Genomic DNA, 72,089 nt, shown 5'->3' on the forward strand with positions numbered 1-72,089 from the left:
TGCCTCAGCCTCCCGAGTAGCTGGGACTACAGGCGCCCGCCACCTCGCCCGGCTAGTTTTTTTGTATTTTTAGTAGAGACGGGGTTTCACCGTGTTAGCCAGGAGGGTCTCGATCTCCTGACCTCATGATCCGCCCGTCTCGGCCTCCCAAAGTGCTGGGATTACAGGCTTGAGCCACCGCGCCCGGCCTGTAAATTTCTTATACTATTTGTAAATTGGTAGAGTATTAAGTGAAGGTGACCAGTTAAAAATGTACAATATAAAACTTACAACCACAACTAAACTATTCTAAACCACTGGGATATATCCTTTGTCCAAGAGTCCACTGCATATACAATAATCCTGTTGTAACCTTGGAGGATGAAGCAAGAAAAAGTAGATTATTATTTTATTTCTTACAATTTTCCTGCACTATGTATTACGACACTCTCCTCATAAACTAGATGAGAGAAATAAATTACATTCTGATAATATTTAGTTCAGATAAAGTGTATATTTTATTTTAAAATTTAACCATGACTTGAAGGTAGAGTCTTACTGCCTTAAATGCCCTTCCTAGCCAATTTTCTTCTTGTAATTAAATATGTGTCTCTCTCAGAAAAACATAAGGGTTACTAGCGCTTATTATAGTAATATTCTAGCATGTAGGAGAAAATAAGCCAATCAGTGCAAAGCCCCTACTTGTGTTGTAACCACCAAGGAGTAGACTGAGCAGCCGGGAGGTTCCATTTCAGATGAGCAAAAGGAGGAAGTGAATGGTGGGATGAGAGCCCTGGAAAGGGGCAGCCATTTGTGCTGGTGAACAGCTTGCTCTTTTCAGATAAACTTCTAGGACCCACTCAGGACTCTGATGATTTCCTCAAAAAGGAATAACCCAATCAATAAAATTGGGCAACAATAAAATGGGGTCTATAACGAAATATTCGTCTCCTTATATGGATCATTAATATCACATATAACATCAGTAGTACCTATTCGGAAAAAAAGTTCTTAAAAATAATAAGGCTTTAAAACGGGTGATAAAGAACTCAATGGCGAGGCTGTAGAAGAAGGGAGAGATAATTTTTATCTTTTCTCTGGTATATGTTATACTTTTATAAAAGGGTTTGTTTTATTTTAGGTGTCTTGTGTTCTTAAAACATTGCTTACATTTTAGAGTCATGAATAGTTAAAAAGAATTTAAATAGATGCTCTATAAATTCTTCAAGATTAGCTAAAACTATTGTACCACACAACACCTTTGAATTCACTGTTATTCTCTAACTTTTCTGAATTTGTTATTTTTCTTCTCTGCCTGTATCATATACTTATTCTTCAGCAGAAGAAATCATGTGTTATATACTTACATTGAAATGCCTTTCTAGATATATATAATTATATTTATATAAATGATAAAGAAGAAAATACAACTCTTTAAAGTTAAAAAAACATAGGAATGAAGGTGTGTATGCCACTTTGAAATATTGAATAAATATAAATTAAGCGTTAGAAAAGGAGTACAAAATTTGCAACATTCCTAGAGAACAGAAGATCAACTGAATCTGATGAGGCATGAAGAAAATAAACAGCGACTCGAGCTTCATTATGACTACTTTAGAAAGGCTTCAATTTGGTGCTTAGAATTCAAAATCTGAGTGAATAATGATTACAAATGATTTTACGGTCTTGGGCTGGACAATCTAAAAGTGGAATATAACTTTGAGATGTGCTCAATGTTGAAATAAGAAAAACTGTATTATAATAATTTGAACAAATGTGTTTGAAAAGGCCAGTGAAGACAGGGACTTCAGGAGGATTGTGGAAATGGGATTGTTAAAGGCCTCTAGAAAAATTGTGTAAAGAAATGGTAATCTTGATTTGAAAGTGAAATAAGAAAGTCCAACTTTCTGGTGTGGACTCCAGAAACTTTGACTACATTTATGAGACACATAACCCAGAGAAATTTACGTAAACTCTGTTTCTTGATTTCATTATCTGTAATAATAGATTTTAAAATAGAATTTATTTAATATGATTAGGTGAATTAAATGAGTTATATGTAAATTATAGTACTGTTTTGGACATGGCAAAGATTTAATAAATGCTAGTCACTGTTAGTAACTAACAGTAGATGATCAAAGTTGGAAGTAAAAAGATTGATAGACTGTTATAACCATTTGGTAAACTACAATTAACTGAAATGGCTTCCTAGAGTGATGTGTTAGGATGTATGATAAATTTGTTTTAAGCCTGAGCAGGAAAGATTACAATTATGTAAAGTAATGCACAGAAAGATACCATCGGGTTTGGGGAATGATAATGTGTCTACCACATTTACCAGTCTAGTTCTAGGCCAACGCTAACAATAACCTAGAATAAGAATTAAGAAGTATAATTGGGCATATATAAAATAAATGATAGAGAAAGAAGATCTAGATTTGGACAAAATCATTGAAAAATATATATCGAAAAAGGTATTTTAGCTTTTTTATTTTTAATTTGTAAAAATAGCAATAGTGACTATCACATACACAAGTAGTTATAAATGATGTCTGAGTCAACTTATACTTTCTCATAAGAACTGATTATATTCTTCTGAAAACTACTGTATCTGATGATGTCACATTAATCTGTCATTGAAATATTTGCACCACAGAAATTTTCAAATATGATAAATCAGGCTTTTCCCATCCCCCACTTTGGAGAGCTGGTTATTAAACTTTTGCCAGCACACCATTGTTTATAGAGCTGACTGATCTAAATGGGTACAATGACACTGGTTATTAAACTTAAAGAAACATGCAGAAATTACGCTCCTGCACTTAAAATATGATGTTTTTTATTTGTCTTAAAAACTTGAATATTATGCTTTATGTGTATAATGCTTATATGATGCTCTATGTGCCATGCAATGTTATACGTACTTTACAAATATGAGATTATAAAATAGATAATACAGGTACAAGTGCCAAATGTTAGAAATTGTTGTAGTTACTTATGGAACTTGAAATATCATTGCAGAGAAATGCGATAAAATATATTATTGTTGTTTTATTCTTGCTCTTAAAAACCTTGTAAGTATCAGAATGAGCTGTCTAGAATGAAAGTTAAATTTCTTAGCCCTAGAGAGAATCATGCGTGCTCTTTCATGGCATTTCATGAGTCCTAGAAAAATTGCCACTATTATTTACAATTTTCTATTTTTTTTCAACTGGTAAGATATTGATTTAGCTGACAGAATTTCCTCCTTCTCTTAATCAGAAAGAACAGAATCCTTATGTGAACTATATGGTTTATAGAGAGAGATGACATTAAAGGTGGAAAAATTGCCTTAGATTTGAGAGCTAAAGTGTTTGCTCTGTAGATTAACCTGGTTACTGCTCAAAATTCAGTCTCCCTGCTGAGTTTCACACGCTGATATCAGAATAAGATGCAATCTCAAAAGTTTACTTTTGTATGACCTTAGTCATCTATATGCCTGATCCCACACAAAAAGGCTTTATAATTGTTTCAGATATGATTTTCTTTCCCAATATGTGAGCCTCTTTCATTGATCATGTGGTTATGAGAAGGTTTCATCAACTCAATAGTGTACTGGGAAAGTTTTTGAATATAAAATATATTTTAGCTATTTTCCAGGCCTTACAGCCAGTTCAGAGTTCACAGAGGAAGAGTATGGATTAAAAAAAACAGTGAATGATTGTATGAGAAAATAATGAAATGTTGATTAATAGGATATTTTATACCCATAAAGAGTCTGTGTTTTGAACTGCAACTTATTAATCAGCATCTATTAGGTACTTGTCATTAAGGGTATTAGGCATTTACACCAAAGATAAATAATAAGACTGGTCTCTGGCTTTGATAAATTATAAATATTGACACATATATTAAGTTGAAATTAATGTTTCTAAAACACATTCTTCTTAATACCACATATGCTATTGTATTCTGGTGAGGTTGGTCAACAATGACATAATTTCTGAAACAAATCAAAAATGTTCAAAATCACTGCAAGGACTTTTTTCCTTCCCTAGCACAGGGGAATTGTGCCTAGACACTTTGCAAAAAAAAAAAAAAAAATGGGTTTTCAACCCCAAGCCCAAATTTGTGATTACTTTCAGTTCTGCTGACTATGTTCCTTCTGTCTTCCCATTCATCCAGACACTTAGGTCAAAACCCAGAAGTTATCCTGGATTGGTCTCAGTATTCTATCAAGAAAGCTTGTTAGTTTTGTCTTCAAAATGAATCCTGAATTCAGCTAAGTCACCATTCCCTGCTCCTATACCTTAGTACACATCAACAGTGTTTCTTTACTGGGCTATTAGAAGAGCCACCTGCATGATTCCTCATTTTTTCTTTTGTGAAACATCTTCTACAATGAACTCAATCAGCCTGCATTGGTCTTCCTATATGGTGAAATTATTAATTACTTTCATGAATAACATAATTTAACTCTCATTTAAGCTATCTTTTATTGGTCATTTTATTTTATAATGTATGTTTATTAAAGCCAGGAATCATATACATAATATTTTTTAAAAATTATATCTACAGACCAGGTGTGGTGGCTCACACCTGTAATCCCAGCACTTTGGGAGGTCAAGGCAGGTGGATCACAAAGTCAGGAGATCTAGACCATCCTGGCTAACATGGTGAAACACCATGTCTACTAAAAATACAAAAAAAAAAAAAAAAAAAAAAGAACAATTAGCTGGGTGTGGTGGCAGGCACCTGTAGTCCTAGCTACTCAGGAGGCTGAGGCAGGAAAATGGTGTGAACCCAGGAGGCAGAGCTTGCAGTGAGCTGAGATCATGCCACTGCACTCCAGCCTGGGGGACAGAGCAAGACTCTGTCTCAAGAAAAAAAAAAAAATATATATATATATATATATATATATAAAATATAATTTAGTATAATATAATAGCTGGAAGAATCATGTAAATTTAGTGAAGTATAGTTGATAAATACTGTTTAAATTAATTGTTTCTGAAAAACAAGTTCTTCATCAGCTATGATCCAGATAGTAAATATTTTCCAAATTATTTGCAAGATAATTTTTTGCAACATTGACTTGGTGAAATATCTTCAGAAACAAATTTAAATAAGCAGGGTTTAAGAAGGAAAATCCAACATTAAAACACACTTTCAAAATAAAAGTAGAAAATCGTTTTGCAAAGTTTCAAACTACAAGGAAATATTTGTTGAATTGTACTGGTATTGCAAATCAAATTGTATAGCAACATGTATTTAACATTGTATTTTTAAATGGCACCTGCTAATCCTATTACCAGCAGAAAAAAATAATGTCATATACTATCATGTCATCAAAATGTAACAAATGCTCAGGATTTTTGACTGTTGATAAAAACACATTTTGTAACTATGTTTTTGCTGATGTGAGAGAAAAAATATTTCTTATATACAGAGCATTAGCATGTTGCATGTTACTGAACAAAAGTAATTTGTTTCCACATTTTCTGTGAATTTTTTTTTTTTTTTTTTTTTTTTTTTTGAGACGGAGTCTTGCTCTGTCGCCGGGGCTGGAGTGCAGTGGCCGGATCTCAGCTCACTGCAAGCTCCGCCTCCCGGGTTCACGCCATTCTCCTGCCTCAGCCTCCCGAGTAGCTGGGACTACAGACGCCCGCCACCTCGCCCGGCTAGTTTTTTGTATTTTTTAGTAGAGACGGGGTTTCACAGTGTTCGCCAGGATGGTCTCGATCTCCTGACCTCGTGATCCGCCCGTCTCGGCCTCCCAAAGTGCTGGGATTACAGGCTTGAGCCACCGCGCCCGGCCTTTCTGTGAATTTTTTATGTAATAATCTGATTGTATGTGGTTATGGGGGAAAATAATAATTTTATTTATAAATACTTCATGATCGAAAGGAACATTTTGACCTCTTAAACTAGACTTTCTTTGAAAATTCTTAAGACTTTAAAGAAGGGCCTTCGTCTCAGCCAATAGCAGAGTTGTAGCCAACATTCAGCAGACTTTACTTTTCTTATAGTTCACTATTCTCAGCACTTCCCTAAGGTAATGAGAAGAAAATGACTAAAATAATGAGTTAACCTCACTTTCCTGAAACCAGGCATTCATAGCTTCTGACTTCTCTGTAGGCTATATATGGCATTGTCTGTGGAGTGTTCTGCATGTCAAAGCCAGCACAATACTTTCTCATGTCAGTTGCTATGGTGACTGCCTTTTTAAAGAGTGAATTGCAGATTAAATAGCTTCATAAAACATAGGTACATGGTTAGCACATAAACTACAGGTGCCCTGCAGCTATAGAAATTTAAACACCACTTTTTGAAACTTTTAAAAACTTCACTTCTCAAGGGAACATCTAATAATAAACCTATAGTTGCTTACCCCCCTTGTCAGTTGAGGGTAACACATTTCCCTCAGCGGAGAATCGTCCTTGCCAAATTCCAAAGGAAATTACAGTCAGAAAGCAAGAAAGGTTGCACAAGAGGAGTTGTCATGTCTTTCTCAAACTTCGAGGGTTCCCTACTTTCCACTTACCTCCCCAGGGCAACACCAGCACATTGTCCCTCTGCATTTCCAGGTGCCAGTCAGAAATGTAGAAGCAATTCTCTATTCCCCGGAATTGAACACCTGAACTGATGATATGCAAAAACTGTGTTATTTTGGGGGGTGCTTACTTGTTATTACAGTATTGCTTGAATCTTCACGAACATAATTTTAACTGTTAATTGATTTCAAATATTCCAGGATTGAGAATGATAGAATTATTAGGAAATTGTAGCAATAATTTCTCATAATATCAATATAGCCAAACTTCCTAGAGATTCAAGAACATCTTACTTATATCAGTGTTTTGCATTAGCTATGCAAACTTTTGTGACAACTTTCTTCCTGTTAATCTGTTCTTAAAATAGGACATATAGAGTTGCACTCAATATCTGTGGGGGATTGTTTCCAGGACTCCACTCACTAAACACTAAAGACATTAAAATTTGCAGATGCTCAAATATCTTGCAGAAAATGGAGTAGTATTTGTACATAACCTGCAAACATCCTCCTGTATATTTTAAATTCTCTCTGGATTATTCACAATACCTAATACAATGTAAATGCTATGTAAATAGTTGTTATAGTGCTTTTTGGGGTTTTGTTTTGTTTTGTTTTTGTTTTTTGAGACAGGGTGTCTCTTCTCTCTGTCACCCAGGCTTGAGTGCAGTGGAGCAATCTTGACTCACTGCAACCTCCACCTCTCAGGTTCAAATGACTCTTGTGCCTCAGCCTCCTGAGTAACTGGGATTACAGGTGTGAACCACCAAGCCTGGCTAAATTTTCTGTATTTTTAGTAAAGACAGGGTTTCACCATGTTGGCTAGGCTGATCTCAATCTCCTAGCCACAAGTGATTCAAATACCTTGGCTTCTCTAAGTGTTGGGATTATAGGCGTGAGCCTCTGTGTCTGTGCCCAGCTTGTTATAGTATATTCTTAATATTTGCATTAATTTTATTGTTATGTTGTTTTATTGTTATTTTTATTTTTTATGAATGCTTTTTATCCATGACTGGTTGAATCCAGGAATGTAGAACTCATGAATATGGAAAGTTGAGTATATTAAGAATGGTTGTATTTAGACCAGTCATGGTGTCTCATGCCTGTAATCCCAGCACTTTGGGAGGCCCAGGCAAGTAGATCATTTGAGGGCAGGAGTTCAAGACCAGCCTAGGCAACACAGTGAAACACTGCCTCTACAAAAAATACAAAAATTAGCCAGGTGTGGTGGTTCATGCCTGTGGTCCCAGCTGCTTGGGAGGCTGAGTTGGGAGGTCAAGGCTGCAGTGAGCTGAGATCGCACCATGGGACTCCAGCCTGGGGGAGAGAGGGAGATACTGTCTCAAAACAAACAAACAAACAAAAAAGGTTGTATTTTTTAACCCCCTTTTATGGGTATATATTCTTTTTTCAGTCATTTTGCCTCTTCCTTTGTGTCTTTCTCTATCTATACACACAAACTTTCACATAGAATACATACCTAATTCATTCTTTTGACCTCATGGAACTCAACACAATGTTGCATTATGTATAAATCTAACTCTGTTGCAATTTTCATATGCACCGTTTTCTTCTCCAGAAAAGTTACTCAGCTTTTTTCTGTAGTGGGTTGTACTGGTTTCGTCAAGTTTCACTCTGTTCATAATTTCTAAGGTAGAAACACCTAGTGTGAAAACGCAGAGCCTTTGGGCTTCTGAATGTCAGCACTTTTACCTGTATCATTGCTCTTAAATGTTGCATCTAAAATCTTAAGACTTCAACTTAACAAAAATAATTTAAATTAAACACCTGCTAGTTACCTCATTTAAAAAATATAGCAAATAACACTCTTGCATTTATTAATGACAGCATCTACCATGTATATTTCATACCCCCTTTACTACTTCAACAGTTTGACTGAAACCTACGTTATAAGATTCTCATGAATATTAAGTGTAATTATATATGTGAGGAATATTCTGAAGCTTGGAAAGCATTTAAAATTGCTAGCCACATGCTGTTAAGTTGTACAGATACAACACTAGAGAGATCTTGTAGATGTGGAGATGCCTTGACCAGGTCATCCTGTAAAGAACTTGCTGCCTATCTAGAACAATTGCAGTCAGCAGACAGTATTCAATTGTCAGTTCCTTCAGGTTTGCCCTAGCTGCAAGGGCATGCCTTCAGGGAAAGCCCTCACCTGGTAAAGGAGAGAAGGGTGTAAAGGCCTGTCCATTTCAGTCCAGTGCAGGATACTGAGATGGGCAATACTCATGCCAGAGTTCCTGCCATGTTGGCTGAGGATTTACTAGTTCTGCATAAGAGTTTAACTTTGTTTTCTGCCTAGTCCTCCTCCTCCTCATCCTAGACAGGTATCGATTTTTAATAAGCCTATTGTATCCATCTCAGCACCTGCTTTCAGAGGACTCGACCTGTAACAGGGGAACTGTCAGAGTCCCTAAAACTCAGGAACCTAAAAAAGAAGTAATCTGTCCTTAGTTAACCATCACTGCAACATTACCAGCACAACCAGTTTTAGTTGATTGAGTGAATCTTAAATTCTGATGCCCCAGAAATAGATAAACAAATTTGAAAATGATGATTATGATAACTGAAACTTGTTAACAGTACATAATGAACAAGAATATACAATAATAATTTTATATAACTTAGTTTTTTTAAAGTTATTGATTCCTGTAGGTTATTTGTATTTTTTTAAAATAAATATTAGGATCAATTTGTCAATTACTGTTTTTAAAAAAGCCTGCTACGATTTTTGTTTGGTTCCACATTGAATCTATAGTTTGATTAGGGAAAACCAAAAACCTGATAATACTGATTCTTTGCCTCCATGAATTTGTTTTATCTTTACATTTATTTACAGTTTCTAATCGAATGGGAGGTACAATTTTTCTCTAACCTTAGGATCAGTGGCTGTGCTTGCAAAATAAACTGATGAAAGACAGATTTACAGGAAAAAGAAACACAGGTTTATTTGATGTTAACGTTTTACATGGCATGAGAGTGCGGAGGGGAAGGAGGATTGTTCAAAACTCTTCCAAAGAAGCAACTGGGATTGGAGATTTTTGAGGTTATACAGAGAAAGATGATGAACTTACAGAGAAGTGACAAAATAAAGCGGTTTCTGAACTCTGTAGGGGAACTGAATTGTGGAAAGTTAAAGATATGGGGGACACTAATGGTAGGAAAGGTAGATAAGGGTAGAGGTTCATATAGGCTCTCTCCTTCTCTGGTGGTAAGGTTGTTCTCCCCTTCCCACGACAAGAAAAAGTGAGGAGGGAGATTTTCACAAGGGGAATTTATGTTTTCTTCTCAGCTGCTCGTGGGAGAGCAGAGAGCCTGCGCTATTTACCTTTTCCCAATTGCCTTAGCTCAAAATAATCCTCATGCCAGAGTGATGAATTTTAGAGCACCATATTTTAATCTCCTTCATTATTCCCTTAGCAATGTTTGCAACTGACAGGCAACCGCTCTTGCCTATACTTTGGTAAAAATATAATTGTCTTTTTAAAATTTCATTTTATATTGTTCTTTGCTAATTTTACAAATACCTTTTCGTATTCACTTGTGTTCTTCATCCTTCTAAATAAATTTATGTGCTCTAATAGCCTTTTTTCTCTTTTTAGATTCTTTGTATTTTTCTGTGTAGATGGTAATGCCACTCCAAATGAAAAGTTTTACTTTTTTCCTTGCTAATTTGCATACCTTTTATTTACTTTCCTTCTCTTATTGAATGTGCTAGAATCTCCAGATTGCTGAATAAGTGAGGGTCCATTCCTGACTTGTTCTTGCTAATAGAGAAAAAGAATTCAGATTTTTACCATTAAGAATAATAGTAGCTGTTAACATTTATAAAATCTCTGTATCAATGCAAACTTTTTTTTCCCATTTTGGTTTCCTGTATAGTTATGCATTGTTAAAATTTTATCAGATGTATTTTTGTCATCTATTAATATTATATTCTTCTTGTTTTCTTTATTGATATTTACCTTTATATATATTTTTGATCATTTGATAATATTTAGGTAAGGAATTTGTTTCCATGTTTATGGAGGCTGATGGTTTATAATATTATTTTTGTTGTGATATCTTCATTTATTTTGAAAGAGATTGTGGTGGATTTATGTTGTTTATTTTCTATAAATGTCTGATAAAATGAACACCAATGGAACCACCTGGGCTTGAAGATTTCATTGCAGAAGTTTTTTAAATTCTGGATTCAATTTTTATAGTAACTAGAGGGTTAGTCAGATTTTCTAGTTCTTATGTCAGATTTCTTATTATCATAACTTAGGATTTTTAAGGTATTAGTCCAATTCATCTAAGTTGTTGATTTTTGAAGAACAAAATGTGGCTTACAATGTATTCTTGGTATTTTGTTTTCTATAGGATTTGTAACACTGTACTCTCTTTTACTATTGATATTGATAATATGGTTCTTCCTTTTTTTTCTTGATCTCTCTAGCTATAGTTTTATAAACTATAAGAATATTTGGTTGCCTTGAGTTTTGTCTATTTTATCTTAGTTTTCTATTAATTTAATATCTGTAAAATTGACATCAGTTATTATATTTATTACTGTAATTCCTTTCTTATACTTACTGTAGGTTTAGTTTGCTCTCTCTCTCTTTTTTTTTTTTTCCTAAGAAAGTCTTGCTCTGTCACCCAGGCAGGAGTGCAGTGATGTAACATTAACTCACTGCAGTCTCAAACTCCTGGACTCAAGCAATCCTCCCACCTCGGCCTCCCTAAGTGCTGGGATTACAGGAGTGAGCCACTGTGCTCAGCCCTTGCTCTTCTTTTTCTAGTTAACTAAGGTGTGGTATTTGGTTATTGAGTTATACTTGCTTCTTTTCTAGTGTAATTATTCATAACCACAACTTACCCTCTAAACTCTGCTCTGGATGCATCCCACTAATGTTGATATTACATAATTTTAAATCGTGACCAAGTTTTTATTGTTGCAGTTACAAAAATAGAAAACACATGTTACTTTTCTGTGACGCATCTATATTTCTATTTTAATGGGGTCGGTGTTCTCTTTCCTTAAGTAGTCCTAAGAATTCATTCAAAACTAGTTCTTCATATATGGATTGCAAATAATTGTACACTGCCTTTAATCTATGATAAGTTTTTGATGAAGAAGTTTCAATTTGTATGTAGTCTGATTTATTTAACTTTTCATTTAAGCCACTGGCTTTCAGCGCATGTGCATTTAAGAAATATTCCCCAAGTGATTCTGAAATGCACCCTGAAAAAGAGACATGGCACTTTTATGAATTTATCACATCCTCTAATGAGTTCCACATCCTTCCTTTTTGGGGGGCTGCTCCGTAGCTTGATTGGCACTTGTGTTAGTCCATTTGTGTTCCTATAAAGGCATACCTAAGGCTGGGTACTTTATAAAGAAAAGAGGTTCATTTGGCTGATCGTTCTTTAGGCTATACAAGAAGCATGGTGCCAGCACCTGCTTCTGGTGAGAATCTCAGACTGCTTCTACTCATGGCAGAAGGCTAAGGGGAAGCTGGCTTGGACATATCACATAGTGAAAGAGAAATTTCAGAGGGAAATGAAGAGGTGCCAGACTCCTTTTAACAATCAGCTCTCTCTGATACTAATAGAAAGAACTAACTCATTCCTGACAGGACAGTACCAAGTTATTTGTGAGCGATCTGCCCCCAAAACATAAACTCCTCCTATTAGGTCCTACCTCTAACATCTGGAATCAAATTTCAACTTGAGACTTGAGATGATCAAACCAATTATATTCAAACCACAGCAGCACTAAATCTGTAAATAAATAGTTTACTAAAGATAGTATTCTGACATTTGGAAAATTTGTGACATTATTTTTTGACTCTATGTTTATATATAAATTAAACATGCAGTTCATATATCATGGTGAATTACATATATATACTTATATATAATGTTTTTAAAATCTTATCTATTACCATTCTCCATTCCATTAATAGATAAATTTTCTGGAGGAAATTATCTGTCTACATTGTGTATTACATCTAATCATCTATATCAGTAGCATGATATTTCAATAATGGTGAAAGAATCTTGGAACTATATTTGTAAGTCAAAGGAAAAATGTGCCCCTGCTCTTTTGTTTATTCATTATATTTAAGAGTCATTTAACAGTAGCCTTTATCCACACATATTATTGAACTCAGTCCATCTGACTTGCACTCCACTAGATTGGCATTTTCACAATCATAGGCTACAGTTGTGACAAGCAACTTCTGAATTACAATGTGGTATTTTGCAAAATTTATGGAGTTTTATGCCTCATTCTTCAGTAAAAACATCCTAGGTGATCTGAGTCTTAACAAGATAACAACCACTAAGTAAGTAGTTTTAGTCTCAGATTTTGGCATTTCTGTATGACTGTTACTCTAGGAAGACATGGTTCTCCAAAGTAAAAGAAATTCTATTTTATTTGAGCTATCATAGCTCCCAAACCTCTTCTTTTTTTTTTTTTTTTTTTTTTTTTTTTTTTTTTTTTTTTTTTTTTTTTTTTTTGAGGCAGAGTCTCGCTCTGTCGCCCGGACTGGAGTGCAGTGGCCAGATCTCAGCTCACTGCAAGCTCCGCCTCCCGGGTTTACGCCATTCTCCTGCCTCAGCCTCCCGAGTAGCTGAGACTACAGGCGCCGGCCACCTCGCCCGGCTAGTTTTTGTATTTTTAGTAGAGACGGGGTTTCACCGTGTTAGCCGGGATAGTCTCGATCTCCTGACCTCGTGATCCGCCCGTCTCGGCCTCCCAAAGTGCTGGGATTACAGGCTTGAGCCACCGCGCCCGGCCCCAAACCTCTTCTTTATCATTTGAGTCACTAGTTTAAAACACCAGGTGGAAGATTTCCTGGTGGGTTTTACTGAAGCCAAGAAACAAAAAACAACAAAGAAATTATTGCTGCAAAAGTTAATGTATTTTAACAAAACTGAAAAAGAAGTATGTTAAAAACTTTTAACTAAAAGCAAATAAAAACCTGCATTTTTGCACAGAACTTTCAACTAGTGACATAATAATGTAGGTACAGATTAGGGTCAATATATTGAATCTAGTCCTACTATAGAAAATTGGCAACACTAATTTCTTCTGTATACCAACGTTGCTCATAAACTTTCTTTTTTTAATTATTTTTTTTTATTTTTTATTTTTTTTGAGACGGAGTCTCGCTCTGTCGCCCGGGCTGGAGTGCAGTGGCCGGATCTCAGCTCACTGCAAGCTCCGCCTCCCGGGTTTACGCCATTCTCCTGCCTCAGCCTCCCGAGTAGCTGGGACTACAGGCGCCCGCCACCTAGCCCGGCTCGTTTTTTTGTATTTTTTAGTAGAGACGGGGTTTCACTGTGTTAGCCAGGATGGTCTCGATCTCCTGACTTCGTGATCCGCCCGTCTCGGCCTCCCAAAGTGCTGGGATTACAGGCTTGAGCCACTGCGCCCGGCCAAACTTTCTAAGTATTATTATGATGTAGAATATGTCCCCAAATCACAATTCACTCATTTTCAGCAGCAAGGTACACTAAAGTCCTTTCAACAACCAATGAACTGTGATGTTATATGCTTTCTTTAAAAAAGTAGTTACTATGTACATTTTCATATGCTAAAGTAAAATTATCTAAGTATTATTACGATGTAGAATACGTCCCCAAATCACAATTCACTCATTTTCAGCAGCAAGGTACACTAAAGCCCTTTCAACAACCAATGAACTGTGATGTTATATGCTTTCTAAAAAAAAGTAGTTACTATGTACATTTTCATATGCTAAAGTAAAATTATCTTTTTCTTAAGGCAAGAACACCTATATCCCATGAAAAGAGTATAAGTGTTCGAGTATAAGTTATGAAATCTGAAATGTAGTAGTGATTACTTCCAGTTCATCACTTTGCATATTTTTCTATAGTAACACACTGATGAAGGTGTCTAATTTCTGTAATTAATCTTTCCTAAAACACTTTTTTATGAATTCAGATGTAGCCATCCTATAAAGAAATGCTAACAAGTTGCAAGCATTTTGAGATCCCCAGATAAAAGTAGCTAGCCATACATCTGCACACCAAATCTACTTTAATTGTTAAAAATAGCTTTATAAAATCTAAGAAAATGATTTACTTATTGGTCAGTTTTAATACAGATTTGATATATACTCATATTTCTGATGTTAAATCAGCTGTGAAAATGAGACACTGATCCTAGGGTGTCTCAAATAGAATACCTATGTCTGCATCTTTCTTTGACAAAGAAATCATCTGTGAGATGTTAACGTTGTATATATAACTGTATATATTAAAAAGAGGCATATTTACAATTCCCTTTTTTTCACTCATTCCTATTCCCAAGATGAGCCATCAAAGCAAAAAGTTGGCAGTTCAATGTTATTTTGTCTTCTAGTTTTGTATGCCCTGTTTAAAACAAATGTCCTTAATTGACTTGTGATAGTAGCAAATCAATTGTAGAGTGTCAGGAATGTCTGCGAACAGATGGCTGTGTGGATCTCATTCCTCCCAGGAGTCACTCAGAGTTACAGCTGTCCAGGGTTACGTGTAATGTTTGCAGCCCTGTTTTCTGTTAGCTGGCTATTTCGATGATGAATATATGTGCAGATAGCCCTTCTCCTTTGAGAATTCTGTCCCTCTGCATTGCTTCTATTTTGAATGCATAGCAGTCTATGCATTCATGGAATACCAATAGGTTTTATTTAAAAGGTGACCGCATTAAAAAAAAATCAAAATGTCTCAATTAATGATTGCACCTTTTTTATCTATCTAACTTGAATCTGGTATAGAGTTGGAGGCAGTAAAATAGTATAGAGTAAATAAGAAATACTCTAATATACTCCAAGTTGATTTTACTCTTTTGCTTTTCAAAATTATGTGTAAAACTTTTAGTGGTCCTTGCTTGAAGAGTAAAAAAATAATTTTACACAAATACAAAAGTATAGTGAATAAATATCTTGGTGGCAATACTTTTGAAGAACTATTTATGTTTTTGTTAAGATTGTAATTATATAAACTTATTGAGATATTTTTCCCCCTCCACAAATATAGATTTATGGAAATAAAATCTTGAGAAAATTTAAACATGTTATTAACATAAAGCACTGATAGAAAACTTAAAATTATGTATAATTATACAAATTTTATTGTTTTCTGTATATAACACGCCTGAATACTCCTGTTGTATTTGAACACATTTATGTGTACAAAACTTACGTTGTAAGTATACAACATGAATTTATACGAAGTCACAGCATAGTTAAAGAAAATTCCCTGGGCCTTTTCTCCCAGCTTTGAATATTGTTCACTAGAACTTCATACACAGATATCTCTGATGAATTGTTTTCTTTTAAGAAATCCTAATTCAAATGTCTGATCTATACTGAATGCTTTACTCAACTGTCTAATTAACATTTTTATTATATTGAAATTTCATAAAATCAGCCACATTCTACTTCTTAACTTGGTTTCTTCTCTTAGAATTCTAGGAAAGGTACTGGTGAAAGAAAATATCTATCTCTATTTAGAAATTTGTTTGCCATTTTTACTAACAGATCCCTTCTTAAAGCAATATATTCTCTTTCCTTTTTCTTTTTGAAGCTACCTTTTTTTTTGAAGTGGAAATTTACATAATTAACTTAGCATGCACAAATATCTCAGGCTTTCAACTTGACAAAGTGGGAATTTTCTCTATTCCTAATTATTGATTTAGACACTTAGGGATGAAAGCAATTCAAACCATGACTTTCAAGGACATAGAAATATGAACTTGATTGGTTGGTAAATTGCCTATGCTTAATAAGTAAACTTAGAGTTCCTGCCATAACAGATACCAAAGTGGCAACCAGCAACCTGTCACACTGACAGTTTCCTTAAAAATATGAGTATTTTGACAAGTATTTGAATATTATTATTTGTGGGAAAAATTGTGAAAGGGGCACATCAATTGGGGTCTCCCTAGAAAAATACTTCATATATTTCTAGAGGCAAACAGAATATTCAATATTTAATGTCTCCTACCTAAAAATAATCCACATATATAGTTTGAGAAGAAATGTAAATTGCATTAAATTCATGAACTGGTATTGGCCATGGACACTCCACCCAGTGGACAGAACTCAAACTCTCGGAGTGTTAAAGATTAAGGACACATCTTTGGGAATACAAACTGTAGAATAAAATTGTGGTTGTTGCTCAAGCTGCCTGGATGGGTGGCTTACATAGATGCCCATAGTAATGGTCAGTTCACTGATGAAGCAGATGGGCATCTGGCTCCCGACAGTGCCTGTGCTGTCCCTGCTGTTACAATTACCACATAATCTCATCATCACACTGGACATGGCAGCACACTCACCATCGTACACTGGGCACACACACACAAACTCTAATGCATTGGCTATAATTGCACGCCAAATTTGTGATTCCTGCCAAAAGCTGCAAGATGGAGGGGCTGACATGGCCCTCTGCCCACTCTTGGCAGATTTATTACACCCGGTTATTGACAAGTATTGGTGTTCTCTGTGTCATTTTCAGTGTTAATTTTTATGTTCTTGTTACTGATCAGTTAATTTCAGTCATGCTGATAGGGTCATTGAAATTAACGTATCTTGTGTTCAGCTTCTGAGACTAATTGCAGTTTGTCAATCTGTGATTTTTATGGCAGAAGCTGCTCAATGAGCTGATAGTGTAACTTTACTTCTCTCACCCCCTTCTGATCTACATACCGTAGTAAAACAGTTTGATCATTAAATACAACTGTTTGCAGAAAGAGACCATCTCCTGTTGATTACTTCTTAAATACCGATATGAACTAAAGGGGCTGGATGTATAGACTTATTTTGTATATTCACAATTTTACCTTGACCATTTCTGAACTTCAGTCTTCTTTACTTTCTCCAGTGGCAAAACCAGGCAGTCTGGGCTGGTATATTTGCTTGGTGGCATCCAGGTTTAAGAGGGTTGGGGGATTTAAAAGTAATTCTGGTCCAGCCCTGGATTCTTGTTAGAGTGACATGATTTTAGATTGTAAGATTAAAGACTATCAGTTAAGTGTATTACCCACTTAGTGGTTCATCCAGGGGTTACTCAACAACAACACCAAAAGTAGATTAGGTAGTTGTGATATCTTCACCCTTAGTGAGACCAGAATAGGTCCAAAAGAGGGTAGTTAGGTAAATTCTGAAATCAATGAAGAACTTATTCTTTTTCTGTTTATAGATCTGAACATTAACCAAGCAATTTTAACACAAAATACCTGAGGATAAAGATAGCTGCTAAAAGGTCTTGTCCTATTTTTATATTATTTTGTATGTATCCATTATCAAATATTGACACACATATCCACAGTCCTTTTAGTAATCAATCTATCTTCCTTTATTTTAACAAAGTCTTAGCAATTTGGGGGCTCACAATATCACTAATTCATAGAAATAAGGGAATCTTGAATTATAATTTCTAAAATCAATCCTAATTTTTTTTTGTCTTTCTTTATGAGGGTTTGAAAAGATCCTGGCCAGGCACAGTGGCTCACATCTGTAATCCCAGCACTTTGGGAGACCAAGGTGGACGGATCACCAGAGGTCAGGAGTTTTAGACCAGCCTGACCAACATGGTGAAACCTCTTCTCTACTAAAAATACAAAACTTCGCTGGCCGTGATGACGAGCGCCTGTAATCCCAGCTACTTGGGAGGCTGAGGCAAGATAAACAGTTGAAGCTGGTAGATGAAGGTTGCAGTGAGCCAAGATCACACCACTGCACTTCAGCCTGGGTGACAAGAGTGAAACTCAGTCTCAAAAAAGAAAAAATCTTAGCTGGATTTTACAAATCTGATCTTTGCCAAGTTCCATACTATAGGACTGATGAGGTTGGTCATTTTCTCTACCCAAGTTAGACATTAGGAGGGTATATTTCTCAGTGACAGGGGAGGTCAAGATAGAGCAAAACTGTTTGGAAAAAGCACAGAAGAAAAAGGAGTAGAGTAAGAGGAAGGAGGAAATCAAATTCAAGAGTCCAAGAGGGAGACCAATTTGCAGGTGGGCAGAAAGAATGAGAGGAAGTACGTACTATGTTTTTACATTTCTCGAAGGAATTCATAATGAAAAGAATTTTAGAATTTTCATATATTGTTGAGACATCTTTATACCAGTAAAAAATGCTGAACATTGATATCCATAATCTTTGAATCCTTTCATTCTAAGGCACCTCACGAATGGCTTCTTTTGTTCATATATCAAATTCCACAAGTGGCTATAAAAGTTCTAAATTGTCTTTGGTAACATTCCACAGAGCTTCAACTATTTTGAGCTAAATATTTAGTGTCATTGGAACCATAATGATCGTATATGTAAGAAGATGGACAACAAACTGGAGACATGTTGAGTGATAGATAATTGCTCATATTACAGTGACAACAATAAATGAGAGACAAATAATCACATTCAGAAAGCCTTGTTACTTGTCCCTGCATCATGCATGATCTCACTGAAATAGTGAAGCAAATTACATCAAAGATTTTCCTAAAATGCTTAAGCCAGAAGAGTAAACATTTATGTGGTACTTTAATGCAAAGGGGTGGAACGCTAGTTCATCAGGAGCAAAACTTACTCAGGTGTACAGACACTGGGCTGCTAAGGAAGGAAATCATCAAAGAATCGTTGGCATGATCTGTCTTGTTCAAGTGACCTGGACTGAGCATAAGGGGGTCCGGTTCTAATTCAAGCCACAACACTAATATCTGTAGAACAAAATCAGCTAGAACCTTGGCTAAGCATAAATATTTATTTGAAAATCCTGAACACAAAAAGATTCTGAAGGAATGTTTTGTCTTGGGAGAAAAAAAAAAAATGATGGGGAGGCGGGGGGCTTTATCCAGAAGGGTGAATTGAATATTCCACTTGTTTTAGGAAGAGATGGTTCTTTAAAATGGTGATCGGAAAGGAAGAAACTGTTCTTGAGGTGTTCATAGCCACTGGTTGAGCAATTTGGGTTTAAGACAGGGAGAGAGGATAGGGAGGGGAAGTCTGAGAAACTGACTTTGAAGGTCTCTTATATAATCTTTTTTAAGGCATAAAAATTAGTACCAGTTTTAAGAAAATGGATTAAGTTTAAAGGAAAATACTTGCAATGTCCAGGGATGATTCAAAAATCATTTTGAAGGCTTTAACTTATTCAAATAGTTAAATCTCTTTGGAAACTATTAAGCCTGTATTTTATCTTTTTTGATATCTATTTTATCTGTTTTTTCTAAAATATATTCTTTAATAGTAATGTTCTCCTAGGTTCCATAATATTTATTATATGAATTTCTTCCTCCTTCCAAGTGATCTCAGCTACTTCCAACACTTCAGCTATTACAATTTTAAAAATCAAATCTAAATCATTTTGCATTCTTCATGCCTAGGATACATTTTCTTCTCTTTTCCTACAGTAAAATCAGGCTCATGTGTCATGTCTCACCATTTTTATCATAATTCTTTATAGTGCTAAGCATGCTAAATTTCCCTTATATTTCTCTTATCTGTTTATATGTTAACATCCACTTTTGTGTCAGATTTTTGAGAGTGTCATTCATATTTTAGGGTTTCAGTGTACAGCATGTATCTGACACATAGGACATATTTAACAAGTGTTAATGATTGTTTTCCTTTAAAACATTGATCAAATGCTTCTTCTTTTAAGAAATCTTCAACTTAGTTCATTTAGGAAAGATTCCTTTGGTAACAATGAACAGAAAGATAACTTGAAGTAGCTAGGATCAAAGAGAAACCAAACAGGAAGTACAGGACATACAAGCTTCAAGCAAGCACATAATCAAGTTTTGAATATCCCCATAACTCTTGCCATATTACAACTCTAGTTCTTTCTTCCTGTCAACTTCATTACTTCACAGAGCTTCCTCCACATAGCTTAATACACAGCTCACAACATTCACAACTCATATGGCCCAACTTTATATAAGAGATGTAAATTCACTGCTATTAGTTCCAAGTAGAAAAAACATCCTAAAAAGTTTTAAAGATGAAGGTTAGTTAGCCTGTCTCAATCAGTGTCTACTTTTGAGCAACTGTGCTCAAATGGTTGGGCTTTGCCTAGAAGCTCCCATTCCGAGCACAAAGGAAAGGGGGCATTTCATCAAAGAGGGTAGTGCTATACTGGGTAGATTTTTTTTAAATGTTTTTATTTGTGTTACTTTTAAAATATAATCATTCTTTTTGAGTTAATGGAACAATTTAAGTTTCCTTTATTAAATCACAGATACTTTTTATTTTTTTTCCTTTACATGAATACCTTCTCTATGATTTTATATTCCTTAGGGTCAAGTATCCATCCCCTATCATTTAATTTTTCTTTGCTATATTCCTGGGAGCTTCAAGTACTAAAAAAGATTTATTTTTGTGCAATAAGGAGTCAGTTCAGTAGGCCTGGGTTGCTAAAACCCTGCATAGTCTAAAGGCAGGCCTGTCTTCAGAAAGACTGACTCTTGACTAGCCCCTGAGAAATAACCTCTGAGCCCTTGGAATATGCTGCCTGATAGAGCGCTTTGGTGTGTCTGAGAATCTGGGCCACATGGTATCAATTTAACCTCTAGGCAGATGGAAACTGAGGAGTTACATTCAGTCAAGCTGCTGCTGCATGCTTATGGCACTAATCTCTGATAAAAATCTGAATGTCAAAGCTCAAGTGAGCTAGCCTTGTTAGCAAGATGTTACATGTATTGTCACAGGTTGTCAGGTGAACTGAGTGCAATTCCCCTTTTTTTGTCTGATGTCTCCTTGATTTCACCCATGTGCCTTTTCCATTTCTTTTTTTTTTTAACACTTTAGTTCTGAGGTACATGTGCAGAAAACGCAGCTTTGTTACGTAAGTATACATGTGCCATGGTGGTTTGCTGCAGCCATCAACCCATCATCTACATTAGGTATTTCTCCTAACACTACTCTTCCCTTAGCCCCCTGCCCCCCAACAGGCCCCAGTGTGTGATGTTCCCCTCCCTGTGTCCATGTGTTCTCAGGGTTCAACTTCCACTTATGAGAACATGTGACGTTCGGTTTTCTGTTCTTGTGTTAGTTTGCTGAGAATGAGGGTTTCCAGCGTCAACCATGTCCTTGCAAAGGACATGAACTCATCCTTTTTTATAGCTGCATAGTAATCCATGCTGTATATGTGCCACATTTTCTTTATCCAGTCTATCATTGATGGGGATTTGGGTTGGTTCCAAGTCTTTGCTATTGTGAACAGTGCTGCAATAAACATACATGTGCATGTGTCTTTATAGTAGAATGGTTTATAATCCTTTGGGTATATATCCAGTAATGACGTTGTTGGGTCAAATGGTATTTCTAGTTCTAGATCCTTGAGGAATAGCCACATTGTCTTCCACAATGGTTAAACTGATTTACACTCCCACCAACAGTGTAAAAGTGTTCCTATTTCTCCACATTCTCTCCAGCATCTGTTGTTCCTGACTTTTTAATGATTGCCATTCTAAATGGCATGAGATGGTATCTCATTGTGGTTTTGATTTGCATTTCTCTAATGACCAGTGATGATGAGCTTTTTATCATATGTTTGTTGGCTGCATAAATGTCTTCTTTTGAGAAGTGTCTGTTCACATCCTTCACCTACTTTTTGATGGGGTTATTTTTTTCTTGTAAATTTGTTTAAGTTCTTTGTAGATTCTGGATATTAGCCCTTTGTCAGATGGATATATTGCAAGAATTTAGGTTGTCTGTTCACTCTGATGATAGTTTCTTTTGCTGTGCAGAAGCTCTTTAGTTTAGTCAGATCCCATTTGTCTATTTTTGCTTTTGTTGCCATTGCTTTGGTGTTTTAGTCATGAAGTCCTTGTCCAAGTCTATGTCCTGAATGGTATGGCCTAGGTTTCCTTCTAGGGTTTTTATGGTTTCAGGTCTTACATTTAAGTCTTTCATCCATCTTGATTTTTGTGTAAGGTGTAAGGAAGGGACCCAGGTACAGCTTTCTGCATATGGCTAGCCAGTTTTCCCAACACCATTTATTAAATAGGGAATCATTTCCCCATTGCTACTTTTTGTCAAGTTTGTCAAAGATCAGATAGTTGTAGATGTATGGCATTATTTATGAGGCCTCTGTTCTGATCCATTGGTCTATATATCTGTTTTGGTACCAGTACCTTGCTGTTTTGCTTACTGTAGCCTTGTAGTATAGTTTGAAGTCAGGTAGCACAATGCCTCCAGCTTTGTTCTTTTTGCTTAGCATTGTGTTGGCTATGTGGGCTCTTTTTTGGTTCCATATGAAATTTAAAGCATTTTTTTTCCAATTCTGTGAAGAAAGTCATTGGTAACTTGATGGGGATAGCATTGAATCTATAAATTACTGTGGGCAGTATGGCCATTTTTACAATATTCATTCTTCCTATCCATGAGTATGGAATGTTTTTCCATTTGTTTGTGTCCTCTCTTATTTCTTTGAGCAGTGGTTTGTAGTTCCCCTTGAAGAGGTCCTTCACATCCGTTGTAAGTTGTGTGACTAGGTATTTTATTCTCTTTGTAGCAATCATGAATGAGAGTTCACTCATGATTTGGCTCTCTGTTTGTCTGTTATCGGTGTATAGGAATGCTTGTGATTTTTGCACATTGATTTTGCATCCTGAGACTTTGCTAAAGTTGCTTATCACCTGAAGGAGATTTGGGGCTGAGACAATGGGGTATTAAATGTGCAATCATATAATCTACAAACAGAGACAATCTGAATCCCTCTTTTCCTAATTGAATACCCTTTATTTCTTTCTCTTGCCTGATTGCCCTGGCCAGAACTTCCAATACTATATTGAATAGGAGTGGTGAGAGAGGGCATCCTTGTCTTTTGCCAGTTTTCAAAAGGAATGCTTCCAGTTTTTCCCCATTCAGTATGATATTGCCTGTGGGTTTGTCATAAGTAGCTCTTACTATTTTGACATACGTTCCATCAATGCCTAGTTTATTGAGAGTTTTTAGCAAGAAGCGCTGTTGAATTTTGTTGAAGACCTTTTCTACATCTATTGAGATAATGATGTGCTTTTTGTCATTGGTTCTGTTTATGTGATGGATTACGTTTATTGATTTGTATATGTTGAAACAACCTTGCACCCTAGGGATGAAGCTGACTTGATCATGGTGGATAAGCTTTTTCATGTGCTGCTGGATTTGCTTTGCCAGTATTTTATTGAGGATTTTTGCATTGATGTTCATCATGGATATTGGCTTGAAATTTTCTTTTTTTGTTGTGTCTCTGCCGGGTTTTGGTATCAGGATGATGCGAGCTTCATAAAATGAGTTAGGGAGGAGTCCCACTTTTTCTATTGTTTGGAATAGTTTCAGAAGGAATGGTACCAGCTCCTCTCTGTACCTCTGGTAGAATTCAGCTGTGAATCAGTCTGGTTTGGGACTATTTTTGGTTGGCAGGCTATTAATTGCTGCCTCAATTTCGGAACTTGTTATTGATCTATTCAGGGATTCAACTTCTTCCTGGTTTTGTCTTGGGAGGTGTATGTAGCCAGGAATTTATTCATTTCTTCTAGATTTTTTAGTTTATTTGAATAGAGGTGTTTATAGTATTCTCTGATGGTAGTTTGTAGATTTTTTAGTTTATTTGAATAGAGGTGTTTAAAGTATTCTCTGATGGTAGTTTGTACAAACTCTGATGGTAGTTTGTATTTCTGTGGGATCGGTGGTGATATCCCCTTTATCATTTTTTATTGTGTCTATTTGATTCTTCTCCCTTTTTTTCTTTATTAGTCTGGCTGCTGGTCTATCCATTTTGTTGATCTTTACAAAAAACCAGCTCTTGCCTTCATTGATTTTTAAAGGGTTTTTCAAGTCTCTATCTCCTTCAACTCTGCTCTGATCTTATTTATTTCTTGTGTTCTGCTAGCTTTTGAATTTGTTTGCTTTTGCTTTCTCGTTCTTTTAATTGTGATGTTAGGATGTTAGGATGTCAATTTTAGGTCTTTCCTGCTTTCTCTTGTGGGTTATTTACCAAGTAGTCATTCAGGAGCAGGTTGTTCAGTTTCCATGTAGTTGTGCAGTTTTGAAAGAGTTTCTTAATCCTGAGTTCTAATTTGATTGCACTGTGGTCTAATTTTTTGATTGCACTGAGTTCTAATTTGATTGCACTGTGGTCTGAGAGACTATTATGATTTCTATTCTTTTGCATTTGCTTAGGAGTGTTTTACTTCCATTATGTAGTCAATTTCAGAATAAGTGTGATGTGGTGCTGAGAAGAATGAATTTTTCTTCGTTCTTCTTGTTGATTTGGTGTGGAGAGTTCTGTAGATGCCTGTTAGGTCCACTTGTTCCAGAGTTGAGTTCAAGTCCTGCATATCCTTGCTAATTTTCTGTCTTGTTGATTGGTCTAATATTGACAGAGAGTTGTTAAAGTCTCCCACTATTATTGTGTGAGAGTCTAAGTTTCTTTGTAGGTCTCTGAGAACTTGCTTTATGAATCTGGGTGCTCCAGTATTGGGCGCATATATAATTAGGACAGTTAACTCTTCTTTTTACATTGATCCCTTTACCATTATGTAATGCCCTTCTTTGTCTCTGTTCATCTTTGTTGGTTTAAAGTCTGTTTTATCAGAGACTAGGATTGTAACCCCTGCCTTTTTTTTTTTTTTTTTTTCCATTTGCTTGGTAGATCTTCCTCCATCCCTTTATTTTGAGCCTATGTGTGTCTTTGAAGGTGAGATGGGTCTCCTGAATAAAGCATACTGGTGGTCCTTGACTCTTTATCCAATTTGCTAGTCTGTGTCTTTTAATTGAGGCATTTAGCCCATTTACATTTAAGGTTAATATTGTTATGTGTGAATTTGATCCTGCTGTTAAGATACTAGCTGGTTGTTTTACCCGTTAGTTGATGCAGTTTCTTCACAGTGTCGATGGTCTTTACAATTTGGTATGTTTTTGCAGTGGCTACTACCAGTTGTTCTTTTACATATTTAGTGCTTCCTTCAGGAGCTCTTGTAGGGCAGGCTTTGTGATAACGAAAGCATTTCCTTGTCTATAAATGATTTTATTTCTCCTTCACTTATGAAGCTTAGTTTGGCTGGATATGAAATTCTGGGTTGAAAATTTTTTTCTTTAAGAATGTTGAATATTGGCCCCCACTCTCTTCTGACTTCTAGGGTTTCTGCTCAGAGATCCGCTGTTAGTCTGATGGGCTTCCCTTTGTGGGTAACCCGACTTTTCTCTCTGGCTGCCTTTAAAATTTTTTCCTCATTTCAACCTTAGTGAATCTGACAATTATGTGTCTTGGGTTGCTCTTCTCGAGGAGTATTTGTGGCAGTCTCTGTATTTCCTGAATTTGAATGTTGGCCTGCCTGCCTGGGTTGGGGAAGTTCTCCCAGATAACATCCTGAAGAGTGTTTTCCAACATGGTTCCATTCTCCCCATCACTTTCAGGTACACTAATCAAACGTAGATTTGGTCTTTTCACATAGTCCCATATTTCTTGGAGGCTTTGTTTGTTTCTTCTCACTCTTTTTTTTCTAATCTTGTCTTCTCACTTCAATTCATTGAGTTGATCTTCAACCTCTGATATCCTTTCTTCTGCTTGATAGATTTGGCTATTTATACTTGTTTTGATTGATGCTATTGATTGGCTATTGATGCTTCATGAAGTTCTCATGCTGTGTTTTTCAGCTCCATCAGGTCATTTATGTTCTTCTTTAAATTGGTTATTCTAGTTAACAATTCATCTAACCTTATTTCAAGATTCTTAGCTTCCTTACATTGGGTTAGAACATGCTCCTTTAGCTCAGAGGACTTTGATATTACCCACCTTCTGAAGCCTACTTCTGTCAATTCATTAAACTCATTCTCTGTCCAGTTTTGTTCCCTTGCTGGTGAGGAGTTGTAATCCCTTGGAGGAGAAGAGGCATTCTGGTTTTTTGAATTTTTAGCCTTTTTGTGCTGACTTCTTCCTATCTTCATGGCTCTATCTACCTTTGGTCTTTGAAGTTGGTGACCTTCGGATGGGGTCTCTGAGTGGAACTCCTTTTTGTTGATATTGATACTATTCCTTTCTGTTTGTTAGTTTTCCTTCTAACAATCAGGCCCCTCTGCTGCAAGTCTGCTGGAGTTTGCTGGAGGTGTGCTCCATACCCCATTTGCCTGGGTATCACTGGTGGAGGCTGCAGAACAGCAAAGATTTCTGCCTGTTCCTTCCTCTGGTAGCTGCATCCCAGATGGGCACCTGCCATATGTCAGCCAGAGTTCTCCTGTGTGAGGTATCTGTCGGCCCCTACTGGGAGGTGTCTCCCAGTCAAGATACACGGGGGTCAGAGACTCACTTGAGGAGGCAGGCTGTCCCTTATCAGAGCTCGAACGCTGTGCTGGGAGATCTGCTGCTTCCTTCAGAGCTGCCAGGTAGGGGCATTTCAGTCTGCTGAAGCTGTGCCCACAACTGCCCCTGCCCCAACGTGCTCTGTCCCAGTGAGGTGGGGTTTTATTTCTATGTCCCTGATTGGGACTGCTATCCTCTTTCAGAGATGCCCTGCCCAGAGAAGAGGGAATCTAGAGAGGCAGTCTGGTCACAGTGGCCTTGCTGAGCTGTGGTGGGCTCCCGCCTTTTCCATTTCTAATGTTAATCTGTTTTCTTTCTCTGTAATAAACCGTAACTATAAATATAACTGATTTACTGAGCTCTGTTAATCCTTCCAGCTTATTGTTGAGTCTGAGGGTGGTCTTCAGGACCCCCAACATAATTATAATCCTTTTTTAGTAAAGGTCTCTTATTAATTGGCTCATAGATGGCCCAATTTTCCTTTGTATTTATTTTAGTTTCCGTTCAGTAATTTTTTTCTTGTTTTTTTTTAAATACAACTTCCATTTTACATTATGTTTAGATTTAAAGAAATGTAACCTTAGAATTTATGTATACCTTTCACTCGCTTTTTCCTGTTTTTAACACCCTACATCATCACTGGATGTTTGTCACAATAAAAACCAATTTTGGTGCATGAGTATTAACTAAATTGTACAACTAATTCAGAATTTATATGTTCTTCCCAATGCTTGTTTTATTTTTATTTTTTCCAAGATCTCACTCATGGTACCACTTTACATTTAGTCATGTCTGTCTGTCTAACCTCCTCTGATCTGTTACAGTTTCTCAGCCTTCTCTTGTCCTAATAACTTTGTTTTTAGGAATACTATTTAGGATTTTGAATATTGCTTCTCAATGCTGTGTACTGAATTGTGCTCCTCTCCAAAATGTGTATGTTAAGCTTGAAACTGCCAGGTGATTGTATTTAGACATAAGGCCTGTAAGGAGTCAATTAAGGTTAATTGAAGGCACAATAGTGGCAATCTGATCCCGTAGGACTGCTGCCCTTATAAGACACAGAAAAGGCACCAGAGCTCACGCTCTCTCTCCACACATGCTCACAGAGGAAAGGCTATGTTAAGGGCACAGTGAGAAGTGTTCAACTGCAAGCCAGGAAAAGAGGTCTCCCTGGAAATACATACTGCAGGGACCTCGATGTTGAACTTTCAGCCTCCAGAATTGTGAGAAAATAAATGCCTGTTAAGTTACACAACTGTGATAATCTTTTCGCACCTCAAACAGACTAAAACACTAAATTTGGTTTGTCACATTCTTTATCTCATGGCTGGACCGAGCCCGTTTTTATTTTTTTACTACATTTTCATTGCTGCATAATACAGTACACCGTTTCGGGGTATATGTGATATTTAGTATATTCATATAATTTGTAAAGATCAAATCAATGTACTTAGGATAACCCTCACATTAAATATGTATTTTTTTCTTTATGCTAGGATCACTCAAATTCTTCTCTTCTAGCGAATTTGAAATATGCAATACATTATTGTAAACTGATGTCACCCAACTAATCTAACACCAGGTCCAGTTTCTTCTATCAAACTCTATATTTGTACCTATTAATCACTTGTTTTTCCTCCCCTCCCTCCCCTCTACCCTTCCAGCCTCTGGTAACCACCAATCTACCCTCTTAATTCCCACATATGGGTATGAATATGCAATATTTCTCTTTCTGTGCTCGACTCACTTCACTTAATATAATGACTGCCAGTTTCATCCATGTTGCTGCAAATGAGAAGATTTAATTATTTTTATGGTAGAATAATATTTCATTGAAAATAATATAGCACATTTTCTTCATCAGTTGTTGCACTTATTTCTGTATTTTAGCTAGTGTGAATAGTGTCATAATAAAAATGAAAGTGCAGATGACTTTTCAATATATTGATTGTCTTTCTTTGGTTATATACCTAGGAGTGGAATTGTTGGATCACATGATAGATCTATTTTTAGTTTTTTCAGGAACCTCTATATTGTTCTGTAAATTGCCTGTACTAATTTACATTCCCAACAACATTGTACAAGGGTCCCACTCTCTCAGCATCTTCACCAGCATCTATTATTGCCTGTTTTTAGATAAAAGCCATTTTAACTGGGGTGAAATGAAATCTCATTGTAGTTTTGATTTGCATTTCTCTAATGATTAGTAATATTAAGCATTTTTATATACTTATTGGCCAATTGTATGTCTTCTTCTAGAAATGTTTCTTTATTTTGCCTATTTTAATTAGATTCTTTGGGATTATTTTTGTTATTGAGTTGCTTTTGCTACTTACATATCCTGGTTATTAATCCCTTGTCAGATGGATAGTTTGCAAATATTCTCTCAAATTCTGTGGGTTGTCTCATCACTGTGTTGACTGTTTCTTGTGCTATGCAGAAGCTTTTTCACTCGATGTAATCTCAATTGTCTATTTTTGCTTTGGTTGCCTGTGCTTTAGAAGTCTTACACAAAATCCTTTGCCCATAGCAATATCCTGGAGTATTTCCCCAATGTTTACTTCTAGTAGTTTCGTATCTTAGCTTTAAGTTTTAACCCATTTTGATATGATTTTTGTGTATGGTGAGAGATAGGGGTCTAGTTTCATTCTTCTCCACACAGTTATCCAGTTTTTGCCACATCATTTATTGAGGAGACTATCCATTTCCCATGGTACGTTCTTGGCACCTTTGCCAAAGATGAGTTGACTGTAAATGTGTGGATTTATATCTGAGTTCTTTATGCTGTTCCATTCCAGTCTATGTGTCTGTTTTTATGCCAGTACCATAATTTGCTTACTGCCACTTTGTAGAAAATTTTGAAGTGAGGTAAAGTAATGCCTCCAGCTTCGTTATTTTTTTTCTTATATTTCTGTGGTGGGATAATTTATTTTGATTTTTATTTTAAGTTCCAGGGTAGATGTGCAGGATGTGCAGGTTTGTTACATAGGTAAACGTGTGCCACGGTGGTTTGCTGCACCTATCAACCCATCACATAGCTGTAACTATTTATCCTGATGCTCTCTCTCCTCCCACCCCACCCCGCAACAGGCCTCAATGTGTTGTTCCCCTCCCCTGTTGCTAAGGATTACTTTGGCTATTTAAGGTTCTTTTGTGAATCATATAAATTTACAATTTTTTTTTCTATTTCTGTAAAGAATGGCATTGGTATTTTGGTGGAGATTTTATTAAATCTGTAAATTGCTCTCAGTAGTACTGTTGTTTTAACAATACTAATTCTTCCAATCTATGAAAATGAAATCTTTTTTCATTTTTTGTGTCCTCTTTATTTCTTTCCTCAACGTTTACGGTTTTCCTTGTATGAATATAAATCTTTCACTTCACTGGTTAAACTGATGCCCAAGTATTTTATATTCTTTGTAGTTATTGTAAATGTGATTGCTTTCTTCAGTTCTTTTTCAGATTTTTGCTGTTAGTGTATGTAAATGTTACTGATTTTTACATATTGATTTTGTATCCTCCAACTATGCTCAATTTGTTTATTAGTTCTAACATATTTCTGGTGGTTCTTTATGTTTTTTAAGTATAAGATTATTTCATCTGTAAACAAAGTTAATTTGGCTTCCTCTTTTCAATTTTGATGCCCTTTCTTTCTCTTGCCTTGCTCTGACTGGGACATCTAGTATTATATTAAATAAAAATGATGAAAGTGAGCATCCTCGTCTTGTCCCAGTCTTACAGAAAAGGCTGGTAGGGTTTTATTTCCCTATTCAGTGTAGTGTTAGCTGTGAGTTTGTTCATATATGGCCTTTATTATTTTCAGGTATGTTCATTCTACACCCAATTTGACAAGGGTTTTTATAACAAAGGGATAGTGAATTGTATTGACCAGTTTTTTTGCTTGTATTGAAATTACCATATGGTTTTCATTCTTGGTTTTGTTAACATGATATATTCTGTTTATTGATTTGCATATGCTGAGCCATCTTGGCATACCTGAGATAAATCCCATTAGATTATAGTGAATATTTTTAGTGTATTGTTGACTTGGTTTGCAAGTATTTTGCTGAGAGTTTTTTCTATCTATGTTTGTATTAGTCAAGGTTCTCTAGAGGGACAGAACTAATAGAATATATATATAAAGGGGAGTTCATTAAATATTAACTCATAGTATCACAAGGTCCCACAATAGGTTGTCTGCAAGCTGAGGAACAAGGAAAACCAGTATGAGAACTTGAGAACAGAAGAACTTGCAGTCTAATGTTTGAGGGCAGGAGGCATCCAGCATGAGAGAATGATGTAGGCTGGGACGCTAGGCCAGTCTAGTCTGTTCGCATTTTTCTGCCTCCTTTATATTCTAGCTTTGCTGGGAACTGATTAGATGATGCCTGCCCACCCAGATTAAGAGTGGGTCTCCCTTTCCCAGCCCATTGACTCAAATGTTAATCTCTTTTGGCAACAACCTCACAGATACACCCAGGATCAGTACTTTGCATCCTTCATTCCAGTCAAGTTGACACTCAGTATTAACCACTAGAAGTCTACCCCTTGCCAACTTAAACCCATATGCATCACCTGAGATTATATGTAATCTTCAAATAAAGACAATAAGAAGGTTAAATTATGCCTAACATAATACAACTATCCTTCGTATATTGTTTTTGATTTACTATTTTTCTAGGTACAGCCAGCTCTAATGGCTTCCATTTGGCCTTTCCCACCATAATAGCCCTCATCCTACCACTCAGGGAGCCAATGTGGGGGATCTTCTCATTGCTAAGGATATCTATGTCAGTTGTGCTTCTGGCACTGGGGAAGTGACCACAGGATGAGTGTGGGGACACACTGGACCCACTGTAAATCGGATCTGAATTAAAACTCCATCACTTACCTAAGCACCATAAGCCCCTACTTTAACTGGAGGACCACAACAATGTTTTGGGTCCCCTGGAATCAACATCAGCTCAGAGCCAGTGTCCAGTAGTCCCCAAAACATCTGATCATTTCCCTTTCCCCAATGCACAGTTACCCCGGTAAAAGGCCAAAGGTCTGCTTGGGGAAGGATGAAGGAAAGATTCACTGCATAAATAGTCAGTAATGTAGTGCAGTCCTTCCTCAAGGGGACTGGGTCTCCCCTTATTTCAAGGGGTTGTGGGTGTACGAACTAGCTCAAGTCTGCAAATTGAATGAGGGGACGTGATTCTCTGTTTTTATAATTCAAATTAGTGTTTTGTCCATTTGACCTAGAAGTTTTCTGCTTGTATAAATTAAGTAGGAATGTAGCAGGCCTCCTAACAATTTCACTTCTAGGAACACCGTGATTAATTAGCCAATGCCAGAGCTCTACACAAGTCAGACTATTTCGATTGCTCCTTTATCTCTGCTGTCCATTATGGTAGCTACGGCCACCTTGCCTTTGACAGTTGAGTGCTGCCACTTGGCCGCTGCCACCTCGGGATCCAATTATTCCCGTTATATTTAAATTTTGTAGCTGAGTGACTCCAGTTCCCACTGTTAGACCTGACATACAGAGAAGAACAATTACAGGGCTCTTCAAATATGCAGGTGCTCCCCTCACAAATGTATTTTGCAAGGCCTTGGTCAAGGGTGTATCTTCTGGACCCTTGCAGCTGGAATGAGTAGGTCTAAAGTGATTAATCCACTCCACCATCCCAATATCCCTAAGCCTTTGGGTCCCTTTTACATGAAACTAAGGGAGATCAGGCATTTCCAGCTTGCTCACAGTGGTCTGCCTTTTTTTTTTAGACAGAGAGTCGCTCTGTCGCCCAGGCTGGAGCACAATGGTGTGATCTCGGATCACTGCAAGCTCCACCTCCTGATTTAAAACAATTCACGTGCCTCAGCCTCCCGAGTAGCTGGGACTACAGGCATGCACCACCACACTCAGCTAATTTTTGTTTATTAGTAGAGATGGGGTTACACTGTATTGGCCAGGCTAGTTTCGAACTCCTGACCTTGTGATCCACCTGCCTCGGCTCCCCAAAGTGCTGGGATTATAGGCATGAGCCACCATGCCCAGCCTATTAGAACCTTTTTTTAACTCCCCGAGCTGCAACATTAAATGCAGAATCACTACTTAGTGGTCCCAAATCAATAAACTCAGCCTGATCCAACTATACATTTCTTCCACCATTATCCCACACCCTTAATATCTATTCCCATGCCTGTTCTCCAGATTTCTGTTTATATAGATTAGAAAACTCAAGCAGTTGTTGTTGTTGTTGTTTAGACAGCATCTGATTCTGTCACCTAGACTGGAGAGCAGTGACACAATCATAGCTCACTGCAGCCTCATATTCCTGGGCTCAAGCGTCAGCCTCCCAAATGGCTAGGACAGCAGGCACATTCCACCACATGCAGCTATTTTTTTTTTTTTTTAATCTTTGTAGAGAGAGTCTCATTATGTTTCCAAGGCTAGTCTCAAACTCCTGACCTAAGGTGATTCTCCTTCGGTCTTCCAAAGCACTGGTATTATAAGCATGAGCCACCATGTTTGGCCTTAACTTACATATTTTATAGTACTTATTTCTTAACAGGTTGCTATAGGTATTATTACCATTTTGTAGGGTTTTTGTGTGTGTGTGTTTCTTAGTAAAATTATGTATAAATTACTTGCCATAATTAAAATATTTGAGTTTTCCAGGTTTGTCCATGTACTTGCTTTACCAGTGGGTTTTATACCTTCAATTTTTCATTTGTTGTTTTTGCACAACAGTGATTTTTTTTCCTTCAGATGGAAGAACTTTTAGCATTTTTTGTAAGATGATTGATGTGGTGGTGAATTCTCTCGGCTTTTGTTTGTCTGGTAAAGACATTCTCCTTTATATCTGAAATAAAAGTGTAATGGATACAATATTCTAGAGCGGCAGTTTGCTGCTGTTGTCATTTGTTTTCTTTTTGTTTGTTTGTTTCTTTTTTATTTCAATACTTTGAAAATATCATTTTACTCTCTCCTACCCTGCATGGTTTCCATTGAGAAGTCAGCTTTCAGATGAATTAAAGCTTGTCATTTATTTATCTTCTCTTGATGCTTCTAGGGTTCTCTATTTAACCCTGACCTGTGACGTTTGATTATTATATGCTTGGGTCTTATTTGGGTTAAATCTCCTTTTGGATTCCCTGATATTCCTGTACTTGGATATTCATATCTTGCTCAAATTTGGAAAATTTTCTGTTTTGATTTCTTAAGAGTGTTTTCTAACCCCTACTCTTGCTCAATTAATTCCCTGTTGGACATCAACAGTTCTTAGATGTGATTTTTGTGAGTTAATTTTCTCTATCTTACAGGCAATCTGTATTACTGGAGTGCAGTCAGGCAATCTGTATTACTGGAGTGCAGTGGCGCAATCTTGGCTCACTGCAAGCTCTGCCTCCCAGGTTCACGCCATTCTCCTGCCTCAGCCTCCCGAGTAGCTGGGAGTACAGGCACCTGCCACCACGCCTGGCTAATTTTTTGTATTTTTTTAGTAGAGACAGGGTTTCACTGTGTTAGCCAGGATGGTCTCAATCTCCTGACCTTGTGATCCACCTGCCTCGGCCTCCCAAAGTGCTGGGATTACAGGGTGAGCCACCGCGCCCGGCCTCGGCTATCTATTTTTAAACAGCCTGTCTGTAAGCTCACTGATTCTTTTCTCTGCTTGACCCATTCTGCTGTTGAGAACTTCTAAAATATTTTTCTATTCAGCAATTGATTCCTCAATTTCAAGATTTCTGTTTGATTTTTTTTCAAATTATTTCAATCTTTTTGTTACATTTTCACTGATAAATTGCTGAATTGCTTTTCTATGTTATCTTGGAAATTACTGAACTCCCTTTGAATTCTTGGTCATAGGGCTCAAAAATCACTGTCTCAGTGTCAGTTACTGGTTCCTTGCTTTGTTCATTTGGGGAGATCATGATTCTCTGTTTGCCATTGTTCCTTATGGATGGATGTCTATGTCTTTGTATTGAAGGACTAGTTATTTATTTCAGTCTTCTTTGGTTTGTTTTGGTGTTTTGTTGGTTGTATTACCTTAGAGATTCTTTACCACTAGGTCATTGCCTTCTTTTTGCCTCTAGTTGGTGCCTTAAGCCCATTTTCCGATTGGCTCTAGTAACCATTCAGGGCACTTATATTCCAAAATAGAGGAAGTCACAAGAGAATATCTTGAAAGTATGGGAAAGCTAGTTAGGGGTTCCCGCCTAGAGAACCTGTGGGATGAACCTCCTACAGTGTGGTGATGCTGGGCAGCCACTCTGATTTTGCCAATTTACATAGCAGAGTTTCTAGGGCTAGGAATGGAATTTTGACCTCTCTCTTTGTCTCTACCTCTCCTCAGAAATATTTCTTCCTTCAGGTACTTGTAATACTTCCCAAGTCCCCTGCCGGGGAACCCAAGATGGTGGAAAAGCTAGTTGTCCACTTTGATCTCATTCTTTCCAGTGTAGACACAGTGAGTGGGGGGAAAATTTTCCACATGTTTGGTGATGGAGAGAATGGAGGAAGCGTTTTCATGAATGTGTAAGTCCTATTCTCTTACCATCATCTTAGAGATTTTTTTACTTTTCTGTGACCCCAGGAACTGTCTCATCTTCATATTTGAGACATATTCTGGGATATTTCTGGTGATAATCTTGGAATTATATATTTGATTTTTGGTTTTCCTAGTGGAAGAAGGCAAGGGGCAGAGTGAAGCCAGCTTTCTTCTATGCTGCCATTTTGAGAACAGAAGTTCTCACCCATTGTTTTTTGAGAGGAGAACCACAGAAGTGCGATTTTCATCCCATTATATCAAGGATCTATATTATTAAAATGACTTTTTATTGAAGATATTAACCTTGATTGCCTGACTGAAGTAGCACTTAACAGATTTCTGCATTGTAGAGTTGCTTCTTCCCCTCCTCCCTCTTTCATTCTCTACTCTTTGGAGGCAAGCCACTATGCACATTCCACATGCAAGGGAAGGGGAAAAAGTTAAACTTCACCAACATAGGGAGTAGTATCTACATAAATTATTTAAATTTTGTGTGTACAAGGGATATATCTCTACTCTCTCATTTATTAATTATTCAACTGTTTATTTAGATTTGCATAGATTTATTTCCTGCTTCAGGTTATAATCTATTACTATATTGTGTACTTTGGTATTAAATCATTTTAGCTTTGACCATTGGGGGCACCTACACTCCAGAACACATCTTAAAAGAGAGGATCAATAACAGCCTATGTCTAACACTGCAGTGCCTCTTACCAACCCATTCTTCTGACTTTCTTCAATGTAGCCATCATCCTAAATTCTGCTTTCATCATTCTCTTGTTTTGTTATAAATATAAATTATATATATGTATAATTTTACTTTATCTGTAAGCTTTCTTAAAATTTGTTTGTTTAAAAGATATAACAATATATGCAAATATTTGGTAGTATTTTACCGATTATTATGTTGCTAAGATCAATTCATATTATTGCAGCTCATAAATTTTTATTATTAACTAACATTTCTTTATATGAACATGGAAATATGTAATTTATTGTATGACATATATTAAAGTCCGATGAATTATTTTAGTTAAATGAAAATTTCTTTAGTATATAAGAATATTAAATGGAACACCCAATGAAGACTACAGCTATACTCCTATGTGAGATAAGTCAACACATATGCTTTTACAGAGAAAAGTCATCTGTGATATTACTGTATTACCCCTTCAAAAGTAATATCAAGGCCGGGAGCGGTAGCTCCCGTAGTTAATCCCAGCACTTTGGGGGGCCAAGGCAGGTGGATCACCTGAGGTCAGGAGTTCAAGACCAGCCTGGCCAACATGGAGAAACCCCATCTCTACTAAAAATACAAAAAAATTAGCTGGGCATAGTGGCATGTGCCTGTAATCCCAGCTACTCAGGAGGCTGAGGCAGGAGAATTGCTTGAACCTGGGAGGCAGAGGTTGCAGTGAGCTGAGATCACACCACTACACTACAGCCTGGCCAACAGGTAGGACTCCATCTCAAAAAAAAAAAAAAAGGAATATCAAAAAAGACACTTTTTTTACTCCCTGAATTATTTCTTGATATTAAAATTCAAACAAGCATCTGTTTGGTTAATTTATAGTGTCTCTCTGTCAGGAGTCATTATAATTGAATAACTTAAAATTCCCCTTCATAAATTTTTAAAACTCTGTATCCATATTTATTTTTTAAATTAGGAAACAATAGTGTTCCGCAAAATGGTCATGAAGAATGTCATAACTAAAAAGTGCTATTAATAGAATTTAAAACGTTTACCTTGCAGTATATTTTGTATAAGGAAAAAAGAAAGAGTCATTATAAATACAGAAATCACTTTCTTCTCATTGTACTGTGGCTGCCTAACCAGCATACAGGCTCCTCATTCTCTTATCTATCTATTATTTACAACAGAGCTGCTCAGGAATGTTCGCGTAGCAGAGGAGGAAACCAGCTCTTCTGTGTAACCTGGAATTCTCAGAGTAGACTTCTACATGAATGGACAGAAGACTGCATTACCCTCTTAGTCAGATATTATTATAGCTTTGTTATCTGCTGCAGGCTGAAGAGGCTTATATAAAATTGTATCATTAGTACTCTTGAGATAATGAGCCATTATTAATAGAAATGCCATCATACAACTATTGAATTTCATAAGAAGTTTGAGAAGTTTAGGATTAACTAAATTATGACATAAAAATTGATTGGTATGGCAAAGTAAATAGAATTCAAATAAGTATGGAATTATATGGAAAGAGGTACTAATGGCTGAATATAAGAAGGCATAACAGGTAAGTAGAATACAGTGACTAGAAAATATGTCATTACATAATCTGTACTGTTTTCTTTGTTTCAACTGATGTAGAAACATAATTTTATGTTATATACTGTAACTGTTTTTGAGAGTATTGAATTGATTGAGACTACTCTAAAAATCTCATATAACTCCAAAAAATAAAAGTTTTATTTTTTTAAATCTATATATGCATTAGACACTATTAAATATATTGTTTAAATACTAGTAATTTGACTAGTCCTTAAAGACAAAGAAGAAGAGGCAGTTCTGCTGTGGGTATTGAACAATTCATTATCAATCTCTGTGTGTGTGTGTGTGTGTGTGTGTGTGTGTGTGTGTGTGTGTGTGTGTTTTGTGTGTGTATTTCAGAGACAGGGAGGATATTAACATCTGTTGAGTAAGTTCATGCACAGAAGTAGTCTTTTTTAATATAATCCCTTTTTGGGTCAGCATTTCTATAAAATGGGCACTGTTATATCCATTTAAAGGTAAAGAAACTGAGGCTTAGCAGTGTAGATGACCATAGATTAGTGGAGTAGAACAAAAATGTGAGTTCATGTTAATTATGTTCCAAGCTCATACCATTTTTAGCCTCACCATGTTTATTCTTAATTCTCTCATCTTTAAAATAAATAAAATAAAATAGTTACTTCTGGATCTAAAAGTCGTGGTTCTCTAAACTTTTATGACTAAAATGAGTGGCTGATTCTATTGTAACAGGTCATAATCAAGATGATTTCTTGAATTTTGAAAGTAGTTCTTTGCCCACTATCTCATTTTGTCACATTACTTCCTTGGCAGAAATTATTTTTACAGCAACAGAGTTTAAGCTGCCTTACAGTTGTATAACTAATGTAGCTTAAACTTGCAATGCTTTATATGCCTAGGTTCATTTCCAAATACTGATTTGAAGAGAACTGTAAATAATGTCATGACAATTATTATTAATTTAAAAACATAATTTTCAAGTATTGCTGTGTGTCAGGCACTCTACTAGATGCTTTACGTGCATTATTTATTTAATGCTCACAGAAAACATACGAGGCAGATAAAAAGACTAATATTTGGCAGAAAACTTATAAAGTAATACAGAACATTTAAGTTTCTAAAAGCAGGATTTGAACCTAGCTCTTCCTGATGTTTATTAAAAACCACACTGAAGATGGAATAAGATGGTAGTGTTAAGAAGAAGCAATGTGGGATTTGATAACAAAGAAGAAAATCTCAGAAATTGAATAGTTAAAAAAAAAAAGAAAAAAGGCAGGGGAATGGGGAGCAGTATAGTAAGTATACTGCAGCTACTCCTAAACTGTGTATGTTAGAAAGTATGACAGCACAAACTCTGGGCTATATTGGATGAAAGAACTCTTAACACTTAACTGTCTTAATATTATAAGAGAGTAAAATAAACCTTCATACTGTAAAAGTGGCAGTATATTTGGATAGAAAGAGCATTCTAAGGTATCATCTCAATTTTATTCAATTCAAAGTACGTGTTTTCTATCATTCAGGGAATTGTTCCAGATGCTTAGGGAGGACATAAAGATGTATAAACTTCAAAACCTGTATTGGCAGAATATTCAGGCTTGAGAAGGTGACAGATGCTGTGTGTAAATTATAATACAAGATATAAAGTAGTAAGATACAAAAAGACTAGTGAGAATAGCACAGTATCTGAAATTCCATTTTTATTCCATAGGTCAAGTTTATATTCTTGGATCTGGGCCAATTTGGACAAATAGAGATGGGACAGTAAACATTCTAAGAAGAGAAAAGGATAAACAGAACTGTAGTAGAGTAGAGCATGTTTGGAGAAGAAAAAATATGACTCCTCTACTATTGTACTAGTGTGTGTGTGTGTGTGTGTCTGTGTGTGTGTGTGTGAGATTACAAATGGACGAACTTGGGACAGATAGTAGAACAGGACTATGGAGGCACAGGGATTTTGTGATAAGGAATTTATACATTATTTTGTATGCCCTGGAGAAGCAAACTGGTGGCTAATTTGTTCTATCCCTGCTGGTGAACAAACACCTTTTGTTTGACACTACATGATTTCTTTTAGAGATTACAATGAATTGATCAAATCTCAGATGCCATTCCACTGTTATTCATAGTTATACAAATAACTGTATATACAACTACATGTTGTTATATAGAGAGCATACAGTTATTTATATATGAATATATATTATAGAATTATATAATATTATTATAGCTAGTAGTTATGGAACTACAATATATTAAACTATATATTGTAGTTATATCATACATATATTAAACATATATATGTATATTATACATATATTGTAGTTATATATACAAATATTGTTAACTACAATATGTTGTAGTTTTATATTTATAGTTATTTATGTAACTATAAATAACAGCAGTTAATTTGGATTTTCCTCCTATGCTTTATTTTAAAATACTTTAATTGTTTTGTACTTTTTCCCTGAGTCAGCTATTCATATGCAGACATCAAAACGTTTTTTAACATCCTAAACAAGCTTTGTTCATTGTCGAGGACAGATAATAATTGTATAAGTCAGGTTTCTCCAGAGAGACAACCAATAGGATACTTACATTTATGTGTATATATAGAGAGAGAGGGGGTAAGCAGAGAGATAGAGAGGATGAGAGTGAATTTATCAGGCGAATTGGCTTACTTGATTACAGAGGTTGAGAAGCCTCATGACAGGCCATCTGCAAGCTGGTGACCGTGGTATGCTGGTAGTGTGGCTCAGTCTCAATACAAAAGCCTCAGAACCAGAAAAGCGGATGTTCTAACTCTAAGTCTGAGGCTGAAGGCCTGAGAACCCAAGGGGTCAGGTCCTGCAATCCAAATGCTAGGGAGCCTAGAGTGGGTGTCCAAGGACAGGAGAGAAAGACTGTGGCCAGCTCCAGCAGATCGATTGACATAATCACCTTTTCTCATTTTTCTTCTCTCCAGGCCCCAAGAAGATTGGTTGGTGCCCACCCATATGGAGGGCAGATCTTCCACCCTCAGTTCACTAAGATTCACATGCAAATCTCCTCTGGAATCATCCTCACAGACGTACTAAAAAATAATGTTTTACCAGATTTCCAGGTATTTCTTAATCCATTCAACTTGATACCTGAAATGAATCATCATAATGACACACAGTATTATTGGTTTTTACTTGGTCTACAATGATAATAGAGTTGACTTTTGAACAACATGGGTCTGAACTGTGCAGATCCAATAATATATGGATTTCTTTTCTGCTTCTGCCACCTATGAGACAACAAAACCACCTCCTCTTCTTTTTCCTCCTCCTCAGCCTATTCACCATGAAGATGCAGAAGACAAAAATATTTATGATGGCTCTACTTTCACTTAGTGAAAGGTAAATATATTTTCTCTTCCTTATGATTTCCTTCATAACATTTTCTTTTCTGTAGCTTAAATTCTTGTAAGCATACAGCATATAATACATATAGCATATAAGGTATCTGTTAGTTCACTGTTGATGTTATTGGTAAGTCTTCTGGTCAACTGCTGCTATTAGTAGTTAAGCTTTGGGGTTAAGAATACAGCATATAATACATACAGCATATAAAATATCTGTTAGTTCACTGTTGATGTTACTAGTAAGGCTTCTGGTCAACTGCTGCTATTAGTAGTTAAGCTTTGGAAGGGTCAAAAATGATCCATGGATTTTCAGCTGTTCATGAAGTTGGTGCCCATCTGCTGTTTTTCAAGGGCCAGTGGTATAGCAATATTTATGCTATGGTTTTATAAACAGAAAAAATTGCCACAACTTTGCTTTACTCTCTCTCAAAAGTGAGTTATGGTTTTAAGAAAGTATTAACCTTCATTAAATTAGTTTTAAAGTTTTAGCTTTTTATTGTCAATAATTGATCCATCTCCATTAAAAATTATATTAGAAAAGAAGAATTGGTGTAAAGTACAAACCTGCCACGCTAGCCATTGCTAAAGAGTATAATGCTTTTTGCATGAGGTGACCCCATTTCTTATAGAAGGCAAGCTGCTTTTACTTATACCACCTAACAAACACTATGCCAAAGCTAGTCAATTGGCATGATAATTTAATAAATATAAAATAAGCTGAATAAGCACAGTTTCAAAGGGAATATTTTTTAAAAATCTGAATTAGAACTTTATATCAAAATTCTGTTACTCTGCTGATAAACCTGACTTCAGAAATCTGCAGCTGATTCTGTATTTCCAAATATCAATTGTCTCTACCTTCAAAGTTGGACTTGACTCTAAATTTCAAATAACATATTTCTTTCCACATTGTGTTGGCATCTGCATTAAGTTTATATTTCATTACATTGGGGCACACATACTATCAGGTCTAGCAGAGATACAGCAACATAGGCCATCTCTGCATTGTGGATAATATTTTGGTAGGCTGACAGGGATTGCGGATTTGATTCATCCACAAATTTCATAAATAATTATGTTCCTTCAATCAGGTGAAACAGAAATGGTCATAGGGGAAATTTAGATGTTTTCTTTGTCTGACTGTAGGTCCAGAGGGCCTCGTAACATATTCAGTGCTGAACAGAACCTTCTCAGCAGACTATGAAAGATTGAAGGTTTGAAATACAATGATCTTTTCCTTAAATTCCAATATCAACATACAAATTCCATGCTCCTAATAACATATCTTAGTTCTCTAATTGGTTGTTTTGAGCTATTTCATATTATTTTCATGAGGATCACTTCCTTCCATTAAGCAGAGTAGAACATTTCCCCTCAGGTTTATTTTTAGTTTATCTACAGTGAAAAATAGCATATTTAAAAATCAAATATTCTAATGATTTTCCAAATGCAGTCCTAAAAGTGTTTTTTAATATTATTCCACTTATTTTGGCTGAACACTTGTATATTTATAATAAACCTAGAAGCTCAATATCAACTTTATGTTGTCCCATCAAAAGGAGACCCAATCACTTTATTGCCTTCACCTTTCCCATTTGGCAATGTTCCACTAGAATGAATTAATAAGTAGTACACTGGATCTTTTACCCTAAGAGAAATGGTAGGACAAAGTATATTTTAGAAATACTTCTCTAAGATAGTTCCCCTAATGAGAAAGTTACTGCCATTTTTCTTAAAAAATGTTGCAAACTTGAACCTTTTTCTTTACTGCCCAGATTACAATTTCCTATTGGTCACCACTTCTCAAAACTGTTTTTGTCAGCTATTATTAAAACACTGGATAGAAATCATGACTACTGATAATGATAAAGCTGAACTAGTTAAGTTGCTCAGCTTGGTCATCAGATGATAATGATGATGGTTATTTAGAAACTTATTAAAAGCAATAAGAGCCATATGTGATTACATTTCTTTAATGCTTCTCTTGTTTTGGCTTAGCATCTATTCAGAAGTGTATCATTAGCATTCAGAAGAAATTATAAAAAAGATAATGACTAGAAAATAACCTTTTAAATGACCGCTGTTATATGTTTAAAGGATGATTCATTGGCAATAAAGCTTTAAAAGTCTACTGCATCATATATCATAGTGAACATGTACTTCCATGTTAGCCAGTTTCAAGAAAACGCTCCCAAGGAATGTGGACTTCACCTGACAAGGAACCCAAGCTCATTACCACTAGAGTAATCAATAACCTCTGCTAATGTGTTCAGCTGGCGACATAGGCCAGATCAATAAAACCCACCACATGCTTTTGTTTTAGGAAATGAAGCCTTTTAGTTCTTAATTAAGGGAGAGCCCTCACATCCGTAATGATTTCTACAATGAGTATTACCAGGACATGGGAATGAATCTGCGTTTTTCAGTAAAGAACTGCATAAGGAAGGAGAAAAAAAAGGTTAAAAATAAGAGGACTTTGTTTATTGCTTCCTTTGTTTACATTTTAAAATGTAAACCCATAGGAAGTTGTGTTCCCCTTGAAGTGAGAGAATGGCAAATATTCAATTTTAGAAGCACAGTGAGAGGAAGCAAAAATTATTTGTTCAACAAATCTCCATTTAGTGACCAAGCAAGGCACCGTATTTCAGGAAGAGGCCAGTGAATCAACTGCTTGAAGAATTTACAAAGAGAGGATACAGAAAACTGAAAGAAATTATAGCAAAATATTAGAGCATAGCACTAGAATTTAACATAATCTTATCTAATTCAACATTTTATACTGTTTAGTTTTAAAAATTTAGGACATTTTTATAATATAAAATTATATTACAGGATCATTTAGGATCTTAACAGTATAAAGCCCCCATGTAGTTTAAAATAAGGAAACAGTTTACAAAATATTCTATTTATATTCAATAAAAATGATGAAATAATATTGGACTCCATACCTGAATCTAAGATACACTGAACTTTTTGAAAGCTAAAAGACCACTTGGTAGTGTTTCACACATGTCTGTGTGAAGAGATCACCAAACAGGCTTTCAGTGAGCAACATGGCTGTTTATTTCACCTGGGTGCAGGCGGGCTGAGTCCGAAAAGAGAGTCAGCAAAGGGTGCTGGATTATCATTAGTTCTTATAGGTTTTGGAATAGGCGGTGGATCTCACAAAGTACATTCTCAAGGGTGGGTAGAATTATAAAGAAACTTCTTAAGGGTGGGGGAGATTATAAAGAACACTGATCAGTTAGAGTGGGGCAGAAACAAATCACAGTGGTGGAATGTCATTAGTTAAGCCATTTTCACTTCTTTTGTGGATCTTCAGTTGCTTCAGGCCACCTGGATGTACACGTGCAGGTCACTGGGGATATGAGGGCTTAGCGTGGGCTCAGAAGCCTGACAGGTAGATGGGCAAAATTGTTTCTATTACTCTTTAATCACCATTTTGTTTAAATTGAGTATAAAATCACAGTGTTCTTAAAACATACATATAAAAATAAGAGATACCTAACTCCTTTGTACAAATAAGGCAAAGAGTTAGAGGATTCAGTTCTTTTCTGGGTCAATATCGAATCATTCTTCCTTGATTTCTCCATATATTTATTTATTAGACTTGGCTGAGGGTGACAGACTTCCTTGGATCGGGGTAATTTCATCTACTCATTTATTCATAAGATGGAACATTCTGACTCAAGTCTTTATAAACTATTAATCTTAGCTTGGATGTCCTAAAATGTGGTTATTTGTAAGTACATTCTCATTAATTTTGGACATATTTTCAATTTAAACATGTTTTCTGCTTATAAGTGAATTTAGTTCCCTAACAGATTGAAATAACCTCTTATATTTCCAGACTGTTTTTTTTTTTCTTTGTTGCAGATTTAGATCAAATTATGCCTTTGAAAACTTCACCTTTTTATCTACATGAAAGATGGGGACAGATGTTTCCAATGCTTTCTATAGCTTCAAAAATGTTTCAAAATCCTGATAAGTTCTATGCACATGAACTCTTGCTTACACTGATGTATTTTTAAACTTATTGACCACACACCAGATATGTTGCCCAACTAGCTATATAATCACTAGGGACTCTATAAGAAGGAAACTTGGACAAAAGAAAGTGAAAGCGCTGTAGCTTACGAAAACTTCAAACCAGCTGAGAGCACTTACAGAGCTGTATTTTTAAATAAATATATCCATAGGATTTGGAAAATATTGACAATAAAAATCCTACTAAGATGAATTACAACTCCCTTGTATCTTCTTCATTACATTTTAAAAAGTCCTTTGTAGTATACTTCATTGTGTGTGTGTGTGCTCAAGCTCAGGAGGGAGGAAGAATGGGAGAAAGAAGAGGGAAGGAGAGGAAGGGAGGAAGGAGAAGAAAGTTGTCAAGACAGATTCATGAGAATTTTAGTTAACACATGACAGTCTGACAGTCTGGCTGTCTCTAGCCTCACTACGGCAAAGCTGGCTCTTCTCAATTATTCCTCCTTTTTCCCCCTTTGGTTGCTTATTTGTTTTATTATATTCCATTTAATGAACACATGTATGTATAAGGCTTAGCCAAAACCATTTCATGTATGTCTACTCATTCAATGTTTAAAATAAGTCTATGGTGAATGTACTGTTATTACTATCCTAACTTCAACAATGAGGGGACTTGAAATTAGAATTAAATCATGATTGTACAAGGCAACTAAAAACTGGCAAAGCTGGGTTTTGAACTCAGTTAGCACTCTACAATATACTGTCTCTCCATTTGTTGTTTGCCAAAACTTTGTAATTCCTTAAGAATTGCAGGGAACCTGAAAAACGCTCTGCTTTTCTTTTTGACTTACCTCTAACTTAAGTCTTAGACATAATTTTGGAATTATTGGGAAAATATGGTAACAATTATTCAATAAAACAAAAAAATAGATTTAAAGAGAAACAGATGCTCTTTCTAGATTTATATCAATGCTTTTAAAAAAAAAAAAAGTTCGTTTGAGATATCAGTTTTTCTTCATTTTCCTCCAAATGTATACATGGAATACTGGTAAATATCATATATTACTTCATCATAAGCTCACTTATACTTGCCCACATAGAATAGAAAGTGGTGATTAGCTTATGGGCAGTGAATAAATACTTATTCACTTGAAAAGTAAAGTGTTTCATAATCAATGAAAATTGTTGAGGGCATTATAGATTGTCTTTAAATGCTCATTTTGAAAACTAGCACATACAATGAAAGAAAGTAGGGTGAGATTAATCTTGTCTCTAGGCCTCCATTTGACTGTTATCTTAAACTTTGACCTTTGCAAGAAGGCAAGTGTTTTCCCATCCCCTAAGTAGTAGCTTTGAGCCATATACCTAATACGGTCACAGAAAATGAAGGTTTATGAGGGTTCAAATTGTATTTTTTACTGTTAGAATGGACAAATGAAATACAATCTAAGCTGAACATAAACTAACCTTAAATGAGAAACATTTTTTAGTAGGTTGTTAGCCTGCAGCCCTGTAATTGCTAACCTTAACACACCTTAGAATAAAGAATCATTTCAGAGCACTCTGAGGAAATACAAATCTTAGTATTTACTTAATGAGAAAATCTCTTTTTTTGTAAGAAAAGATTATACTACTTGTGAAGTGCTTCTTTCCCAAATAGCTTATTTTTGAACCCTCAACCACAGAATTTTTTAATGTGAGAGTTGTTTTTATGGCATCATTTGCTAATTATTTGTCTGAAATGCTAAAATAAGCAAATAGGATGATTATACCCATGCAACTATTGCTGAAGTGAGTGATCAAAGTGACATGAGATTTCTTTTGTATGCTTTGCATTTGTTAATATCATAAGATAGTATCATAGAATGAGCTACAAAAAAATTTAAAGCACAAGAGGTATGATACAAGGAAAACTATATAATTCATTGAATACCTGGAATGTACAAAGCATTTTTCTTATTAATGAAATAAAGAAATGAAGTAGTTATTTCTTCTTATTAGAGATGAAGTAAACTGGGGCTTAGAAAATATAACATTCCTAAGGTTAAATAGAAGTAATAAAAATTGGTAAATGAAAGAACAAGAAGCTCCTATATTTAAATCCAATAGTCATTTTCTTTTCACCAGTGACTAGAACATGCTACCCTCCCAGAAGTCTCTAAAGGCATACCTTTCATTTTTGGAGGAAAAAGTAGAGGCATGAGAGATTAAGTACCAAATAAGGTTTCACATAAGACATGGACCAGTATAGGAATGGGTTTGGGTTCTCTATATTCATTCCAAAATTCATGTGTTGCATTTTGGTATCATATTGTCGGTTTTGCAAGATCTGTCTGTTTCTGTGGCACCATTTTCTCCTACTTTATAAAAATTATGAAGCAAAATGAAACTCATGAATATCTGAGAGCAGTGGGGAGAAGTTTACATTTAATAACTTTTTCCTCTCCTGGAATCTATAATTAGCAGTAGAAAACAATAGATCATTAAAAAATCAAGCAATGATATTTGAATTAATATTTTTATTCTTCCCGGTAAGCAACAAAATTCTAAGTAGTTGGTACTTGAAACCTATATGTTTCACACAAATTGCCATCATGTTAATGTGAAATATATTTTATAATTGAAGATTCAACTAAGAAAAGCCCCAGAAACAAAACCCTGCTGTACTGTAAATCACAGATGAAATATGTTTAATGGTTGTAATTTTCAAGTGACCTGCAGGCAACTGGTATGCTTTTAGGACTTTGATGCTGGTATCATAGCAATAGATAATTGAATTTTTTATGGCCCCATTATTTGTTAGTATTTCAGTAATCAAAACCATTACCCAATGTGCTGAGCTGGTGGCAAACTGGAGTCAATAATCTTGCCACATGCTTTGGTTTTAGGAAATGCACCTTACAATCTCTTAATTAAAGGCCACTATTTCATTCCCATTTGAGTTCGTTAGACATCTAAGAATATTCAAGAGGAATAGAAAAGTAACTTTAACATTGGTAGGTAGTAAGTAAATCATGTATCAATTAAAACATATAGGTTGCTAGTATATATATTGTAGTTCAAGAAAACCTCATGCAAAATATGTATACCCTCAAATTAGAAAATCATTACTTAAATAATTATTATTAGTAGTGCTTTTCTGTAGCATTTTTAAACTTTAATTATCACATTGTAAGGCATTTTAAACCTATTCAACTAATGAAAAATCCATTTTCCTCAAAAGTTATAGAAAGCACATCAATCTCAATATACTTGTTTTCTCAAATTTTACTTTCTGTAACTTAAAAAAAAGTAGTCATTTTCAGATGCCATTAAATGCAGTTATTGAATTTTGTTCTTTGTAAACTAACCTAACATTGTAGGAATCAAAAGATCATTTGTTGGTTTCTGTGAGTCTAATCATGACATTTGTTGGGTCATTATTTAAGAGTTGTGTTTCTGATGGAATCCAGTATATTCCTTCCTGTGATTTTTCAAGTACAGGAGACACAATTAAGTAGCTACAGCTAATGCCAACAGTTAAAGCTAACCCAATTAGGATGGCTTTCAATTAGAGGAACCAATTATGGTTTCTACAAGACAATCATTTTCACAGCTAAAAGAGTTCTCCTAAATCCCTTTCCATTGTCATTTTTTAAAGGAAGATATTTGTTATTGCCTGAGTTTTGTCTGATTTACGTTACTCCAAAGTAAAAGTCATAATAGGCTAATATTAAAGGTTTAATAATAATGAACTCAAGAGTCAGAAAATATCAAGGTTAATATTCTAAAAGTAAGAGTCACTATGCACATTTATTCAACAGTCTCTCCAACAAAAGTCTTCCATATATAGCTCGAATAATTTACTGTTGTTTGAATTATTTCATAAATTCTTATAGGAAGCCTACATTTCTCAGGTACTTATACTATTTCATTGCTGTTCAGTAGGTAGAACACAAGGTCTGTATCTGGCTAATATGATTAATTTCCATTATCAGGAAGAAACTGTCTTTTTCTTATTATAATGTAGCCAGCTGATCTGTGTCTGGAACTCAGAGGATTCATGTGGCATCTCTCTATTACTGTGAAAACATTAGGTAAAAATTACATCGACTCTATAAAGTCAGGACAAATAATATATAAACTTTTCAAGAATTAGTTTAATTCTCAAAAGATTTTAAAAAATAGCAATAAACTGAGTTGCTGGCTTGGGGAAAAGGATGCAATGGGTAGTAAAAAAAGGAAATAATAAACAACTATAGCCTTAAAGCTATGTATAGAAATGAAGAATTTAGTGGCATTAAATGTGTCTGGATATATTATAAATATATCTGGATATATTAACTACTATATCTCTCTACTCCCTTTTGCCCTGCTCTTCTATATGAGGTGTATGAATGTTTAAATTTACAAAGTAGTCTATAGGTCATAAGACCACAATAAGTCCATCTAGATTTGATGGGGAAGCTTTCATATTGCCTGAACATCCTGAACTATTAGACTTACTGAAATCAGTAATGAGAATCTGGGGAGAGAGGAAGAGTATTAGTGTTTTATGAAATACACTTGTGCCATATTAAACAGAGATATACTATTTTGTACGGGTGTTAAATACAGTATAATGGTGAAATGGATGCAGGAATTTTCAATATGGAAATTGATATAGTTTGAATATTTGTCCCACCCAAATCTCCTGCTGAATGTTAATCCCCAATGTTGGAAGTAAGGCCTGGTGAGAAGTGTTTGAGTCATGGGGAGCAGATCCCCTTTGGCTTGTGCAGTCCTTATGATAGTGAGTTCTTGTGAGATCTGATCATTTAAAAGTGAATGGCACCTCCCCCTCTCCTCACTCTTTCTTGATCCTGCTCTGGCCATGTCATATGCCTGTTCCCCCTTTGCCTTCTGCCATGATTGTAACCTTTCCAAGGCTTCCCCAGAATCAGAGTAGATGCCAACACCTTGCTTCTTGTAAAACCTGCAGAAGTGTGAGTCCATTAAACCTCTTTTCTTTATATATTACCCAGTCTCAGGTACTTCTTTATAGCAATGCAAGAACTGCCTAATCCAGAAAATCGGTACCAAGAGTGGGTGTTGCTATACAGATACATGAAAATGTAGAAGTGACTTTGGAACTAGGTAATGGGGAGATATTGGAAGCATTTGGAGGATTTATAAGAAGACAGGAAGATGAGAAGAGTTTAGAACTTCTTAGAGACTGTTTAAATGATTGTGACCAAAATACTGATAGTGATATGTACAGTGAAGTCCAGGCTGATGTGGTCTCAGATGGAAATGAGAAACTTACTGGGAACTGGAACAATGATCATGCATGTCATGCCTTACCAAAAAGTTTGGCTGCATTCTGTTCATGCCCTAGGAATCTTCATGGAGCTTCATAATGATAATTTAGAGTGTCTGGTGAAAAAAAATGTAAGCATCAAAGCATTCAACATATGATCTGGCTGCTTCTAATAGCCTATTCTCAGATGCAGGAGCAAAAGAATAACTTAAAATTGTAACTAATATTTAAAAGGAAAGCCCAGCATTTACGTTTCAAAAATTTGCAGCCTAGCAAAGTGGCAAGAAAGAAAAAGCTTTGGCGGGAAGGAATTCAAGTAGGCTATGGAACAACCACTTACAAGAGATGTTTGCCTAACTGAAAGGGATTCAAGGCTAATATCCAAGACAATGGGAAAAAAGGCCTCAAAGACATTTCAGAGACATTTGCAGCAGTCCCTCCATCACAGACCTAGAGATCTAGGAGGGAAGAATGGTTTAATAGGCCTGGCCCAGGGCCCTGCTGTCCTGTGTAGTCTTGGGGCACTGCTTCCCTCATCCAGGTCACTCCGGTTCCAGCCTCAGTTCAGAGGACCTCAAGTACAACTTAGACCACTGCTTTAGATGGTACAAGGCATAAGCGTTGGCAGCTTCCACATGGTGTTAAAGCCTGCAGGTGCACAGAGTACAAGAGAGAATGAGTCTTGGCAGCCTCCAGCTAGATTTCAGAGGATATATAGAAAAGCCTGGGTGTCCAGGCAGAAGCCTGCTGCAGAGGTGGAGCCTCTGCAGAGAAGCCCTAGTAGGGCAGTGCCAAGGGGAAAGGTGGAGTTGGAGCCCACCCCCACAATGCACTGTGGCACTGCTTTGTGGAGCGATGAGAAGGGCATTGCCACCCTCCAGATCTGAGAATGGTAGATCCACCAGCAGCTTTCACCTTGCACCTAGAAAAGCCACAGTCATTCAACAACCTGCGAGAGCAGCCATGAGGGCTGTATCCTGCAAAATCACAGAGGTGGAGTTTCCCAGGGCCTTGGAAGCCTACCACATGCATCAGTGTGCCCTGGATGTGGGACATGGAGTCAAATGAGATTATTTTGGAGCTTTATGATTTAATGACTTCCCTACTGAGTTTCAAACTTGTGTGGGGCCTATAGCCCCTTTCTTTTTGCCAATTTCTCCCTTTGGAACAGAATGTTTACCTAATGTCTATGACCCAGTTGGATCTTGAAAGTAACTAATTTGTTTTCAATTTTATAGGCTCATAAGTGGAATGGATTTGCATTGTTTCAGATGAGACTTTGGACATTTAATACCAGACTAAGTCAAGACACTGGAGGACTTTTAAGAAAGCATGATTGTACTTTGAAATGTGAGGAGGGAGATTTGGGAGAGGCCAAGGGGGAAATGATATACTTTGAATATTTGTCCCTGCCCAAATCTCATATTGAATTGTAATCCCCATGCTGGATTTGGGGCCAAGTGGGAGATGTTTTGATCGTGGGGGCAGATCCCTCATGGCTTGGTGCTATCTTCAGAGATGGTGAATTATTGTGAGACCTGCTCATTTAAAAATGTGTGGTACCTCCCTCACCCACACATTGTCTCTATTGCTCTTGCTCTGGTCATGTGATACGCCTGCTCCCCTTCCCCTTCCACCATGATTGTAAGATTCCTGAGGCCTCTCCAGAAGTCAAGCATATGCCGGTACCATGGTTTCTGTAAAGCCTGCAAAACTGTGAGCTAATTAAACCTCTTTTCTTTATAAATTGCCCAGTCTCAGGTATTTCTTTATAGCAATGCAAGAATGACCTAATACAAGAACTGGAGAGGTAATTTGTCTCTCTTCTCTCAGATATATTCCTCACTTTTTCTTTATTCTCTATGTCAAAGAAGCAGGACTCAGAAGTCAATATTTCTACAATCATTTGCCTATTGTTTTCCAGACTGATTTGGGCAACTGAATTCCTATAAGGTCCCTATTATGGATTGAATGTATCCCTAATAAAATTCACATATTAGAGCCCTAACCCCAAACATATTGGTATTTGGAGGTGTGACCTTCAGGAGGTAATTAGGTTTAGATTAGGTCATAAGTGTGTGGCCACCATAATGTTGTTAGTGCCCTTGTGAAGAGACAAAGAGACAGAGTGCTCTCTTCATCTGCTATTAAAGAACACAATAAAAAACACAGCTGTCTTCAAGCCAGGAAAACAGTCTTTGTCAAGGAATGGAATTAGCCAGTAACCTTGATCTTGAACTTCCCAGCTTTCAGAACTATGAGAAATAAATAACTGTTGTTTAAACCACTAGTTAATGGTTTTTGTGATGAAAGCCCAAGCTGACTGATACAGGGCCATTATTTCAGGAAAGACCTCTAGGTATTGTTGTGGCTTCTTTGAGAATCCAGATGTAACTGACACCCCCTCCACCCAGAGTTCTTTTACTAAAAAGCATAGCTTCTTCATTCTTGGGTCATAAGCTTCTCCTTTTGTCCCTTCAGAACTGAAATAGTAGCAGCTTTATTGCTAAACTCTAAATTGCTTCACTAATTGGCTTACCAATAATTTTGATATATGAGTAACAAATATGTTTAATTAAATTCCTAATCTTATAGATTAGGTATGCTAGTAATTAATTTTTACAGCTCCCTTCATTTAGGAAAGATATTTTTGCTGTGTATAGAATTCTGGGTAGACAGTCGCTATAGCTGTTATTTTTGTGTGTGTGTGTGGCTACTGGTTTTTCTCAACACTCTAAAGATGTTACTTCATTGTCTTTAGCTTGCATGGTTTCTGTTGAAATGTTGGTTGTATTTCTCATATTTCATCCTATGAGTAGAGACTGAGGTAAGTAGTTTTAATATTTGGACATAGATATATCTTTTCCTTTTGATGGGCCTTAAATGAGAAGCTATGCTATTCTAGCTGGAATTTGAGCTAAGTCTGAGAAATTGTATTGCTGATAACCCTCAATGCACTAAAGTTTTCACAAGCCTGTTATCAATATCTTGCTTCATTCACATTGCCTCGCCAGTCTGCACTTGGCCTTTACCAACTAATAAACTTTTCCAGCTGAACTCTATTTTTCTTACATCTAGTTTTATCTACAGCAAGCAAGTGAGTGTTCATGTCTTCTGTCCCTATGCAGTTACCTGTCTCGCCTTAGACTTTGGGCCAGATGGACGGTATTTGTCCGCAACTCTTTAGTAAGTCCAAATAAGTTATAAAGTTCATGTGAGTCTTGGTTTCTTTGGATTAATTTTAAAAAGCAAAAACAAAAACAAAACCACAAAAAACCTATTTCTTGTTCCCCACTTCCTAGAGCAGAAGTCAGAAGTTCAGTGATATGTTTCTAACTTATTACCCAGACATATATTTAGGCTTTTGTTGACTAAATATCATCAACTGTGCTCTGTGCTAGTTTTTAAGTACGCAAAAGTATTTTGAAGACAGAATAGGCCTTGTGCTCTAAAATATTTAGTTGTTTGGAGTTATTACACTCACATACACAAACATACAATTGCTGTGGCAAAAATAAGGAATCAACAGGGGCACACAAAGACATGGACATTGCTAACAAGGAGCCACTCCTGTTAAAACTAGGGGAATAGATAAGAAAGAGTCAATCTGGACCATATGATCAGTTAAGATTATGCAGGATCTGGGAAGGAAAAAAGATGGCAATTATCTCTCTGGAACATATTTGGGGAAATAGAAGTATGATGACTATGGTGTTTCCTATGCTTTTCTAAATGTTATGCAAATGTTGTGCAATTGGCCAAGTCTCACCAACTCTATTGGACTCCAGCCCTTGTTTATGTCCTTCATTAAAATATTTATATCATTTCACATCTATATCACCCAATTTAGTACTTAAATATATTCTAACTTGTAGTGTATATTTTTTACACATCTTTTTTATACCCCAAAAATTCTAATGTCCAAAAAAGACAGTCATATTGTATTTCTTTTTATGCAGTGAGACTGAGGTCATGAGGAAAACCTGTACATTATGATCAAACAGAAGAATATTTGCATCTTGGCTTGTATTCTTTCTTCATTACCTTTAGTAAATTACTTATGCTTAATAAACCTTGAATTACTTAACCACAAAATGACTGGTTCCAAGGGTGCTGAATAAATGTAATCACTGCTAAGTTCAATGTCAGGTGTATTAGCAAGAGACTTCTGAAACTTTTCTTTTGAAAAATAAATCATACAAAAACACCTGAAAGAAATATTTGGTAAGGGTAATGATAGTCTCATATGGAAAACTATAGCCAACATCTGTTTATACAGCCACAAATCCCTTCTTCAAAAAACAGCATCATATAAATATTATCTCAGTGAAGGTGAAGCACACCGAAAGTTTTGGGGTGAAAATATTCTATGTAAGTATATTTCACTGGTAATCTAAAAACAGAAAAAAAAGAAAAAATCTCTAATTCATTCAGTTGATAATTTCTCCCTTCGATGCTGCAAATTTACATATACAGATTTCCTTTTAACTTTAGATGTAAATATATTGCAGTAAAACTGTGTACATTCATGAATTTTGAGTGAATGCCTTCTTAACTCAAAGGGCCCTGGTTGAGGTGACCATTGAAGGCAAATAACAAATATTCCTTATATATATTCAAATGCATAATTTAAATCTTTCACCTCTCAAAAACAGTTAACCAATTTCCCTCAAATATGGTATGATTTTCCTTCCACAATAAAAACTGCAATCCTGCCAACTTTGGAGCTATATAGCTTTAGCTGTTTTTTAATTATACCAAAGAAAAACAGAGTTGAAGTGTTTTCCTTCCAAGTGAAGAAAAGTTTTCTATTCATACTTGTATTACTCAATACCATGTGCATGGATCTTGCACCAATGCGTTTTTAAGGAAATCAAGGGGCTTTGAGCAGAGACCAAGTTCTACCCACAAGGAGTGGCAAATATATTATTTTTTCCATGAAGGAATTAAATTTGCAATGTCATTCTTAGTCTAACTACTCTATTTGTTATTTTAAATGTGTTATTTTAAACTTTATATTCAACATCTTTAACGTTAAAAAAAAGAAAAACGCTGTCCTCCCTGCACCACCTTTGCTTGTAAAAAATAATGTTTTAGTACTACTTAGGTATCTTTTAACATAACTCCTCTTGGTCTATCCAAATTGATCTTTCATTGAGCCTACGCACTTTTATTTTATCCTATCTAGGGTGAACACCTCACTTTCTTCCATTTTTTCTATGCTGTTTTTATTTCCATGTCTCTGTGTATCTATGCTCTCTGCATAAAACATGTTTATTTCCATATCTCTGTGTATACTATGCTCTCTGCATAAAACACCGCCAGGTGCGGTGGCTGACACCTGTAATCCCAGCACTTTGGGAGGCCAAGGCAGGCGGATCACAAGGTCAAGAGATCGAGACCATCCTGGCCAACATGGTGAAACCCCATTTCTACTAAAAATACAAAAATTAGCCAGGCGTGCTGACAGGTGCCTGTAGTCCCAGCTACTTGGGAGGCTGAGGCAGGAGAATCAGTGAACCTGGGAGGTGGAGGCTGCAGTGAGCCGAGATGGCGCCACTGCACTGCAGCCTGGCAGCAGAGTGAAACTCTATCTCAAAAAAGAAAAAAAAAACATTGATTTCTACCTGTCCAAATACAACTCAGTTATACAAGCCCAAGTCATACCTTCAATGAACACTCGCCAAACCATTTTGGGTTATGCAAATCTCTTTTTTCTCATATAACTTTCTTTCTTGTCTCTGTTTTATTTTTCCATTTTCTTTTTTCTTTTTTTCTTTTTCTTTTTTTTTTTTTTTGTACCTGAGTAAAAGCTATGCATTGTAATAGAAACAATATGAAGGTGTAATTTCAAGTCCTGGCACTTTTGCTTTTGTTAGAATTTGCATCTTGGATAAGTCCCTTAACCTCATTGTAACTATTTTGTTATTATAATGGAAATAATAATAATATATTTTATATGTTTATAAATTTAGTAATAAGTGACGGGATATTCTTTTGTGGATTGGAAAATGCTATGCAAATTTAAAGATATATTAGATTTAATATATGTAATCATTTTATATATTGTAACTTAACAGTTCATCAAAGAACCCCACTTTCAGGTCTTCAATATGCACATGTTTATATGAGGGGTTAGACTAGTTATCATCTATCCATGAATATTCAATTATTCCATGGAACGCTATTCTCTTGAGGTACTCCAGAAATTAAGAATGCCATAGCCAAATAATTTTGACAAACACTGCCCATAGTATAGATGGTACTTCTCAGGGAACATTAAACATTAAGATTATGAGATGAAGAAACTTATTTAACTTTGTTTAAATTGATAGTTTTAAAAAATGTTTATTGGCCAGGCGCGGTGGCTCAAGCCTGTAATCCCAGCACTTTGGGAGGCCGAGACGGGCGGATCACGAGGTCAGGAGTTCAAGACCATCCTGGCTAACACGGTGAAACCCCGTCTCTACTAAAAATACAAAAAACTAGCCGGGCGAGGTGGCGGGCGCCTGTAGTCCCAGCTACTCCGGAGGCTGAGGCAGGAGAATGGCGTAAAACCCGGGAGGCGGAGCTTGCAGTGAGCTGAGATCGGGCCACTGCACTCCAGCCCGGGCGAAAGAGCGAGACTCCGTCTCAAAAAAAAAAAAAAATGTTTATTTAAAACTATTTAAAAATATACAACTATATTAACCCTTTTTTGGTCTAACAACTATTATATTAATATTTTTGGACAATAATCCTGTAGATATTAAAATAAGTCATCTTTGGTCATTTCCAGTGGTATGACTTGAAATTTCTATTTTTTCAGTCATACACGTTTACTTTCTGATACAGTCCTAAATATATTAATGCTATACAATAAACCAATTATTTAGGACTCAATAAATGACATCATTTACTAACATGGCCCAGCATATTATTATAAAAATTACGTGAGTTATATACAAAAGGGAGTCTATCCCTACTCAAAGATGTTTGCTATAGACCTCTGCTAGCTGCTCAGGAAAGGTTGAGGACAGGGCAAAAAACTGGAGAGAGACTGCCTACACAGTACGGATATGGAGGAGGAACAGCCTGCTGTCGTTTGGAAAGGAATAAAAGACTGACCCTATCTTGATTGTTCTTTCAAAAGCCTTGTATCTCTAGAGAAGGGTGAGCAAATGCTATTGCCTCCAGGGTACAAGTAATGACTCATTATTTCTGGAGAAACTAGTAGAGGAAAAAGTCCTCAATGATTTCTGGTGTCAGGTGTAGAAATCAATCCTGAACCCATAATTCTACACCAATATAATTAGAATTTGCCTACTACTGGAAGAGGGACAAGAAATTCCACAGAAACTCCACCAGAGATACAAGACAGAATTTGGCTACCTATTTAGGAGCAGCACAAATGCCAAGAAAATCCCAAACCCTGAGGCTAGTCATTCATGGACTCCCTAAAGCTAAGGCTAACAAAAAAAAAAGGCTTGGGAAAAATAGTAATCCTTAATAATGAACAACAGCTGTGTATATCTGGAGGCGAGAAAAGGCCATGAATGGAAAATCCTCTGTGCTGCAAAGTTATAGGTATGGCTCAAAGATGAGGGTAGAACTTTAATACTAAGAAAAATCCTTCAACATCTCAGCACCATCATAACTACAAGGAATCTTTAGAGAAATTTGAAGCCTGTGATACACTGAAGACACTCAAAAGCAACAAATTCAAACCCAGCTCAACTCTTGATAAGATTCAGTCAATCTTTATCCTAAATGCCTGAAAAGAGGTATTTTTATATCCAGGGTTAAATTGTATTTACCTCAGTCTCTCATAGCCTACGTGAGATATTCAATATTCAATAAAATTAAGCATGCGCATGCGTGCGCGCGCGCGCGCGCACACACACACACACACACACACACACACACACACACACCAGGAAGGAGGGAGAAAAAAAAAAAATTTCAAAAGACAATGCAACCAGCAGAATCAGAGATGACCAAGAAGTTGGAACTATCAGAGAGAAAGAGACACTTTAAAAGGTATGGAATTAATATGATATAAAATCTAGTTGAAAAGGTAGGTAATATGCATTAAAAAATTCAGAAATTTCTCCTATAACTAAAGCAGCACATGAGATATTTCCAGATGAATCAGAGCCAGAGTTTGGGGAATACTTATACCTACTCATATGGCCATGAAATTTCAGAAAATTAAAACCAATGGTAAATCTTAAAAGATTTCTGTGAGTTGGAAAAGCAAATAAACAAAACCAAATACATACAGGTAACACATAAAAATAAAGAAGTGGAATAAATAAAAAAGTATAATATTAGTCCCAGATTGAATCCTGGCTTAGATAAACTGTAAAGAAAACTTTTTAGGAAACTTGATGGTATTTTAAAATTTCATTTAATATATCAGAAAGGTAGAGATTGTTAGCTAAAAAACACAGGTTAAAATAATTATGTATTTATTTTACTATTTTTGTGCGTAAGGCTTTGGAGACTTTAATGTTTTGTTTACTTTCTAATTGTTACTTGTTTCCAGGAAAGATGACTCATAACATGAAATGCATTGAATTCGACAAATTATGCTGGAAGGAGCTTCGAGTTTTTAAGGAGTAAAGAGAAAAATTTGCTTTAAAAATGTACAAAAATGATGCATTCTTTAACATCAGGCCTCAAGGTATAAGGTTATATAATGAGAGGTGGGTGGAGCTATTCTTGGATTGTGAGGGGGGCAGAACATTTTTGTTCTAAGGGGCAGACATATTTCATTTACAGCAAGAAGATGAAGGAAACTTTATAGAAATATGTACAGATATAGAGGAATTTCAAGATTAAAAATATGGTTGACTGAGGTCCAGAAAAAACAAAAAATGTTGGATATGGGAGAAAAGGAGTTGATGTGGTCATACTTGGGAACTGAGCAAAGCAATATATGGGTAAGTATGCACAAACTGGGGGTCAGGAAGAGTAAGATTTCTAATGTGAATGGGTTTAAGTGGGGTATTAAATCAAAGTTGGATTTGAAGAAATCCAACTGTTAATCTTAGAAGCAGATGTGAGTAATCTGTGAAAGTCAAAGTTTACAAGATTTAGCTAAAAGGTCTGGAACCCTGGGCATATATTCAGTCTTTCTATTTGAGATTGTATCTCTGCCTATTTATTAGATGAGGATCTCTCTGAGAGACACGTATCTAAGGTAGGTAACTGAGCTCTGACATCTTGAAGAGGTATCACAATATTATGAGCAGATGTAAAAATCTCAGGGGTGCCTGGTCTCTTCTACAGTACCATTATGTCATTGTGTCATCATTAAAGAAGGAATATTTATTTCCTTATTAGTAAGAAAAACATGTTAAATGGATTAGTTAGAGTGTGTTGGTCTATAAGTAGCAGAAAGTCTGACATGCTTACTACTAACAGAGAAAGTTACTACCTCGCAGAATTTTAATTCCATAGGAAGATACACTCAAGTGTTTGTGGTTGATTCAGTGGATTAACAGCAGCATCAAAAAGCCATATTCTGTCTGGTGCTCCTTTCTGACACTTTCAGTGGGTTGGTTTTATAATAATATTAGTTCTCTGTAGAGTCACAAATTGGCTGCCAGTAGCAGCTTGAGGAACATGCTCCTTTATTCTTGTCCAGAAAGATAACAGCTTCTTGTTTCTATTTACCAAAAGTCTTAAATGAGAGTTTCACCTCTCATTCTTAGGTCTATCAGTTGAGTAGAATAAATAATAGATTAATCCAACAGGTGATAAATAGATTATATATTATTTCAGCATATAGTATTATTTCTGTCCATATTAGGTAACAAGAAATGTTAGCTGAAAGAATAATGGATAATCAGTAAATGTTTATTAATTTTAATGAACTTATACTGGAAGACACATTTTACTTTTTGAAAATTTTGTACATTGATTATTTTTAAAAAGAAATATTTTATATATTTTCATCAGTACCCCTTTTTCAATGAGATCATAATGTCTTTGACTCATTTGTCTATATTTTTAGTAATTCTCTGCCAAAATTGCATTTGAGTAAGGAAAGTGATGTTACATTTATGTCTCATGTTTGGCAGGTGTGTCCTAGGTCATGTCTCTAAGCAAATACTTTTGCTAATAAAATGCACCACTGAATGACTGAGCTAGATTAAGATATTTGCTTACTCTCTTGTTTATTACTGAAGAAATAATGGAAATGATCTCACTGATGTTTTGTAGAATATTATAGATGCCATATCATACCATTAGTTCAAACTCTATAATTTTTTAAATTTCCTTTTATTTTGAGACAGGGTCTCAATCTGTCTCCCAGGCTGGAGTGCAATGGCAGGAACACAGCTCACTTCAGCCTCAACCTCCTGGGCTCAAGCGATCCTCCTGCATTGCATTTCCAGAAGCTGGGAATACAGGCATGCACCATCACATCTGGCTAATTTTCGTTTTTTTGTTTTGTTTCGTTTTGTTTTGTTTGTAGAGACAGGTTCCGCTATGTTGCCCAAGATGGTCTCAAACTCCTAACCTCAGGTGATCCACCTGCCTTGGCCTCCCAAAGTTCTGAGATTACAGGCATGAGCCACCATATTTGGCTGAAAATTCAATCATTTTAAAAACTATACTCATTTCTTCCAACTAACTAGATTTTCTTCTACCATCTCCCCCTAAAACATGCATTTGAGTGTGACTTCAATATCCATCAATTTTTTCCAGACTAAAAATGTATGTCATAGTCAACTCCTCACTATCTCTAAAAATCAAAGTTTGTCTATCCTCCACCCTCCACTCATTCATTCAAGAAATACTTTTTACACTGTGTACAGCATATCATCCTAAGCCTGGTCTTCATTAAAATACAATCTAGCTTAGAAGACAAAACATAAACAAGTATTCATAAGAGTGACATATAACCTACATTTAATTAGGTACATATAACCTACATTTAATTAAGTACATAGATCTTAACTATAAAATTTAATGTTTCGACAAAGGTATACATTCACATAAACCACATTCTGTTTAAGTTATAACACTTTTTGTTACTCAAGAAAGCCCACTTGTATCTTTTCTTTTCAAATTAATACACTCACTCTCTGCAGAGGCAACCAGTCTTCTAATTTCTAGCATAAACACATTTTCCTGTTTTAAAGCTTCATATATAGGTAATTACACAGTAGGTACACTTTTATCGCATCTTTTGTTTTGCTCAGTTTAATGTCTGTGATAGTCACCCATGTTTGTGTACATCAGATCATCTCCTTTGATGTTGTATAGCATACTATATTTGAGATAATGACAATGTGTTTGTCTATTGACAGATAGTTTACATTTATCATAGATAATAGAAATATGAGTTCTTTCTCTGGACATTTGTGGTTTTTTCGTTTTTGTTTTCTGCCATGTGGTCTCACTCTGTCACCCAGGCTGGAGTGAAGTGTACTTATTTATATTCATTTTTCTTGGCTAAATATCTCTAGGAACTGCTAGATCATGTGGTAAGTGCATGCTGTTAGAATCTACAAAGCAATGCCACAACATAGGTATACCATTTACATTCCCATCAGTGCTGTGTGCATTGCACGTTCAATATCACTTGGTGCTGTCAATCTTTCTAATTTTATTCATTATAGTTGGTTTGAAGTAGCATAAGATTTTGATTTCAATATTTGTTTCTCTGATGACCAATGGCACTCATCACCTTTTTAATGTGCTGGTTCCTATATCTTTTTTGTTGGGTAGTTTTTCAGACTTTTCACATTTTTAGGGGAGCTGTTTGTCTTTTTAATTTTGAATGATAGGGCTTGTTTGGACACAAGTTATTTGCTAAATATATGCTAGATTTGGGAGGAAACTTTGTTACTCTAAAGGTGTATTCATATTCTCTGTGAAGATATTTAAAAGCTTACACTATATGATTTTGTTTGAATATAAATGTATAGGATCACATACTTAAATATAGAAATGAACAGCTAATTGGGAAAATAAATATGGTTATGTTAAAATTCAATTTATCAACATACATAACTCTCCTAAATATATTCATATATAATAACTTACTACAAATATCTATGCATATTCAAGAAACTACCTTTTTGATAATGAAAAATGGAAAATAAAATGTTTTATGGAGATAATCTCTATTCTCTGCATCCATAGAAAATATCCATGTTTTCTTATTACCATCAACTATACATGTCGAATTAATCATTTTATGTTTAACTTATGATCACCCTGAAAAATCTTATATGGAAAGTTTTTGACACAACATTATAATTTCCCTAATAACCTGGCTGTACTTTATGTACATGTTAGATTTCATTTACTTTTGTTGCTATTGTTATCATATTTACTTTAATAACAAATCTTATATTTTAACAAGTTTCTGAATTGCAATTTCAAATTGTAAACTTTACAGTTGGTTAGCGTCTTCTTACAAATTAACTACACTGAGAAAATTGCTTAGGCCTAGAAAACTGACTAAATACATTATGGATTCTAGAAACAAATCACACAATAATATTCCTAAAGGGATGTGAGACTCAATGAAGCATGGTTTCTCAAAGAAAAAAGAGAAGAGATAAAAAGAAAATGAAAACAAAACAAAATTAGAAAAGTTTTAGCACATATTACATTTTTCTTATAAATTTGTCCTTAAGGAAGATGATGTTTTAAAACACAAATTCAGTGTTTTATACTTTGAGACAGTAGAAATAACAGTAAAATGAAAGTCAAAATGTGGGATATATTTCTGTCTCTGGAGCTAATAGTTGTGTGATAATAGACAAGGTACATAACTTCTAAGGGTGTTGATTTCTGTGCTGTGAACTAGCTGTATCACTTAATGTTTAATGCTGTATCATTCAGCAATTCATTCCTTTATAGGTAAGTAAAATCATATTCTTACAAATATTATTGAGTTGGTGCTCAAATATACAAGATTTCAAAGAATGCTTTTTACTGTAAACAATGGGGTTAGTGCTATAAGCATCAAGATACTCTCCACACTAGTTTGATTAGTTGACTAGATTTATTTGAAACTATTTGAATTAGCCATAGAATAATTAGCCCCATTTCATTATTTGAATTCTTTATAGGCATGAGATAATTCTTATAGTTATTACATTTGTGGGGGTAATAAAGCGATTCCCTTTTTTCTCCCCTAGATATTAAGAAATGAAAGAAATAAGATTTTTCTTGTTGAGTTTGTTCTGACTCATGGGATGAGACTGTCAAATCAGTCTCACATGAATCAGAGCACATACCTATGGACAAGTTTTATGAAATAATTTCAAGCATACAGGAAATCAGAAGCTCAGAAGACACAGAAATATGTCTGTGACATTGACATTGAGGGTTGTTCCCCATGTTCTTGTTTCACACGATGAGCATGCACTTCTGGCCCAGACACATGAGGACTCTGAATGAGGTTTTCAGATATTCTTATATAGTAGAGAGCTTTTAACTTCTTAAAACAATTCCATTCATTAATCCAGAGAGCTTCACATCTTCTGTGACATTTTCCAGACAGCCATGCCTCATACACCCTACACTCTCTTTACTGCAGAGGATCCTCCTTCAGGGCATGTGCTGAGGATATTTCAGAAGTGAAGTCTCTCCCTTCTGTTTATGCAGAGTTCCATCAGAAAATATTAGACATGGTTCCCTGCCTTTGCCTGGTATTTCTGCCCCAGGACTGTTCCTTAAGTATGAAGCATAAATGGATGGAGACCTGCTGCTTTAACTCATTCCTCTCTGAGTTAAACTGTAAAATCAGCACACAATTGATCAGAAAAGAGACAGAGAAAGACACTGCAAAAGGAATGTTTCATAAGAAGAACAAGATTAAATTGAAGTTGTTATATATCTTTTAAAAAGTTAATCAGATTAATGTTAGTAAGAAATGGAGGATAGAAAATTGACAGCCACCATGTTAAAAGTTCATGACACATCAAAAGGCAGGTGTTTGAGAGGACTGGCCATCACAACATCCATGCCTGAAGAAGCCCTGAAACAGTCAAATGATAAACCTCTATTTCCTCGTGTAGTGAGTTATGTTTCCATTTCAAAAAATATTTTTTAATTCATTCTCTTTGTAGCTAGCCAACAGAGAAAACTGTTCAGACTTACTTGACGGTTGTGTTTCTCACTGTTAATTAATATAGTATCAAGTTTTTTGTGAACTGTCTGCGCATAACTAAGCATCTTTAAATTCTTGAGGATTTGACTGAATAACGGAATTAGGAATATTTCGAGGTAATAACATATTATAGATATGTTAGGAAGAAAACTGGCTATGAAAGTAACATGCTAACACCTCCTTTTCTTTAATGAGTCATCTACCTCTGTATTATTTGTTCATCTCCTTTCCCCACTAATACATTATTTTGATTCATAAAAGTTAAGATGTAAGGTCACCAGAGTACTCAGAGGTCCAGATCATCATGCATAGGATTCCCCTCCACAAGATCCTTAATGTCAATTAAATATTTTACATATGTTTTAGATGCTTTCAGTGTTAAGATAGTCATAATCTCATAGGGGAAACCATTATACTAACTATAAAATATGTATTAGTCACCCTGTTATCTTAGACCTTATAGATTCCTTCAAAATTATTTCATTCATTCTATAAATATTTATTAATATGCTATTCTTTGATAAACTATAGAAAAATAAAACCCACCTTAGAGTATTATATCAGGGGCTGGAGGGCGCTCCCACCACATATACATTTAGCATATTAAAATACTGGGTCGGCCGGGCGCGGTGGCTCAAGCCTGTAATCCCAGCACTTTGGGAGGCCAAGACGGCGGATCACGAGGTCAGGAGATCGAGACCATCCTGGCTAACACGGTGAAACCTCGTCTCTACTAAAAATACAAAAACTAGCCGGGCAAGGTGGCAGGCGCCTGTAGTCCCAGCTACTCGGGAGGCTGAGGCAGGAGAATGGCGTAAACCCGGGAGGCGGAGCTTGCAGTGAGCTGATATCTGGCCACTGCACTCCAGTCCGGGCGACAGAGCGAGACTCTGCCTCAAAAAAAAAAAAAAAAAAAAAAAAAATACTGGGGCATTGTAATGTACTTTACTGGTTACTAAGAAAATGCAGAGAAGGGTCATCTAACATAGTTTGGAGGTACAGAGAAAGTTTAATAGAGTAGGTGATGAATTAGGTGAGAAGTAAAAAATAAAAGCAGTGTATTCTCATATAGGCTCATGACTTTAAATAGCATAATTCTGATGTGCCCAAAATTTGTATCTCCAGATCTGACCTCTGCCCTGAATTTAATTTTTCAATTGCAAATACAGATCCACTGGATACCTAATGGAGTAACTTAGTAACTTATCTTGCTCAAAACTGAGCTCATGATATTCTACACACAGACAATCCCATTGCAGTCTTCCCTGTTTCAGACATAATGACTTCATTCTTTCCCAGAAACGTAGGCTGAAAACCTAAATGCATCTTTTTTTCTTTTTGAGATAGAGTCTCTCTGTCACCTAGGCTGAAGTGCAGTGGTGAGATCTCGGCTCACTTCAAACTTCACCTCCCTGGTTCAAGCGATTCTCATGCCTCAGCCTCCTGAATAGCTGGGACTGTAGGCATGCGCCACCACGCCAGGCTAATTCTTTTTGTCTTTTTAGTAGAGATGGGGTTTCACCATGTTGACCAGGCTGGTTTCAAACTCCTGACCTCAGTGATTCTCCTGACTTGGCCTCCCAAAGTGCTGGGATTACAAGTGTGAGCCACTGCGCCCAATCCCATTGTATTTTTTATTTGCATTTCCCTTATGGTTGATGATGATGAACATCTTTTAATGTTTACTGACCTTTTCTATAATATCTTCTTTGAAGAAATAGCTATCCAAATCCTTTGTCCATTTTTAAGTTGGGCTGTGTACCTTTACATTATTGAGTGTAAGCACTTTTTATATATACTATAAACAAGTCCTTTCTCAAATGTCATATTTAAAAATAATCTGAGTCTGAGTCTGAGTTGTACTTTTCATTTTCTTAATGTTCTCCATTAAAGCACAAAGTCTTTATTTAATTTATCAAGTCAATATATGTATTTCTTGTCACTCATGCTTTTGTTGTCAGGTAAAAAGGTTTTGCCCAACTCAATGCCATAAAGATTTTTCTCATTTTTCTAATTTTTTACAATTTTTCCTATTATATTTAGATTCATTTTACAGTAAGTTTTGTGTACAGTGTGAGGTAAGGGTCCACCTTCATCTTTTGTATGTAGGTATCTAGCTGCCCTGAAATCATTTCTTGAAAAGACTATTCTTTTGCTCAATGAATTGCTTTGACACTCTCATCAAAAATCAAATCACTGTGGCCGGGTGTGGTGGCTTACGCCTGTAATCCCAGCACTTTGGAAGGCCAAGGCGGCTGGATCACGAGGTCAGGAGATTGAGACCATCCTGGCTAACATAGTGAAACCCTGTCTTTACTAAAAATACAAAAAATTAGTCAGGCATGGTGGCGGGTGCCTGTAGTCCCAGCTACTCAGGAGGCTGCGGCAGGAGAATGGCATGAACCTGGGAGGCGGATCTTGCAGTGAGTCAATATTGTGCCACTACTCCAGCCTGGGCAACAGAGCGAGACTCCATCTCACAAAAAACAAAACAAAACAAATCACTGTTAATATGAGGGTTTATTTATGGACTCTCAGTTTTATTCCACTGAATAAACATGAAGGTCATGTTTATAATTTGTCATGTTTATAATTTTTCCAATACCACTCTGTCTTGATTACTGTAGCTAAGTAGTAAGTTTTAAAACTGGGATATGTTTGTCTTACCATAGTTTTAAAGATTATTTATGTTATTTCAGGTCCCTTGAATTTTCAGATTAATCTTCTCATCAATTTGTAATTTGTCCAAAGGAGTCGGCTTGGGCGAATTTCCAGAGTGGTATTCTTAGGTGTCCTTCTAGGGATTTTATAGTTTTAGGTTTTACATTTAAGTCTTTAGTTCACCTTGAGTTGATTTTTGTATGTGGTGAAAGGAAGAGGTTCAATTTCAATCTTCTTCATGAGGAAAACTCCAAAAGCACTTACAACAAAAACAAAAATTGACAAGTGGGACCTTATGAAACTAAAGTGCTTCTGCACAGCAAAAGAAACTATCAACGCAGTAAGCAGACAATCTATAGGTTGGGAGAAAATATTTGCAAACTATGCATCTGACAAAGTTTTAATATCCAGATTCTATAAGGAACTTAAATCAGCAAGCAAAAATCAAACAACCACATTAAAAATAAAAATGGGCAAAGGACATGAACAGACAGTCCTCAAAAGAAGACATACACATGACAAATAAGCACCTGAAAAAATGTTCAACATCACTGATCATTATAGAAATGCAAGTCAAAACCACAGTGAGATACTATCTCATACCAGTCAGAATGTCTATTACTAAAAAGTCAAAATAACAGAAGATGGTGAGGTTGCAGAGAAAAGGGAATGATTATACACTCTTGGTGGGAATGTAAATCAGTTTAGCCACTGTGGAAAGCGGTTTGGAAATTTCTCAAAAAAACCTAAAACAGAACTGGCATTCCCATCACCAAGTATATGCCCAAATGAATGTAAATTGTTCTACCGTAAAGACACATGCATACTCATATATTCTTCACAGCAATATTTATAATAGCAAAGATGTGAAATCAACCTAGCTGCACATCTATAGTGGGTTGGATAAAGAAAATGTGGTACATATACACCATGGAATACTATGCAGCCATGAAAAACAACAAAATCATGTCCTTTGCAACAACATGAATGGAGCTGGAGGCCATTATCTTAAACAAATTTACACAGGAATGAAAAACCAAATACCATTTATTCTCACTTATAAGTGGGAGCCACTGGCCAGGCTCCCACTCCCAGCACTTTGGGAGGCTGAGGCAGGCAGATCACTTGGATCAGGAGTGTGGGAACAGCCTGGCCCACATGGGAAAACTCCATGTCTACCAAAAATACAAAAATTAGCCAGATGCGGTGGCACGCACCTGTAATCCCAGCTACTCAGGAGGCTGAGGCAGGAGTACTGTTTGAATGCGGGAGGTGGAAGTTGCAGTGAGCCAAGATCGTGCCATTGCACTCCAGTCTGGGTGACAAAGAGAGACTTCATCTCAAAGAAAAAAACAAACCAACCAACCACGGGAACTAAACATTGAAATACACAAAGAAGGGAACAATAGACACTGGAGTCATCTTGAGGGTGGAGGATAGAAGGAGGATGAGGATTGAAAAACTATCTATCAGGTACTATGTTTATTTATGTATATATGTATGTATGTATTTATTTATTTATTTATTTATTTTTTGAGATGGAGTCTCGCTCTGTCGCCCAGGCTGGAGTGCAGTGGCCGGATCTTAGCTCACTGCAAGCTCCCTCTCCCGAGTTTATGCCATTCTCCTGCCTCAGCCTCCCGAGTAGCTGGGACTACAGGCGCCCGCCACGTCGCCCGGCTAGTTTTTTGTATTTTTTAGTAGAGACGGGGTTTCACCGGGTTAGCCAGGATGGTCTCGATCTCCTGACCTCGTGATCCGCCCATCTCGGCCTCCCAAAGTGCTGGGATTACAGGCTTGAGCCACCGCGCCCGGCTGAAAAACTATCTATCAGGTACTATGTTTATTGCCTCAGTGACAAAATAATCTGTACAGCAGACCCTCACAACAGGCAATTTACCTATGTAACAAACCTCCACATGTACCCCTGAACTTACAAAGTTGGAAAGAAAAAAAAAGAAGTCAGCTTTTATTTTGATGGAGAACACATTGAATCTGTAGAAAAATGTAAGTATTAACCCATCTTAACAACATTGTTTTTCTATTTATGAATATGAGATATTTTTCTATTTTTTTAAGTTTTCTTTAATTGTTTCAACCATATCTTACACTTTCTGAGAATAAATTTTATACTTATCTTGTCAAATTTAGACCTGGCTTTTTTATTTTTTTGATGCTACTGTAAATTGAATTGTTTTCAAATTCGACTTTTGAAACATTCTTTGCTAGGGTATAGAAATCCAACATATTTTCATACAGTTGTTTTCACAGTTTTGTATTTTGGATCCTACATCCTGATTTCCTATATTTATTTTAATACTTTTTAGTGGTTTTCTTAGGATTTTCTTTATAGAAGATAGTGTCATCTGCAAAGAGAGATGGTTTTAATTCTTTCACTCCTATACGAATGCATTTTATTTCATGTTTTTGCATAATTTGCCTGGCTAGAACTTCCCATTTTATGTTGAATAGAAATTATAAAAATGGGCATCCTGGACTTCTTCTTGGTTTTAAATAAAAAGCATTAAGTCTTTCTCCATTAAGTGTAATGTCAGCTGTGGTTTTATTGTGCATACACATTATCAGATTGAGGGAGTTTCCTTCTATTTTTAGTTTGTTGAGTGTTTTCATCATGAAGCAGTGTTGGATTTCATTAAATGTTCTTGTTTCCTTTTCTGCGTCTATTGAAATCCCCATGTGTTTTTGCTCTTCAACCTACAACATTATATAATATATTAATGGATTTCACATATTAAACTTTGTATTCACAGGATAAATCCACCTTGGTTATCAAATATAACTTTTTTTATGTTACTGGATTAGGTTTGCTAACATTTGGTTGAAGACACTGGTCTGCATTTTCCTCTTCTTGTGATGTGTTTTTCTCGCTTTGGTATCAGGCTAATACTGGTGTTATATGTTCAGAAGTGTTCCCTATTTTTTGGAAGAATTTCTGAGTAATTGTTTTTAAATGTATGTGGGTACAAATATATACAATTTGTACTGGACACACACACACACACACACACATATGTATATATATATTTGGTAGTATTCATAAGTAAAGCTGTCTGTACCCAGGTAATTCTTTGTGAGAAAGTTTTTATAACTAATTCAATTCTTACTTGTCCTAGATTTATTAAGGGTTTTCTGTTTTCTCTTGAGTCCATTTTGGTAGCTATGTCTTTCTAGAAGTTGTCCATTTCATATGCATTTTGTAATTTGTTGGCATACAATTTTGCATCCTATTATTTTATATTTATTTCAATTTCTATAAGGTCAACAGAGATATACCATCTTTCAATCCGGTTTTAGTAATTTGAGTCGTCTCTCTTGATCAGTCTAGATAAAGGCTTGTTAATTTTGTAGATTTTTTCAAATAACCAACTTTTGGAGTCATTGTTTTTCTCTATTTTCCATTTCCTATTTAATTAATTTCTATTAATATTACAAATTATTAATGTTAATATAGGCTTTTTTATACCTTTTGCTTGCTTTAAGTTTAGTTTGCTCTTCTTTTATGACATAGTCTCACTCTGTTGCCCAGGCTGGGAAGAGCAGTGGTGCGATCTTGGCTCACTGCAACTTCCACCTCCCATCTTCAAGTGATGCTTGTGCCTCAGCCTCCTGAGTAGCTGGGAGTACAGGCATGCACTACCATGTCCAGCTAATTTTTGTATTTTTAGTAGAGACAGGGTTTTGCCATGTCGGCCAGGCTGGTCTCAAACTCCTGACCTCAGGTGATCCGCCTCCCTCAGCCTCCCAAAGTGCTGGGATTACAGGCATGAGCCACCACGACCGGCCTGTGATTTTCTCGATTTGAAATCTTTTCTTAAATTTTTAAAAACATAGTTATTTCCAGATGAAAATTTTCCCTTAAGAGCCGTCTTAGCTGCATCATGCAAATTATGGCGTATTGTACGTTCATTTTTCTTTATCTCGAAATATATCCTAACTTCTAATTTCACTTCTTCTTTGACCCATTGGCTATTTAGGAGTGTTTGATTTAATCTCCAAATATTTGTGAGTTTCTCAACTGTCTTTCAGTTATTGATTTCTAATTATATTCCATTATGGTCATAGAACATACTTGCATTATTACAACTCTTTTTAAATTTATTGAAGTTTTGTTAAGACCTGTTAAATCATCTAATCTGGTGAATGTCTATGGTGTCTAGTTAGTTTATAATATAGTAATTTGTTTTTTATTGGAATATAAGTGGCAATTTCTGAGACTAAGAAATAGAGGTAGAAAATGATAGGGTACCACATTCTTCAGGTTCTAAAGTAATCATACCATTTTTGAGATCATTTATTGTTATTAAGCTTTACCTTAGCATAAAAATAAACTACGTACATTTTTTCCATTTTTACCTGGTGGCCATATATCTGCCCTATGGAGCTTAAACTTTTCTTTCTCCACTCATTTGTTCTTCAAATATTAGAATAAAATTTTCTGGATGTCTTAAATCTTTTCCTCTATTTCAGAGTTTTCTCTTTAACACCACTATTCTTCAAATAATAATTTCCCTATGCCAGATGTTAGGTAGAAATAGTCAAGATTAAAAATAATAGCTATGCACTGCTCAGGATAAGGTAATGTTTTGTGGAAAAACAGATAAATATGGACAGATAACTTACAATGTTTACATTTTTACATTAAGATTTCCCCTGTATAATACATAACATATTTTCTGCCATGGGTTTGTTCAGAGTTAAGCTCAGCAATGGGAAAAAGATTTCTATTCAATAAATGGTGCTGGGAGAACTGGTTAGCCATTTGCAGAAGATTGAAACTGAATATTTCTTTTTATACCATGTAAAAGAATTAACTCAAGATAAATTAAAGACTTAAATGTAAAACCTAAAACTATAAAAATATTGGAAGACAAGGTAAGCAATACCATTCAGAACATAGGCATGGGCAAAGATTTCATTACGAAAATGCCAAAAAAAATGCAACAAAAGCAAAAATTGACAAATGGTATATAATTAAACTAACATGCTTCTGCACAGCAAAATAAACTATTAACAGAATAAACCAGAAA

Source organism: Trachypithecus francoisi, unplaced genomic scaffold (assembly GCF_009764315.1).
Source record: "Trachypithecus francoisi isolate TF-2019V2 unplaced genomic scaffold, Tfra_2.0 Lachesis_group8, whole genome shotgun sequence".
Lineage (NCBI taxonomy): Eukaryota > Metazoa > Chordata > Mammalia > Primates > Cercopithecidae > Trachypithecus > Trachypithecus francoisi.